This window comes from Dendrobates tinctorius, unplaced genomic scaffold (assembly GCF_039654945.1).
Source record: "Dendrobates tinctorius isolate UK_male_01 unplaced genomic scaffold, ASM3965494v1 ptg000114l, whole genome shotgun sequence".
Taxonomy (NCBI): domain Eukaryota; kingdom Metazoa; phylum Chordata; class Amphibia; order Anura; family Dendrobatidae; genus Dendrobates; species Dendrobates tinctorius.
In genome coordinates this window covers 81,766-153,854 of record NW_027361782.1, presented here as the reverse complement: position 1 = coordinate 153,854, position 72,089 = coordinate 81,766, and the positions used below count along the sequence as shown (strand labels likewise).

The 72,089-nt window shown below is 44.6% G+C and overlaps 1 protein-coding gene and 1 long non-coding RNA gene across 2 annotated transcripts in view; one reads left to right on the top strand and one right to left on the bottom strand.

The window, feature by feature from the left end:
* The window catches only part of LOC141101087 (C-type Lectin CRL-like), a 13,396-nt gene extending 244 nt beyond the window's left edge, over window positions 1-13,152 (top strand). Inside the window, exons 2-5 of the mRNA XM_073589921.1 lie at window positions 2,512-2,753; window positions 5,972-6,106; window positions 12,050-12,155; window positions 12,915-13,152. Of these exons, the coding sequence (XP_073446022.1) occupies window positions 2,512-2,753; window positions 5,972-6,106; window positions 12,050-12,155; window positions 12,915-12,976 (545 nt within the window). The 3' untranslated portion in view covers window positions 12,977-13,152. The remainder of the gene's footprint in view (window positions 1-2,511; window positions 2,754-5,971; window positions 6,107-12,049; window positions 12,156-12,914) is intronic.
* A 13,982-nt stretch (window positions 13,153-27,134) lies between these two features.
* LOC141101038 (uncharacterized) lies at window positions 27,135-61,022 on the bottom strand. The gene is made up of 5 exons (XR_012234866.1): window positions 56,240-61,022; window positions 55,887-56,049; window positions 37,589-37,699; window positions 34,392-34,553; window positions 27,135-27,955 (listed from the first exon to the last, which is right to left on the bottom strand). It is a non-coding gene; the product is annotated as an uncharacterized lncRNA (long non-coding RNA).
* Between the last annotated feature and the right edge of the window lie 11,067 nt (window positions 61,023-72,089).

Genomic DNA, 72,089 nt, shown 5'->3' with positions numbered 1-72,089 from the left:
CACCAAACAATCCACTCGCCTGACTGTGCCATGCTGCCTCTCTGGCTGCCAAATCCACATCATTTAATTGAAATTAGCTATTGTAAAAAATATATATATGTATAATAATACCAAATATAATAATTAGATTAATATATTGTCATGTGCCAACACCCAGAAGATGTGGAGGAACAAGCGACCACAATTTAGAACAATTTAGCTGTGTTTTAAGTGCAGACGCAGCAGAGAGACCTCTCTAAGTCTCTGGAATGAGCTATGAATAGCAGTTATCCTTCACAAGCGCAATAAGTCAGACAATCTTAGATCTTATACCGTGCCAGTCACTTTTGGGGTACGTACGCTGGCACCTGCGCTCTGGATAGAATTCAGCCCTGACAGGGGTTATACAATGCAATCATTGGCCGCTAGCCGCCTATGTGTCCTACAGCCTCTTTGGGAAGTGTTAGCGCAGCTGCACTCGATTACTAATCTAATTAATGCATAAAAGCCACAACTAACTGTCAGTACCCCTGACGAAGCAACAACTGGTGGTGACACGCGTCGGGTCTCAGGACGCTCAGGCTCCACTCCACCTCTGATTTGTAATTTTTATATAACTAGTTTAAAGCTGAGCTCAGTATTCTTTGCAGGCGGCTATTGTTAGCCTGTGCTATCTAATTTCAGCATGCCTGATTAATCATGACAATTTGAGTTACTCTTAGGGAAGTATGCATACCCTTTTAGGATTTTGCTAATATCATGGTATTAGGGGGCTACTCAAGCCAGATATTGTTTTTGGGCTTGTTAGCACGTTTTTTACAGGCGTATTCTATTCTCTGCTACATGGTTCAAATCAATTTTATTTGTATGCACAATACATGCTGCCTTAGTGCTGTTTAACTCATTTGTGATCATTTGTATTTATGGTATGCACATGCACTATTTATTCGTTCTTATGAACTAGTCTTTATACAAAGCCTTTATTTTGTGTTATGCTATCTATATACACATTTGGTTCTCTATTGAGTTATTTCATATATCTATATTCTCTGCTACATGGTTTAAATCATCTTTATCTGTATGCACAATACATGCTGTCTTAGTGCTGTTTAACTCATTTGTGACCATTTGCGATCATTTGTATTTATGGTATGTGCATTCATTCGTTCTTATGAACTAGTCTTTATACAAAGCCTTTATATTGTGGTATGCTATCTATATACAGATTTGGTTCTCTATTGAGTTATTTCATGTGGAATGTGGAGCCATGAGGGTTTGGCTCTATTTTGAGCCTAGATTTTCATGTCACATGATGGTCCATGTGACTCCACACGTGACCTGTCATGTGACGCCTCTGCCTCTGGGTGGCATCCTTAACTGAATCGATATATTAGTGCTATGGATATGGCATTTTGATATGGGGGTTACTTGTGCGCATGTGCGGCTGGGCCTGGTGGGGTGGGCTCTCGGTGATGACGTCTCGTCTGTGAGATCACGCTTGTGCAACACTCCTGACGTTGACTTCTCGCAAGACTTCGCCGTGTCTGGGCTTCTGCGGCGACGCGGCACCACCGCCAGCTATTGGCTATGCCATGCACAGGTATCTATGACAGCGTCTTTGTTATGTGTCCTATAATGATTGCAAGGATTGATCACAATTTTGGCGCTGATGGTTTAGAGCGCCTTTATTGGTTGGTGCAGGTGGGCAATGTTAGGATCATAGCGATTGGATCGTTGTGGTTATAGCAACAATGATGCTGGGAGTTGATTGGATGATCGCTTTGGTCTCTGTGTTTACCTTCACCTTCTTTCCTCTATTTATGGGATTATTTGGATCCATATAACTGCATACTGTGTTTTTTATATTTCATCACCTATTTTTTACACTTGATGTTTTATTTGAAATGTTGTGTATGTATTTTGATATAGGGGCGTTTCCAATATGGTGATTGGTTCATCCACACCATATATGGCTGCTCATGTTGCCATTTGATTTACTTGATAAAGACCTTATGGTCGAAACGTCGTATCTATTTTTGGCGGAATAAAATATATTTACCTCTTCACCTGGAGTGGATGCTGTTCCCCCTTCGTCTTTGAGCCCGTCCGTGCGTCCGACCTGCTCAATTCGATGACCGAGCACTTGAACATTTTAGTGCTCAATCAGTTAGCACTGTTGCTTTGCAGAGCTGGTTTCCTGGATTCATATCTCCACCAAAGTCAACATCTGAAAGTAGTTACTATGTTCTCCCTATGTTTAGGTGGGTTGTCTCGGGGTTTTCCAGTTTCCTCCTGCACTCCAAAGATATACTGATAGTAAATTTAGATTGTGAGTCACATTGGGGACAACAATGATAATGTCTAAAAAGCGCTGAGTAACATGATCATACTCAAATAGCAATGCATAATAAATAATCAAGCCCATTGCCATCCTGGTATAACAAACATCTAGCATAATTGTGACCAGAGCCTAACTGATAAAGGCCACAGTAGAAGTAAGTTTTTTTATGTATGATTTTTTTTTCTTTCGAGATTATGAGAAGGAAAATGATGATCAGTTAATTAAAATGGCTGCAAATGAAGATAACTTTTACAAATCATTTGATGAATGCTACAACGAAGATGAGTTGGATGAAGAAGACCTGTCTCTGAGTCAAGATAGTGACCATAGTGATCCAGATTTTACCGAAAAGGCAGAACATGCTGCCTGTCCAGATGAAGGAACAAGCAAGTACCATATTTTTCAAGAGTCTAGTGGCTTCCACACAGCTAAGGTATGCTTATATATCCAATTGTGTACAATATGTGGGATAAAAAGAGTTTGCCCTAGTCACTGCTAGGCCAAACAGTAGTTTCCAGCCCCACTCTCAATGAAAAAAAAATCAAAATATTACATGCATAAAAATAATTGTAATGGAAAGGGCAACAGAATTTCAAATGTATTTCAATTCATTAAAATGATAAAATGAGAATAATAGACATATATTTCTTTTTTTCCTTTAACTTTTTCTGAATATTCCCAAATAACAAATCTAAATATAAAAATATCATAAAAATTAGGCCCCACAAATCACAAAAAAAGACAAAAGCGATATATAATTGTCAGGAAAATATGAGTATTTCCTAATGTCCTAAGTACACTTCTGGCGCTGCCTGTCGCCCTACACCCAGTTGGTTTGTGGACAGTACTTATGAATTTGAACATGCAGCCACAGGCTGAAAGACTTCCCCCTCCCTTTCACTTTACACTGTGTAATTCTATCCACTCCCTCCCCCTCCTTTCCTACTGGGGCACTTTTATTGTTTCTGCCCAACTCAGAGCTAATTCTCCCGCCAATTATTTAAAATTTCCTTTGTCTATTCAAACTCAAATGTAATAACACACAATAATCCTAGAGACAGGAAACATATTTTCAGAATATGTATAACTTAGGCTACACGCAGCAACATTTTGCAGCCTGTGTGCCTATCAGAAACCGAGAAAACAGTTTCTGCCCCCCAGTGACACGCAGTCGTGTCATGTTTCATCTCAAACAAAAGATAATTTTGTAAGAGGAAATATAATACGCCTGTCGTTACTCTGTGAGCTTCCCAGTCACAGTTATGGCAATTAAAAGTTTTTAATAACTGTTCAAAAAGGGGCATACATTCTCCAGCTCAGCCCACCTAGTGAGGTCTGCAAGAGAAAAGCATAAAGCTCTGACGCTCCATAAGGAAAGTGTCAGATGCCTGGAGAACCAGCTACACAAAGCTGTGCTGAAGGACCCTTTGCCCTGGGAAGGTTCTCCTCCCCATTATAAACATGTCATATCTGTGGATGAGTGTAAGTTTCTTATTTTAATCCCTTTTATTTGTAACTGTCTGTACATACTGTTTTTTTTCTCCTTTTGTAATATATTTTGTATTTTTGTAAACACTCCCTATATTTTATGGAGTAAACTTAAAAATGTACTAGCTACATTTTCCTTGCTCTATGACTGAACCGACACATACTCGGCGCCAAATTACGCTACCTGTGGTTGGGTTCCTGACCCGATATAGGCTTTAGTATCAAACGAGGAACTGGTGGCAGCATAGCGTCCTGGTGGTATTGGGAAACCCTGGCAGTGATGGATCGGAGGTTTATGTGTGTATTTCATGCTTGAGAGTGGTGATATACATACAGCCCTCATTGCAGAGTGCCTGACAGCCAGCACGTGACAAGGCAGTCTTTCCGGTGACTACTAATCCTAGGTACAGTTCCCTGACTGACCTGAGGAGAAGGGGGCACCGGAGAGCTGCAAGTTCTTAACCGGAACTGAGTGTAAACATAAATTGTGGGGATTCATATATCACCGACCATATATATATATATAATATATGAATTCCTGACAACTGTGGGCAAACCTCCCCCTCAAATCCCTGACAATAATGTATAACTGGACAGAGCAAATCAGAAGCTTCAAAATACACAAAATGTACAAGAAAATAATGAAAATGTGCCTCGTCATGAATGGGGAAAATTGCCCACATTTGAACTTTTGAACCCCTTCACAACATTTAATGAAAGTTTACTTCATGATCAGTAAGGGGTTCCGACAAAATGACATAAATTTACGTCAAGGCAATCATGGAAACAAAGGCGCTGTTCCGGCTTGACCGTCGCCAGGAGCTCAGCTTAAGAGAAGGCCAAGCCCCAGCCGTCACAGTCAGGAGTGGTGCCAGCATCGTCCAGGTCCATTCATTCCCCTAAATGCTGCAATCAATAGTAATCACAGCATTTATAATGCTGGGGGAGGGATGGGGCTTCCTCTCCCTTCAGATTGGCACCCCACGCGTTCGTGTGGGCCAACTCATTGCTATATTAACCTTTGGGTCTGCTTGCTATGGTAGCAGGTTTAGACCATGCTAACTGCAAAAAGTATGCATATTTGGTGTGAAGCACTTGTGGGTTCAAGGTGCTCATCAAACCTATAAATAAATTCCTTGAGGGGTGTAGTTTCCAAAATGGGGTCACTTGTGTGTGGTTTCCACTGTTTAGACCCATCAGGGGCTCTGCAAATGCGACAACATGGTGTCCGCTTTTTATTCCACCCAATTTACAAGCCCTGCCATGCACCTAACAGTAGTTTTCCCCCACATATGAAGTATCAGTGTACTCAGGAGAAATTGCAAAACAAGATAGATTGTAATGTCCATTTTCTCCTGTTACCCTTGTGAAAATGAAACATTTGGGACTAAAGCAACATTTTTGTGATAAAAAGTAAAATTTAAATTTTTTTCTTCCACATTGCTTTAACTCCTGTGAAGCACCTGAAGGGTTATACTTCTTGAATGCAGTTTTGAACCCCTTGAGGGGTGCAGTATTTTAAATCTTGTCACTTTTGAGTATTTTGTTTCATATAAACCCCTCAGTCACTTCAGTTGTGATGTGGTTCCTAAAAAAATAGGTTTTGTAGATTTTGTTGGAAAAATTAGAAATTGCTGATAAACTTTTAACCCTTCTAACTTCCTAAAAAAAAGTTGAAAAAATTATGCTAATGTTAAGTAGACAGGTGACATATGTTATTTATTACGATAACTATTTTGTGAGATACAACTGTCTGGCTTAAGGGCATAAAAATTAAAAGTTTAAAAACTGCAAAATTTTCAAAATTTTCGCCAAAATTCTGATATATAAATTTACCACTAAAATAAAGTACAATGTGTCACGAAATATACAATCTCAGAATCAGTGGGATCCATTGAAACATTCTAGAGTTATTACCAAATAAAGTGACACTGGTCAGAATTGTAAAATTTGGCCCCGTCATGAAAGTGAAAACAGGCTAATACAAAATCTAGATTAAAGCAATAGTTAATTTTTTAATGACTAAATCACTAAAAGTAGCAGTAATAAATCCCTATATCCATATCATACACACAGGCACACATACACTTTTGCCAATATTTAACTACTGTATATTAATATTATAATGCAAGATTCTTTTTTATATTATATTTTCTTTCCTAGGACTTTTGTCGTAATCTGAGTGGAGATTTGAGTTCTGTTCATAGCTTGGATGAAAATAATGATCTGCAAAGAGTACTTAAAGAAAGTATTAAAAACACCAAGAATGTTTGGCTTGGTGTCTGGAAAAAAGACTCAGTAAGTACAGCCACATTTTCTATACTTAAAACATCTCCTACTACACCTAGTAAAATATATGATTTAAAAAAAAAAACGAGAACCAAGATTCCATAAAGCTATAATAAAATAGCAATTTTATTGTGACAATTTTTAAAAAACACTTATGAATTTTTATTTCAATGGAAAGATCCTAGTAAAAAGCCAGTAAGCTACTACAGCAAAATCTGGGTTACAATATAAATGAAAATGCATATCACAAGAAACACCTGTATATTCTATACTCTAACTGCGCATTGGGGATAGAAGCTGGCATGTTCGATATGTTTATCTTGAATTATATAAGGATTCTAAATGTTTTAATTTGTATGGGGCTCCATAGAAAGGATCAATAATGGGCATCAACCCTCCTAATCTGTCTATATTGGAATGATACCTTGATATCTGGGATTAAATGTCTTATTGCAAAGATATCAATGTTGTCCTCATATGTTAATGAGTTGTGCCTCCAGAGCTTATTTTACATGAAAAGGGGAGTTACTAGTGTGAAACATGTAACGGACACAGAACAGTACAACTGAACTTTGTCTTTTTGCAAGCACATTTGCTGCAGCTCTCACAGTTCTGATGTATTGAAACAATACAGCAACCCTGTCTGCCTGTGTGATGGAAAATAAAGCTGAGAGGAACCTGCAGATGTGTCAGTTATTGTCACACACAGCTCTGCAGTGAGATAAGGAGAGCAGAAAGCGGCCATTACACATCAGACTAGTAACACTGTTAATCATTATACAACACATTATACAACACTGGTAACCTTTTATTTAGCTCTGAAGGAAGATTTTCATGCAGATCATTGTCGGACCCACAGCCTGGAAGAGGTAATTTACATACAATGAAAACGCTGATATCGCTGGAATAAGACATGCAATTGCAAATTTAAGGTATCATATGATTAAGGCCCCGTCTCTCATAACGAGATCGTTAGCGAGATCGCTGTTGCGTCACCGATTTTTTTGGTATCCACTGGATATTGCTGATCGTGCTCGAATGTCCCAGGCCATTTTCTGATCGTTGGCGTCCCGCTGGCCAGCATGCATCGCTGTGTTTGACGCCGACGAGCAACCTTGTTGGTGACGCAAAACTCAGGGACGCAGGCATGAGTCGTCAGAATAGTTGCTGTGTGACAAGGTACCAACGACCACCGAAGTCGCTATACGGATCGCCGGATCGTTGCTGCGTCATTGAGTAGATCTGTCTGGTTGACAGCTTACTAGCAACCACTTAGCGACGCACCAGCGATCCTTACCAGGTCGTATCGTTGTTGGGATCGCTGGTGCGTCGCTTAGTGTAACAGTATCCTTAGGCTCCTTTGACCTACTTACTACACTCCCATATAGAAGGCTTAGGAGAGTTGATCCTACTGACAGATTCAGTTTAATCACTGTTCACTATTTGCTATAATTGATGTGCTAACTTTATTCTGCAGATATATAGAGTCCTGCTCTTTGTTATTGGCACCACTTCATTTTTTTTAATAGACTGAGCAATATCTTCATAAATAAATGTAAATGTACCAAAGTTATATCCTCAGAATTTTTAATTAGTGGTCCAAAGTAATACAACAATAAAACATTGTTTTTCAACTTACATGTTGCAATTTCAAAGAAGAAACAGAATAAATAGCATATGCAGCAATAAAGGCACCCCTAATTTATACTTGGTTGCACACCCTTTGGCATTGATGACAGCCTCCAAACGTTTCTTGTAGCCATCAATAAGATTCTTGCGTAGGATACAGCAGGTACGCGGGATGCAGTAACGGACTAGAGGCAGAACAAGGGTTAAAGGGGGTTTAATAATATAGTGGATACTCCACAAAGGGAGAAGTGGGGAAAAGGCTTACTTCAGCTGGGGTATTATAACTAGGGAAACAGGTTTAGGCAAATAAGGCAAGAAGTTCAGAAGTAATAAATTTATCAAACCAGCGACTTCAGCAGTTGGAGTCATGGGTGTAAACGTTGGCGCCAAGGCCATGGCGCGAACAGGGTCCGGCGTAGTCCTGGAGAAGATGGCGTCCTGGATCCTGGTGACGGCAGTGATTCTTCATGGTCCTGGTGACGGTCCTGGGTACAGAAGATGAGGGAACGGAGAGGATAAAGTCTATCCTGGGCAGAGTTTATCACTGTGCGGTGACTATGTGCGGATTTGTCAGGGCACAGTTCAAAACGGGTCACCCGGTTTTCCTGCTGGTATGGGCACGTGTCTACGTTCCTCCCACAGGCCTTATGACTCACTGTCAGAGGAGTCAGCGACGTCGGTGATGTCAGCGGTAGCAGCGCAGTTGGTGACGGCAGTGGTAGCAGCGGAGTTGGCGGACACCAGGCAAGTGTCTGTCAACAGTCTCTGGTCGTGGCTCTGCGGCCCTTCAGGCTTGGGCCTGCTCCGACGCGATGCTCCAAGGTCAGAGCACTCACACTGTCCACCTGTGCGCAGCGCGTTCCGCCAAGTCTGCCCTGTTTCTCGCGTGCTGCGGCTTTTTTAGCTTAGCCGCACCCCCTATCACTGGGTACAAAAGTCGGTCCAAGGCCTTATGCTTTCCCCTGTGCAACCGAGGTGACAGACCCGACAGTTCCGGATCCGTCACGGAAAATGTACGCCCGCCTTGGTTCTTCTCCTTACACTTGCACATCTCAGCTGCTATTTTCTCCCACTCTTCTTTTGCAGCTTATTCAAGCTTTTGAATGTTTGCAGGGTTCTTTTTCCCAATGACAGATTTCAGCTCACCCCAAAGATTTTCAATTGGATTGAGGTCACTTCTCATTGCTGGTCATTTTAAAACAGTCCATTTTTTCTTTTCAACCATTTCTTTGTACTTTTGGTTGTGTGCTTTGGGTTATTGTCTTTGACTCATACCAAGTTTTCTTACACTGAGTAGGACATTTTGCTCTAAAATTGCTTGATAATTCTCTGATTTCATGATTCTTGTGGTAAGGTCAAGTCCTCCGGTACCAGACACAGTAAAGAAACCCTACAGCATTATGGATCCTACACCATGCTTAACTGTTGGTATTGTGTTCTTATCCTTTTACGCTTCATTGTGCCGTCTGTAAACAGTTGCTTTGCATTGCAAAAAAACTATGTTTGTTGCATTTCTCTATAGAACATTTTCCCAGAAGGATTGTGGTTTGTGAAGGTACTTTTTAGCAAAGATCAGTTGTTTCTTTTTATGTCTTTTAATCAGCAATGGTTTCTTCCTTGGCCTTCGCTCATAAAGCTCTGCTTGATTGAGCATGCGGCTTATGGTACTTGTTGAAACTGTGACCCCAGACTCTTCCAGGTTGGCCTTCAAGTCTTTGGATGTTTGACGTGGTGTTTTTTCCACCATTCGCACCAACTCTGGAAGACATCAATTTTCCTCTCCCCCCATGTCCAGGGAGGTTCTTAATGGTTCCATGCATGGCAAACTTCTTAATAACATTGCACACTGTTGAAACTGGTATACCAAGGTCTTTGGAGATGGCCTTACAGTGGGGGAAAAAGTATTTGATCCCTTGCTGATTTTTTAAGTTTGCCCAATGGCAAAGACATGAACAGTCTATAATTTTAATATTGAGAGACAGAATATCAAAAATAATATCCAGAAAATCACATTCTATAAATTATATACATTTTTGGCAGTGAGAAATAAGTATTTGATCCCCTACCAAACATTAAGAGTTCTGGATCCTACAGACCAGTTAGACACTCCTAATCAACTTGTTAACTGCATTAAAGACAGCTGTCTTACATAGTCACCTTTATAAAAGCTTCCTGTCCACAGACTCAATTAATCAGTCAGACTCTAACCTCTCAAACATGGGCAAGACCAAAGAGCTTTCTAAGGATGTCAGGGACAAGATCATAGACTTGCACAAAGCTGAAATGGGCTACAAAACCACAAATAAGATGCTGGGTGAGAAGGAGACAACTGTTGGTGCAATAGTAAGAAAATGGAAGAAATACAAAATGACTGTCAAGCGACATTGACTTGTGGCACCATGCAAAATGTCACCTCGTGGGGTATCCTTGATCATGAGGAAGATGAGAGATCAGCCTAAAACTACACGGGGGAACTTGTTAATGATCTCAAGGCAGCTGGGACCACAGTCACTAAGGAAACCATTGGTAACACATTACACTGTAAAGGTTAAAAATCCTGCTGTGCCTGGAAGGACCCACTTCTTAAGAAGGCACATTTGCTGGCCCATCTGAAGTTTGCCAATGAAAACCTGGATGATTTGTGAGTGATTGGGAGAAGGTGCTGAAGTCCGATGAGACAAAAATTGATTGAGCCCTTTGCCATTAACTCAACTTGCCATGTTTGGAGGAAGAGAAATGCTGTCTATGACCCAAAGAACACCATCCCCACTGTCAAGCATGGAGGTGGAAACATTATGTTTTTGGGGTGTTTCTCTGCTAAGGGCACAGGACTACTTCACCCCATCAATGGGACAATGGATGGAGCCATGTACCGTAAAATCCTGAATGACAACCTCCTTCCCTCCTCCAGGACATTAAAAATGGGTCGTGGCTGGGTCTTCCAGCAAGACAATGACCCAAGACATACAACCAAGGCAACAAAGGAGTGGCACAAAAAGAAGCATGTTAAGGTCATGGAGTGGCTTAGCCTGTCTCCTGACCTTAATCCCATAAAAAACTTATGGAGGGAGTTGAAGCTCCAAGTTGCCAAGCGACAGCCTCAAAATCTTAGTGATTTAGAGATGATCTGCAAAAAGGAGTGGACTAAAATTCTTCCTGACATGTGCGCAAACCTCATCATCAACTACAAAAAAGTCTGACTACTGTGCTTGCCAACAAGGGTTTTGCCACCAAGTATTAAGTCTTGTTTGCCCGAGGGATCAAATACTTATTTCTCACTGCAAAAAGCAAATACATTTATATAATTTATACAATGCGATTTTCTTGATTTTATTTTTGATATTCTATCTCTCAATGTTAAAATTAACCTACCCTTAAAATTATATACTGTCCATGTCTTTGTCAGTGGGCAAACTTACAAAATCAGCAAGGGATCAAATACTTATTTCCCCACTGAATACACTTTGAAAGTCTTGTATTTGCTAATAATAGCAGTTCTGATGTCTTCAGACAGCTCACTTGTTTTCACCATTGTGACAAAGATACAGGGCCTACCATGTGGCTTTTTAAAACACTGAATTTATCATTCATTGGCCAATTTGCTCTTTGGTATTTAACATGAGTGCTCTATAAAATAAAAAAAAAGGTTTCATTTGATTCATTTTTTCAGGAGATATTCCACATTATGTCCTTAGACTTCATGAGTTCCAATAACAATGAGCAGGACTGAATAACAAAACCAAACTTAGTGTTTTTTAGTGCTATAACAACCCGCAATCATACTGTGGGGCCAATGAGCTCACAGAGATGGCCATTCTCCTTCTGTCAAACCTTTCAAATGCCATTGTCACTATAAGTTAGCTCTACTATATTACAGCTCAGTGCCCATGTCACCCCAAGGACATAAACTGTACATCACGATATGATGATATGGATACATATTCTGCACCAGGTCATATATACATCCATTTTTAGAAAGGGGTAAAATCTAAAAGCACTAAGCTCCCCAGTGATTGCTACATTCAACCAGTAGTTTATTAGCTACAATAATGAAACATTATTCAGATCTTTGTAGCAAAGGAACAGAACACAGCTCCAACCCATTTGAAAGATATAAAGTGAATTTACTTTGAGCACAAAATCTCTGTAAACCTGCATTAGCCCTATATTGTCCAGGTCAGTGATGTTTTATACTTAATCATAACAAGAGATAACTGTATCTTGAGGGGAAAATAGCCAATAATCCTTACTGCCCAGGAGCCCAATGATTCTCAGCCAAATACAGAATATAGTGCTAATAAATGATGGCTTATTTTTTTTTAGCTTTCGCAATATAGGAATATTGATGGTAGCGACCTGGATTATGTCAACTGGGGTAGTGGGCAACGTAAATTAATTGGACAATGGTGTGTTGCCATGAATACAAACTGTAAGTACATTAAAACTGTTGGAATATGTTTGGTGCAACAACTTCATTCCTGTCTATGAGTGTTTAGTTGCTAGACTTGTATGCTGTTTATAAAGTTAGAACAAAACAAAACTCCCAGAGGCTCACACAGGGATAGCATGTGACTGTATTTCCTGTGTATGAGAGAAGCAGCCTGCTGTAGATGCTGCACAGATAGAGACACACAAATGATTTATTCCTGATCTATTAAGCTTATCATATATTGTTCCTGAATAAAGAAGCTCTGTTGTCATTCGCTTGGAGAGTATCCTGAATAATCCGCTGCCAACAGGATTTTTGCTAATACTGTGGGTGAGATTTTGAAAACACAATCCTCATGATACAGATTCAGCAATTCTAACATCTGTAAACATGATCCTACTGTCTTCAACATTATTATGTAACTGTAAATTCTAACCTTGAGCTTTTCAAATATATTTTCCTGTTAGATTCAAGTGATATATTTTTTTGTAAGCACAAATTTTGGTCAGTTTGACATTTTGCCTACTGGATCAGTTATTTAGCATGAGGACCTAAAATGAAATTTATTCTAGTGAGAGCGCTGTTTAATGTAAACAGCTCCTATGCAGCTCTATGATACATTATGGTTATAGACTAGACTACACTACATATTGTGCTTTGTAATAAACCTCAAGTATTGTAAAATCATGCATTAGTTACTGTTCCTTTTTGTCATCTTCCAATCTTAACCCAAACTCTCTAACTTACCGTATCTTTCAGCTGGCCTGTGGGTCTCTCACAAATGCAACACTAGCATGTTTCCATTTGTCTGCACATACTGAGGATCAGCGGAGCTCACCAGCCTTCTTACACCAGCTTTGAATGATTTTGACTCTGAAGATGAATAAAGAATTGGTTTACAATACACAACTATTGGATTAGTTGCAGTGTCTTGGAATGCAGAGTCTTGAAAGTCCCATGTCTCCCCATTTGCTCATAAGCTTTCACTATTCATGTTCCAACTACCTACTTTTGCTACTGTGTATTAACCAAATAAGTGCCTATGCAGGGGGGAACAAACTACTTTGAAACTTCCTAATTTACCTATAAATACATATGCTTGACCCACTCGCAGTGGAAATCTTGCTGATAATCACCTGTTCGTGGTCTCCTTTATTCCTTTGTTACCCCTGCTATATTGCCATATAATTTTTGGTGGAGAATGCAGGTATCACAATAATATCTCTGATTATGGACCCCAGGGAACAGAGAAAAGGTTTCAGGAAGACCGCAGTAGGTAACCCAATGCGTTACTGCCTGTCTCCTGAGCTCTGCTCGATTACTTCATGGTTTGACATGTGATGTGATGCAAGCCCATGTGTGTCAGTGAACTCTATTAATATTTCTATGTTCTAATGTGTCTCTAGGCTTGTAAACGTGTGAATGAATGGTTTGTTGCTCCTTACGGGTGTAGCTGTGAGAAGTGACGGCGTATAAAGCTGCCCAGAGTGATTCCTATGGACCTCGTATTTCTGGTGGCTCAGCTCACAAGTTAAGGACTGTGTTTATGTCACGTCTTTAATAGGGACACCGGCTACAAGATTGATGCGTGTAGCAGCCAAAGCTTGTGGGATGTCTGACCCTATCGACTGCTTATAAAGACTGGACCCAACTCATACTGCTGGGCTTGTCCTGCCTTTTTAATTGGGGACAACCCCTGATATGCTGATGATGGGTTGACAGCCAACCTTGGGCTGAAGCTGTTAAGTACAAAAAACTAGACACAGAAAGATAGGAAGGTCAAAGCCTGAGAATAGAGACCTCGGTCATGTACATAAGTGTGGTGAGAAGTTAATCTTGAGAGAAAGAGGAGTGGTGTTGGATTTTGCGAATTACACTACTTAGTGGAACTATTGTATGTATGCCTGAGCGATAGCATAATTTTCGTCTTTGGATTATAATAGTGGTAGTGTATGCATGCCTGAGAATTATAATGCTAGTTTTCATTGGCTGGTGATAATAGGGTTCCCAGCAAAGGAACCCCAGGAGTCTGGGTGAATGACACTATAGGACCACTCTGCAAATGTCGAGAGTGTGGAAGGTCTCTTCCTTAGGGTTGGAAGAGCTTGGGCCGAATGAGGACAGTACAATGTCCTGATCCCTATGAAATTTTGAGTAGAAAGGCGTGATCTAATCTCAAGATATTATCTGTAATGATTGCAAGGTAAGCTTCTTGAATTGACAGGGCCTGCAATTCTCCTATACGTCTAGCCGCAGTAATTGCAACTAAGAGGACGGTTAAAGGGTTAGGTTTCCATGGTCAAGGAATCTAGAGGCTCAAATGGATCTTAGGTTTGAGCACGGTGTTGAGATTCCAAGGAGGCCCCTGACTGCGGAGTATAGGACGAATCCCGGCTGCCGAAGCCATAAACCGTGAGGCATCAGGTTGCCGTAGAACCGGAGCAGAAGTGAATCTTCGCTTAAGCTCCTGAAATGTCGAAACTGCATCTGGAGACCAATTCACCACATCAGCGCCCTTTTTGGTAAAATCAGTCAGTGGTTTAACAATACCAGAAAAATTACTTATAAATTATAACTTATAAACGGTAGAAGTTAGCAAAACCCAAAAACTTCTGGAGAGCCATCAAAGAAGTGGGCTGAACCCAATCATAAATAGCCTGTATCTTGGCTGGGTCCATTTCAATAGCAGACGGGGACAAAATGAATCCCAAAAATGAAATCCTCTGTACACCAAAGAGGCACTTCGATCCCTTAACATACAGAGAATTTTCCCTCAAAATCCGGAACACAGTCTGGACATGTTCCACATGAGAATCCCAGTCACTGGAAAAGATCAAAATATCATCCAGATAAATGATCAAAAATTTATCCACAAAGTCCCGGAAAATATCGTTCATAAAAGACTGGAAGACAGAAGGGGCATTATTGAGTCCAAAAGGCATCACCAGGTACTCAAAATGTCCCTCTGGAGTATTAAACGCCATCTTCCATTCATCCCCGTGCTTGATGCTGTGGTGTAGTAACCACTGAGTCCGCTAGGGGGCGCTGTGTGGATGTCCCAGGAGAAAGGATGAATGGCAGAATACGGAATGGCCGTTATGTATCCCAAAGTGGGTGGCTTTGGGATGGAGACTTATGTGTTGCTGCCTCACTCCCATTTCAGGTGAAGGTAGATGCTTCCGAGATTGGTGCAGGAGCCGTTTTGTCCCAAAGAGATCCGGTGACTTGTAAGATGAATCCCTGTGCTTTCTTTTCTCGAAAATTCTCCCCATTTGAACGTAACTATGACGTGGGGAATCGGGAGTTGTTGGCCATGAAATGGGCATTTGAAGAGTGGAGACATTGGTTAGAGGGAGCTAGACATCAAGTTGTGGTCCTCACCAATCACAAGAATTTGATTTATCTTGAATCAGCCAAATGCTTGAATCCTAGACAGGCTAGGTGGGCCATGTTTTTCATGCGATTTAATTTTGTGGTCTCTTTTCTTCCGGGCACTAAGAATGTTAAGGCGGACGCCCTTTCTAGGAGTTTCTTTGCAGATTCTCTTGATGTGACTGAGCCTACTACCATTCTAAATGAGGCTGTAGTGCTTTCCTCCATCTCACCCGATTTGAGACGTGCCCTGGAGGAATTTCAGGAGGACAAACCTGAACGCTGCCCTATGAGAAAATTGTATGTCCCTGATCAGTGGAGGAAAAGAGTAATGTCTGAAATTCATTGCTCCGAGTTGGCTGGTCATCCAGGTATTTTTGGTGCCAGAGATTTGGTGAGTCGGTCTTTTTGGTGGCCTGCCTTATCTTGTGATATCAGGAATTTTGTGCAGTCCTGTGGGACTTGTTCTCGGTCCAAGCCCTGTTCTCGTTCTAGTGGGTTGTTGATGCCCCTCCCGGTGCCCAGGAGGCCATGGACTCATATCTCAATGGATTTTATTTCTGATCTTCCTGTCTCTCAGAGAATGACTGTTATCTGGGTGATCTGTGATAGATTTTCCAAAATGGTCCATCTTGTACCACTCCCAAAGTTGCCATCTTCTTCTGAGTTGGTGCCCTTGTTTTTACAGCAGGTGGTTCGGTTGCACGGGATTCCTGAGAGCATTGTGTCGGACAGAGGAGTCCAGTTTGTTTCCAGATTTTGGAGAGCTTTTGTCCCAAACTGGGAATTCAGTTATCTTTCTCCTCTGCATTTCATCCTCAGACCAATGGGCAGAACGAGAGAACAAACCAGACTTTGGAATCCTATTTGAGATGTTTCATATCTGCTGATCAGGATGACTGGGTCTCATTTTTGCCCTTGGCCGAATTTGCGCTAAACAATAGGGCTAGTTCTGCCACATTGATGTCGCCCTTTTTCTGTAACTTTGGGTTTCATCCTTGATTTTCTTCAGGGCAGGTGGAATCTTCGGCCTGCCCAAGTGTGGATTCTGTGGTAGAGAGAATGCAGCAGATTTGGGACCAAGTGGTGGATAAGTTGTCCCACTCTCAGGAAAAAGCCCAACGGTTTTCCAACTGGCATAGGACCATTGGTCCCCGGTTTAAAGTGGGTGATATGGTTTGGTTGTCTTCAAAGAATATTCCTATGAAGGTTGCATCTCCAAAATTCAATCCAAGATTCATTGGACCTTATAAGATTTTGGAAATCCTTAATCCCGTTTCTTTCCATTTGGCTCTTCCAGTTACGTTTAAGATTCATAACGTGTTCCATAAATCCTTGTTGAAGAGGTTTGTAGAGCCAGTAGTTCCCATGGCGGCGCCTCCTAACCCTGCATTGGTTAAAGGTAATATGAGGTAGAGAAAATATTGGATTCTTGTTTGGCTAGATGGAGACTCTAGTACTTGATCAAATGGAAGAGTTATGGCCAGCAGGATAATTCTTGGGTTTCTTCTTCTGACATTCATGCCGAAAGATTGGTTTGTGCTTTTCACCGGGCCCATCCTGGTGGCATGGATGAGGGTTCGGTGACCCCTCCTCAAAGGGGGGGTACTGTTGTGAATTCTCTCTCTGGCTTTACTGAAGGTAGAGGAGCTGGTCAGATTGACAGAGGGGTTGCGAGTTCTCTTTCTGGGCTCCCTCTGGTGGTTACTGGACGTAGTGGAGCTGATCTGATTGACAGAGGCTTGCCACCTAATAATGAGGAAGACAATTGGAGATCTGGGGTTTCTGATTGGGCTTTAAGACAGCTGACTACCTCTATCCCTGCTGGTGATTTTCTTCATGTTCCTTCTGAGGTCTGATGTCTCCTGCTCTTTTCCTGCATGGTTCAGCTAAGTGATTCATTTGCTATTCTGTTTGCATTTGATCTGGTTTTGTCTATCTCAGGTTTGTGCGGGTCAGCCAGCTCTAGCTGGGGCTGTACTGAATCACCGCCAATATGTTACTGCTTGTGCCAGTTTGTTTAATCCCCTGTTATATTGGTCTCTTTTTGCATTGCTTTCAGAATATACCAGTGTTGATACAGTGGGGGCGAAGTCGTGCGACTTCAGTGTTTTTGTGCATCAGACATGTTGGGCTTTTTGCAGGTTTTTTTGCGTGATTGCAGACAGTGTCTTTCCTTTCCTTTCCTGTCTAGTCAGTGTGGGCCCCATCGTTTGCTCAGTCTATTTTTCTGCCTGCGTTTGTGTTTTCATCTTGTCTCACCGACAATATATGTTTGGGGGCTATCTATTCCTTTGGAGTCTGCTCTGGGACAGTTTAGATTTCCCCTTTCTTGCTTTAGGCTTAGTTAGCTCTGTGGCTGCGCCGAGGCGTCTAGGATCATCGTAGGTACGCTCCACGGCTACTGCTAGTTGTGTGGGAAGGATCAGGGCTCTGCAATCCGCTTAGTTTCCAACCTCTCTGGTTTTCTGTGACTTAGCCTGGGTCTGCTATCCTCCTCGGTGACCCATTCATAACAGCCTCCCTTGGTTGAAAAAACACAACCCGGTAATAGATTGGCGGTCTAGGGAAGTAGTTGGCTGGGGTCAGTCGTGTGAGGGCTGCTGCCTGGGGGCTACTGTCTCTGCTGTCATTCTACAGCTGCTTCCTTCTTCTCCAGTAGGGGCAGCAGAGGTGCTGCCAGGGAGTAGGGGCAAGACTCAACCCTCACCACAAGGTAACCCTGAGTGTCGGAGTCCTCGTAGGAGGAAGGGTCGGAGGAGGGTGGTGGTTCCCTCTCAGAATTGTGGGGGTGTGAGTGTGGTGACACAGGGGGACACCTCTGTTGTCAGTTCCTTGAAGAGTTCAGTGTCTTGTGGCAAACGTGTGTGTGGCAATAAACGTTCAGGTCCGGACCTGTGTGTGAATGAGTACATATGGGTGTCCACCAAAAACATCCAGTGGAAGTATGCTGCTGGAGTCTGGAGTTCTCGGGTGATCGGGCCGTATCGGGTGTCGGCTATCTTTGGCCTGGGGACTTAGCAGCTGGAGTTACCCCCAGTAATGCCCATATACAACTCATTCCCCAGGTTGGCGCTCTGGAGATTTGTGGCACCTCCGGAGCATACGTTATTGTCACTTCCCTCAGTCCGCGTTTACCATAAACCTGAGAGTCAGGTGGTGGCTGAGGTGAACTCTGGTGGATCTAGGCGTCCTCACTGTAGGTGGTTTTCTGGTGAGGTGCAGTGTTGAGGGTCCAGAGGCCCCTCATTGAAGGAGAGGTACTGTCACTATCCATTTTTGGATCTGTCAGATTCTGGATTCTCTGACATAATCATTTTTTCCTTTCAGGTCATCGGGGGTTAATATCAGTTTTTGCCCTTGGTGGCCGCTGCTGTTACTGCATGTGTAGTTAGTTAGCTGCTGGTGACCACTCCAGCTTTCCTATATAAGGTCACCTGGTACTCCAGCTGACTGTTGGTAATAGCAGGTCCTTTGCAAACCAACCTTTGAGAAGAGAGGAGCTATATGGAGTAGAGCTTTTTGCCGCCTATCTGGAGCAGTGGTGTTTCTGCTGAAAGCTGAGTTTGGGTGCCGTACTCTGCTGCCTCAGAGCATTGGCAGCAGAGAAAGCTAAGTTGTTTGCTTTTCCCTGTCCGTTATTTTCCCTTATGTTGTATTAGTACAGTGGTGGGATCAGTGTCCGCACTTGCCAGTTCCCTAATAAGGGATAGGTGTTGTGAGCTCATTTTCTCGTTCACCTTTGATGTCCGATGAACTCCCTCTGCTGGTGAAAGGAGGTGGTGAAACTGATTTGGATGGGAGAAACCTGTCACCTGAACAGGTGGATTGCGATTGGACATCCGGAATCTCTGAGTGGATATAAGGCAGCCGACTCCCTGTAGGGTTGCTGGTGTTTTCTCTGCTCTGAGCTCTGGCCTCCAGTTCAGTTCCTGTCTTCTAAAGCTAAGTTTTGCTCTGTTATTGTTCCATGAGATTTTGTCTGATTTGCTTAGTTTTGTGTTCTGCCAGCCCCGGCTGGGGCTCTGCTGAATTTCCAGTTTTGTCCCTGATCAGTTAAATCTCTTTTGCTCTGTCTTCAGAATATATCGGAGTGCTGATATAGGGATTTTGAAGTCTAGTGACTTCAGGGCCGTTTTCCTATCAGACGTGTTGGGACATTTTTGGTACGGGTTTTGCGGATTGCAGCCAGCATCTTTTCTGTCCTTTTCTATCTCGTTAGTTGGGCCCCATCGTTTGCTCTGCCTGTCTTTCTGTCTGTGTTTATGTTTTCATCTGTTTTCACCGACAATACATGTTGGGGGCTGTCTATTGCTTTGGGGTCGGCTCTGGGGCAGTTTAGATTTCCCCTTTCTTTCTTTAGGCTTATTTAGTTCTCCAGCTGTGAAGAGGCGTCTAGGACCACCGTAGGAACGCTCCACGGCTACTGTTAGTTGTTGTGAATAGGATCAGGGGTGTGCAATCTGCTAGCTACCAACCTCTCCGGTTTTCTGGACTTAGCTTGCATTTTTGTTTTTTCCTCCTCCGGTGACTCATTCATAACAGAATCACCAGCCATACCGCAGATTCTAGGGTACTCAATAGCAGGAAAGAATTGTAAAAAAAAAAAGTGTCAGAATTTTTTTTTTTTTAATGTATATTTTTTCCTCTTTTTCTCTGGGGCCGTAGGAGGAATTTTTTCGTAATGGAGATTAAGCAATTGTCTGATGGTGTGGAGCAGCTCGCTGCTGAAGTGTGGGGAATTTCCACCCATCTTGCTCATTCACATGCTGCTGAACCAAAGATCCCTACTCCTGATGTGTTTTTTGGGCATCGGTCTAAATTTTTGAATTTTAAGAATAATTGTAAATTATTTCTTGCCTTGAAGCCTGACTCATCGGGGAGCTCTGCACAGCAGGTTAAAATTGTCATCTCTTTGCTGTGTGGTGATCCCCAGGATTGGGCGTTTTCTTTGACACCTGATGATCCTATTCTAACTAATGTGGACACATTTTTTCAAGCTTTGGGGTTGTTGTATGATGAACCTAATGCTATTGATCAAGCTGAAAAAGCCCTGTTGGCATTGAGCCAGGGTCACGATTCTGCAGAGTTGTACTGTCAAAAATTCCAAAAGTGGGCGGTCCTTACTACCTGGAATGATGGTGCCTTAATAATAATAATCTTTGGTAGCTCTCTTTCGGAAGGGTTTGTCCAAAACCGTAAAAGATACTATGGTTGGATTTCCTGTTCCCTCTGGTCTTGACGATTCTATGTCATTAGCCATTCAGGTTGATCGGCGTTTACGTGAACGTAAAATTACACGAGAAATGTTGCCACCTGTTGAACAAATGTCTGAACCTATGCAATGTGATAGAGTTTTGTCTTGGGCGCAACGTCAGAAGTTCAGAAGGCGTAATAAGTTGTGTTTTTTCTGTGGAGATGCCTCTCATAATATTTCTGTCTGCCCTAAACGAGAGAAACGTTTTGCACACACATTTGCTGTGGGTGGTGTACAACCTAAGTTTCTTCTGGCAATTACTCTGATCTGCTCCCTGTCCACATTTTCCGCTAAGGCTTTTGTGGATTCAGGAGCGGCTCTGAACCTGATGGACTTGGATTTTGCTAAACGTTGTGGGTTTCCTATGACACCTCTGCGGACACCTATCTCTTTGAGGGGTATTGATGCTACTCCTCAGTTTTGGACCCAGGTGGTAATGTGGGTCGCCCCAGACCATCAAGAAAATTGCAGATTTTTGGTGTTGCATAATTTGCATGATACCATTGTTCTGGGGTTTCCCTGGTTGCAAATCCATAATCCAGTTTTGAATTGGAAATCTGTGTCTGTGATGAGTTGGGGCTGTCAGTGTGCTCTTAGTGACACTCCTGTTTTCTCCACCTCTCCCCAGTCGCATGATGTTCCTGACTATTTGGCTGATTTTTATGATGTATTTAGTGAGAATAAGTCTGCGTCTTTGTCTCCTCATAGGAGTTATGACTGTGCAATTGAACTGAGCCCTGGGTGTAAATTTCCCAAGGGTCGACTTTTCAATTTATCTGTACCTGAGCACGAGGCTATGCGATCTTATATTAAGGAGTCGTTGGAGAAGCGTCATATTAGACCATCCTCTTCACCCTTGGGTGCTGGGTTTTTTTTCGTGACCAAGAAAGATGGTTCATTAAGGCCTTGTATTGACTATCGTTCCCTCCACAAGATTACTGTTAAATATCAGTATCTGTTACCCCTGATTTCTGATCTATTCTCCAGAGTTAAAGGTGCTTGCTGGTTTACCCAGCATGACCTCAGGGGGGCGTATAATCTTATTCGCATTAAGCATGTGGATGAATGGAAGACGGCGTTTAATACTCCGGAGGGACATTTTGAGTACCTGGTGATGCCTTTTGGGCTCACTAATGCCCCTTCTGTCTTCCAGTGCTTCATGAATGATATTTTCCGGGACTTTGTGGATAAATTTTTGATCATCTATCTGGATGATATTTTGATCTTTTCCAGGGATTGGGACTCTCATGTGGAACATGTTCGGACTGTGTTCCGGATTTTGAGAGAGAATTCCCTGTATGTTAAGGGGTCGAAATGCATTTTTGGTGTACAGAGGATTTCATTTTTGGGATTTATTTTGTCTCCGTCAATTATTGAAATGGACCCGGCCAAGGTACAGGCCATTTATGATTGGGTTCAGCCCACTTCTTTGAAGGCCCTCCAGAAGTTTTTCGGTTTTGCTAATTTTTATTGTAAATTTATAGCTAATTTTTCTGGTATTGCCAAACCATTGACTGATTTGACTAAAAAGGGTGCTGATGTGCTGAATTGGTCTCCAGAGGCTGTTTCTTCCTTTCAGGAGCTGAAGCGGAGGTTCACCTCTGCTGCGGTTTTGCGGCAACCTGATGTCTCACTCCCGTTTCAGGTAGAGGTCGACGCTGTTGAGATTGGTGCAGGAGCTGTTTTGTCCCAAAAAGATCTGGTAACATCTAAAATGAATCCCTGTGCTTTCTTTTCCCGAAAGTTCTCCCCATCTGAACGCAACTATGATGTGGGGAATCGGGAACTGTTAGCCATGAAATGGGCATTTGCGGAGTGGAGACATTGGTTGGAGGGAGCTAGACATGAAGTCGTGGTCCTCACTGACCACAAGAATTTGATTTACCTTGAGTCGGCCAAACGCTTGAATCCTAGACAGGCTAGGTGGGCCTTTTTTTTTCACACGTTTTGATTTTGTGGTCTCTATTCTTCCGGGCACTAAGAATGTCAAGGCAGATGCCCTCTCTTGGAGTTTCTTTGCTGATTCTCCTATTGTGACCAAGCCTGCTATCATCTTAGGTGAGGAGGTAGTTCTTTCTGCCATCTCGCCCGATTTGAGACGTGCTCTGGAAGAGTTTCAGGAGGACAAACCTGAGCATTTTCCCATTGGAAAATTGTATGTTCCTGACCAGTGGAGGAAGAGAGTAATGTCTGAAGTTCATTGCTCCGCATTGGCTGGTCATCCAGGTATTTTTGGTACTAGAGATTTGGTGAGTCGGTCTTTTTGGTGGCCCGCCTTATCTCGTGATGTCAGGAATTTTGTGCAGTCCTGTGCGACTTGCTCCCTGTCTAAATTTTGTTCTCGCTCTAGTGGGTTGGTGATGCCTTTGCCGGTGCCCAGGAGGCCATGGACCCATATTTCAATGGATTTTATTTCTGATCTGCCTGTCTCTCAGAGAATGACTGTTATCTGGGTGATTTGTGATAGATTCTCTAAGATGCTCCATCTTGTACCACTCCCTAAGTTGCCATCTTCCTCAGAGTTGGTGCCCTTGTTTTTGCAACAGGTGGTTCGCGTGCATGGGATTCCTGAGAACATTGTATCTGACAGAGGAGTTCAGTTTGTCTCTAGATTTTGGAGGACTTTTTGTTCCAAGCTGGGAATTCAGGTGTCCTTCTCCTCTGCGTTTCACCCTCAGACCAATGGGCAGATGGAGAGAACAAACCAGACTTTGCAGTCTTATTTGAGATTTACCTGCTGATCAGTATGATTGGGTCTCATTTTTGCCCTTGGCCGAATTTGCTTTAAATAATAGAGCTAGTTCTGCCACTTTGATGTCACCTTTTTTTTGTAACTTTGGGTTTCATCCTCGATTCTCTTCAGGGCAGGTGGAGTCTTCTGCCTGCCCAGGTGTTGACAGTGTAGTGGAGAGAATGCACCAGATTTGGGACCAAGTGGTGGATAAGTTGTCTCTTTCCCAGGAAAAGGCCCAGCGGTTTTCCAACTGGCATAGGACCATTGGTCCCCGGTTTAAGGTGGGTGATATGGTTTGGTTGTCATCAAAGAATATCTCTATGAAGGTGGCTTCTCCAAAGTTTAAACCTAGATTTATTGGACCTTACAAGATTTTGGAGATTCTTAATCCGGTCTCTTTTCGATTGGCTCTTCCTGTTACATTTAAGATCCATAACGTGTTTCATAAGTCTCTGTTGAAGAGGTTTGTTGAGCCAGTAGTTCCTGTGGTGGCACCTCCTGACCCTGTATTGGTTGAAGGTAATGTGGAATATGAGGTTGAGAAGATACTGGATTCTCGTCTGGCTAGACGGAGACTCCAGTATTTGGTTAAGTGGCAGGGTTATGGCCAGGAGGATAATTCTTGGGTCTCTGCATCTGATATTCATGCCAAAAGATTGGTTCATGCTTTTCATCGGGCCCATCCTGATGGGCCTGGTGGCGTGGATGAGGGTTTGGTGACCCCTCCTCAAGGGGGAGGTACTGTTGTGAGCTCATTTTCTCGTTCACCTTTGATGTCCAATGAACTCCCTCTGCTGGTGAAAGGAGGTGGTGAAACTGATTTGGATGGGAGAAACCTGTCACCTGAACAGGTGGATTGCGATTGGACATCCGGAATCTCTGAGTGGATATAAGGCAGCCGACGCCCTGTAGGGTTGCTAGTGTTTTCTCTGCTCTGAGCTCTGGCCTCCAGTTCAGTTCCTGTCTTCTAAAGCTAAGTTTTGCTCTGTTATTGTTCCATGAGATTTTGTCTGATTTGCTTAGTTTTGTGTTCTGCCAGCCCCGGCTGGGGCTCTGCTGAATTTCCAGTTTTGTCCCTGATCGGTTAAATCTCTTTTGCTCTGTCTTCAGAATATATCGGAGTGCTGATATAGGGATTTTGAAGTCTAGTGACTTCAGGGCCGTTTTTCCTATCAGACGTGTTGGGACATTTTTGGTAGGGTTTTTGCGGATTGCAGCCAGCATCTTTTCCGTCCTTTCCTATCTCGTTAGTTGGGCCCCATCATTTGCTCTGCCTGTCTTTCTGTCTGTGTTTGTGTTTTCATCTGTTTTCACCGACAATACATGCTGTCTATTGCTTTGGGGTCTGCTCTGGGGCAGTTTAGATTTCCCCTTTCTTTCTTTAGGCTTATTTAGTTCTCTGGCTTTGAAGAGGCATCTAGGACCACCGTAGGAACGCTCCACGGCTACTGTTAGTTGTTGTGAATAGGATCAGGGGTCTGCAATCTGCTAGCTACCAACCTCTCCGGTTTTCTGGACTTAGCTTGCATTTTTGTTTTTTCCTCCTCCGGTGACTCATTCATAACAGATAGGTGCAGGGCAAGTGAGGGACTGAGGTCTCCTGGTCGGCAATAGGTCGAAAGAACCTGTATAGGGAACGTGAGGAGAGTTTAGGGCACTTCATAGGGGAGTGCAGGAGGTGTCCAATTCCCCATTCCCTGTTTGCAAGGCCCACCATTGTAATTGTGTCCCCGGTGTGCCCTTGTCTGTCTTGGTTGCATTAATGACCGACCGATCTTCGTGTCACGTCACACAGGGCCAAGTCACATCGTGACAACAGGTTGGGGACCTGTGCCATAAGGTATACACTGGGCACAGGTCCTATTCAGGATGCTAATAAACGTCTCCCGTTTTCTTTGTGTATTTTTATGTCTCAGGATATCGTCCCAGTTAATTGCACTAAGATCATCTCTCATCTGTTGGAAATGTGCCTTCCTGAAGTTTAGTGTACTTGTAACCCCTCTACTACACATCTTATTAAAAGAAGCATGTAAACTTATTATTTTGTGGTCAAAGTTACCCAAATGACCATCAACCCTTATGCAACATGTCATTGTGCGGAACTCAGATACAGAGAGGCCCGCTATACAAAAAGAGCAGTGAATGGTGTCGCTGAGATAGGACTTAATGTCTTGAAAAATAAATGATTAACAAAAAAAAGCCATCACACTAATTTATACATAATATAATGGCTATGAAACAGTGGACAGGGCAAGTGTTGAATTGATTTGTAGAATATTGATTAATGGATAGGAAATTAGTTCAATTGTCATGCCTTTGATATCAATGACTATGCGGCAACAGAGTCACCATTTTCCGAAGGCTGCAATTTGAAAAAAAAAAAAAAAAACTCTCAAAAACACATGGATGTAACACATGTTGGTGAGAGATTGCATCAGTTTACTAGAGAACTATGAAAAGCCGCACAGGATGAAGACAGACTTGTGAATGATTCCAACGAGAACGGTGATATCTGACCACTTATGCAGAGCCTTTTCTTAAAAGATGACATACATATACAACGCATGGATTCACAGATCAACATCGCTAATATGAAAACCATGCTCGAGATGGAGAGACAAACGAAAAATAACTGGTACATATGAGAAAGCCTGGATTACAGACACGCATGTGTAAGGGGCTGACATTACTATAGACAGCAGAGACACGCTGCCCCTTTAAGAGACAGCACCTCCTTGGCTGATGCGATGATACATTCTATTCTACCAGCTATGGAGAGGGGAGGGGCTGTTTTCCCACTGAGTGTTTGGAGCTGGGAGTCTGCAGGAGACTGACGTGAGGAGAAAAACGTGCAGCTTAGAACTGACTGAACTTGTGGATTGTGTATACCCTTCTGGGGATAACGAAAGTTGTTTTCCTGTGATACTGCGAAGAGCCCTGAAGATCTACAAGGAAGGAATTCAGAAGAGGGAGTTCACCGTCTCTAGGAACAAGCTTGGAATCTTCACACAAGGACAAGACCACGTTGCACAGAGCTGCCAGGGAGGACATCGCATCATCTTGCAGAAAACTGCAGGGGGCCCCCAGGAAGGAACTGAGACACCAACTTTACCGTGAGTGTTAACTCCGTGTGCGCACATGTTTAGGGCTTAGGATAGGCTGCAATAGACAGAGCACGGTAGCCGTGCGACCGAAGTAGCAGTGGCCAGTCAGGCTATAGTTAGAGTAGAAGCATACTGTACTTTATTGTATTGTTTTGTCTTTTGAAAGAATGCATTGATCTGTAATAGTTGGTGTGCCGTGCCATATGTATGGCCCAGCTAGAGAATATCACTTTTGTAAATTGTTTTATGTCATTGCATACCCCTGTTTACACTTTCCTAACACTGCATTCCTTGCCAGTAAATAAATTAACCCTTTGTTGTTTGCACCTCATCTTGTGTACCGTAGTCTCCCTGCATTGTGGTGGTCCCCCGGCAATCGCTTCACATGCCTTTGCTGTAAGCTAAGTTCTTATTATCTTCCAAAAAAAGTTCTTGTTTGATAAACAGCTTCAGACGAAATTTTAGTAAGGTCAAAACACAAACTACATTTCAACCTAATAACCATGACAGAATAGCTGTACATTCAGTTTTATAATCTGTGACAATGCAGCATCTGGCCACAGGTACAATACACACTGATCACTCCCTGCATCTTTTTATTTCCACTTTAAGGCCAAAATGGCATACGTATACTTCCAGCAAAGCCTTAAATAGATTTAAAAAATTACATTTTACATTTCCATATTTGTTTCTTTTTTTTACATTTTTTTCTTAACAGATCTATATTTCAAAAATATTTTCTTTCGCACTCACTTCTGCAACAAACAAACAAAAAAAACCCACAATCATACCCACCTCACAAAAAGAACCGAAATAAACAAATTCCTACATTTCATATGTTGTTTTAATCACATCTGGAACACGCTAGCACCTCAAATAAAAATCCGAGATGACCATTGGGTGTCACTATGCTCGCTTTGTTCAAAACAGTGACAATCTCCAAATAAGTCTATTTCTTTGATGTCATCAGTCTAATTAGATAGTTAAGAGGCGAGAAGTTTTTTACTTTGGTGATCTTGGTGTCACATATTGCTCCTTGCCATTACGCTGTGTTGCTCCCTGAGGTGAAGATCTGCGTCCAAACTGGCGCCTCTGTTCCCTGATTTTCCCAGCACCACCTCGGTGTGCTCCATTACATCTGTGCCCAGGAGTTTCTTTTATTTTTTCTTCAACCGCTTCATGCGTTTTCTCTGAACCTTTTTTTGGAGCAGATGTTTCTTCATTTTTGGCAGGCGGTGTTATATTTGTATGAAGCTCACAAAGTGGCTGGACTGGAGCTGGTGCTGGAGGCCTTTGACACACCTCAGCATAACTTTAGGTTTTTTCTTGGTTCCTTGAAACAAAAAAATGGTTGATGTGAACACATGCAAGTGCATTGAGGACAACTTATTATAAAAGCATCTCACACATTTCCCGAAGTAAAAAATGGTGAGGCATTAAGGTTATTTTATTCCATCATCTAAACTATAAAGTGACACAGCTAAACTCAGCTGACCCGCCCAAACCAATGACTCAAGGAAGGAGGGTAGACTGGGAGATCAGGGCTGTCAGTCATTATACATCTTTCACACTGCAAAATTTGCTCAAGCCATGGTGGGGGTATGTTCTTTCCTATTTGTGTTGCTGTTTACTTATGATTGTATAATGCTGACCAGAGTAAATTATGTCAAGTCCAACTGAGTGTCACGGGGGCTTAGTTCAACTAAGGCTGAAATACCCGGGGCCCCTGTGGTGTCCCTTTACTAGGGGAAACCCTGTCTGACCCTCAACCCAGGGTTTTTGCTGAAGGTGCAAATGCCTGAGCCTCCGACCTTTCCTTATCTCCTGCTCAGCCCTGCACTTAACCCTCCACCCTCCACCCAGTGAGAAGTCACCACCAAAGCTCCCACACAAATAATGACAGACAGGGAGAACTTAAACTGCACTGCGCCGCACACACACAGGAATAAACAGTAATGTGAACAGGGCACAACTAAACACAAATATGGGAAGGAGAAAGGATAACGACGGATCATACGACACCAGATATGAATCTCTCTCTCTTGAACACCTCCACTCCAGACCGGAACCACTTGGTATGAAACACAAGCTATAATCGGCGACGCCCATAGGCCAGCATGACTATTTAAAGACCGTGGGCGTGACTAACCATCCAACCTGGTCTCCAGCAGGATTAACCCCCGAGAGCCTGAAGATCAGGCCGGCGCCACTGAGGCTATAGTGGCTGGAGGTGGAACTACCTCTGCCTGCCGGATGCTGTGGTGTGAACAGCGTCCGACATGACAGTACCCCGTCTTCTACGAGGGACCCCAGGGCCCTCAAGACTCATAGGACCCGGCTTGTCCGGATGACGACGGTGAAAAGAACTGACCAGCCGATCCGCATGTATGTCTGAGGCTGGAACCCAAGACCTCTCCTCTGGACCATACCCCCGCCAGTGCACCAAATACTGAAGAGTACGGCGTACTACTCGAGAGTCCACTACCTTGGCGACCTCGAACTCTAACTCGCCATCCACCATGACTGGAGGTGGCATCGGCGTTGTGTCCACAGAGCCTACCACCTTTTTCAATAAAGCCCTGTGAAACACGTTGTGTATCTTGTACACTGCGGGAAGTTCCAACCGATAAGCCACTGGGTTAATGATGGCAGAAATCCTAAAAGGCCCAATAAACCTTGGACCCAGTTTTAAAGAAGGGATTTTGAGTTTTATGTTCTTCGTAGCTAACCACACCCATTCACCCACACACAGGTCCGGACCTGGCACGCGTCTACTGTCAGCCACCCGTTTGTACCTGGCACTCATGCTCAACAAACGCTGTTTCACCCGCCTCCAGACTGATGACAATTGGGCTCCTAGCTGATCCTCCTCCGGGACACCCCCGGAGTCACCCTGACGTAAGGTACAAAACTGAGGATGTTGACCGTACACACAAAAGAATGGAGACTCTCCTGATGACTCTTGGCGGTGATTATTTAATGCGAATTCGGCCAGAGGAAGGAAAGTAGACCACTCCTCCTGGTTGTCGGACACAAAGCATCGTAAATACTGTTCAAGATTTTGGTTCATGCGCTCAGTTTGTCCATTAGACTGTGGATGAAACGCCGATGAATGTGACAACTTGATCCCCAACCTTGAGCAAAAAGCTTTCCAAAACCTCGCCACAAATTGCGTACCCCTATCAGATACTATGTCAGACGGTACTCCGTGGAGTCTGACCACCTCCTTCACAAATACCTGAGCCAACGTCTTAGCATTGGGCAAAGAAGACAACGCCACAAAATGCGCCATCTTTGAAAAACGGTCAACCACCACCAGGATGACCGTGTTCCCTGCCGAGGCTGGCAAGTCAGTGATAAAATCCATGGAGATTTCTGTCCATGGCCTATTGGGTACCCCCAGAGGCTGTAGCGTGCCAGCAGGACGGGTTCGGGGTGACTTAGCCCTAGCGCACGTGATGCAAGCTGCCACGTACGAGACCACGTCCTGCCGGATTTTGGGCCACCAGAAACGACGCGATACCAGCTCTAAGGTGCCCTTCACCCCTGGGTGACCAGCCAGTACCGAATCGTGGTGTTCCTTCAACACCTTAGGCCGAAGATGCAGGGGTACAAATGATTTGTTGGCGGGAAGTCCTGGTGGTACCTCCTCTTGGGCCTCGGCAATCTCCGCCTCTACCTCAGTCGTGAGAGCCGAGACCACTACCCCTTTCTGGAGGATGGGTACCGGCTCTTCCCGAGGTTCTCCCCCCGGAAAGCACCTAGACAAAGCATCCGCCTTGGTGTTTTTAGCCCCGGGACGGTACGTCACAAGAAAATTGAAACGAGTAAAAAACAATGCCCAGCGAGCCTGCCTAGGAGACAGACGCTTGGCCGACTCCAGGTAGAGCAGATTCTTATGGTCGGTGATAACTGTGACCTGGTGAGCCGCCCCCTCCAAGAAGTGTCGCCATTCCTCAAAAGCCAGCTTGATGGCCAACAACTCCCTGTTGCCGATATCATAATTCCGTTCGGCCGGCGACAACTTCTTGGAGAAGTAGGCGCATGGATGCATCTCGCTCAAGGACGAGCCTTGAGACAGTACTGCCCCCACTCCCACCTCCGACGCATCAACCTCTACCACAAAAGGTTTAGACACGTCTGGTTGCACCAGAATGGGGGCTGAAGCAAAACTATTCTTCAGACGCTCAAATGCACGTATAGCCACCTCAGGCCAGTTCGCCAGATCGGCACCCTTTTTTGTCATGTCCGTGAGCGGTTTGGCGACAGTCGAAAAGTGTTTTATAAATTTCCTATAATAATTCGCAAACCCCAGGAACCGCTGGAGTGCTTTCAGACTCTCCGGCCTCTCCCATTGCAACACCGCTTGCACCTTAGCGGTGTCCATTTTAAAACCAGCTGCGGACACAATATATCCCAAAAAGGGCAACTCCTGGACAAAAAATAAACATTTTTCCAGCTTAGCATAGAGCTGGTTCTCCCGGAGCAACTGTAACACCTGCCTAACATGCTGCAAATGAGTGTCCCAATCGCTAGAATAAATGAGGATATCATCCAGGTATACAATCACAAATCTCCCCAGGACATGAGCAAAGACATCATTAATAAAATGTTGGAAAACGGCAGGCGCGGTGGTCAACCCAAACGGCATAACCAGACTCTCAAAATGACCCTCAGGAGTGTTAAACGCCGTCTTCCACTCATCCCCCTGACGGACCCTTATGAGGTTATACGCCCCCCTGAGGTCCAGCTTGGAAAACCATTTTGCCCCCGCTACCTGGTTGAACAAATCCGGGATCAACGGCATTGGGTAGGGATCACGGATAGTAATCTGGTTTAACTCTCGGAAATCCAGACACGGGCGTAACCCCCCATCTTTCTTCTTAATGAAGAAAAACCCCGCGGCTACAGGCGAGGACGAAGGCCGGATGTGACCTTTGCTCAGACTCTCCGCGATGTAGTCTTTCAGAGCTTGTCTCTCAGGGCCAGAAATATTAAACATCCTGGCCTTAGGTAATTTGGCCCCGGGTTTTAGCCTAATAGCACAGTCATAGGCTCTATGTGGAGGCAGTTCTGAGCAACCCTTCTCAGAGAAAACATCCGCGAAATCCTGCAAAGCCTCCGGCAGGCTGGGCGTCACGGCGGACACACATGTGGCCAAGCAATTGTCTTGGCAGAAACCACTCCATTGTACTATGTCCTGAGTTTTCCAATCAATTACCGGGTTATGCCTGGACAGCCATGGAAAACCCAGGACCATTTGAGCTGGGAGATTACGGAGGACCCTACATGTAACCGACTCAGAATGTAGGACCCCAATGTGGAGTTTCACCTCTGCCACAAACTCAGTAATCTCCCCTTGAGGGAGGGGAACAGCATTAATGGTCACCACCTGTATGGGGTGAGGAAGTTTTTCAATCTTAAACCCGGCGGTGTGTGCAAACTCCTCATCTATGAGATTGGTGGCGGAACCGCTATCCACAAACACTGATATAGGTAGCTCTCTGCCGGCGACAATAACCTTGGCAGGGAGCATACATTGAGATACCATCATGGAGGATATGCATACGCTCAGTTGGGTCTCCTCCATACCCTCTGAGCTTAACAGTTTTCCGCCGGTGTGACCCTCTTAGGTAGTACCGGGCAAACGTTAACATAATGACCACCTTTACCACAGTAGAAACATGCTCCGGACTTCCGGACTCCCGGAGCGCGAGGCTGAACCTGTGCCACGCCAGCAATCTGCATAGGTTCAGGGGACTCATCTACTTCAACCACACCTGCACCTCTGTTTTCCCCCAGAGGTAGCGTCTCCTGTGCCCCCTGACGAAAACGGCGATCAATACGTATCACCAAACTCATGGCAGACTCCAATGATGCCGGAGTCTCATACATCAGGAGGGCTTGTTTCACCCTCCCTGATACCCCATGAATAAACTGGCTCCGCAGTGCTGGGTCATTCCACTGTGTGTCTACAGCCCAGCGGCGAAATTCCGAACAATAGTCTTCTGCCAAGCGCTCCCCCTGGCGGAGGGCGCGGATTTTAGATTCCGCTAGAGCCAGTCGGTCAGGGTCATCGTAAATGAGCCCGAGGGCAGAAAAAACATTATCGACCGAATGAAATGTAGCAGAGTCAGGTGGTAAGGAAAATGCCCATGCTTGGGGGTCACCACTCAGTAATGACAACACCAGCCCTACTCGCTGGGCCTCATTACCTGAGGATATTGGCCGCATGCGGAAGTATAATTTGCAGGCCTCCCGAAATACGACAAATTTGCTGCGATCGCCTGAAAATCGTTCTGGCAGCGGAAACTTCGGCTCTGCACCGATACCTGCAGATGCCGTTTGCACCTTTGCTACTACCAGGCCCTGCTGCTGAACTGCCCCATTCAACTCGGAGACCTGTATGGACAGCGCCGCCAACTGGCGGGTTATGGAATCCATGGGATCCATGGACTCCTGAAAAAATGTGGGCCGATTATAATGTCACGGGGGCTTAGTTCAACTAAGGCTGAAATACCCGGGGCCCCTGTGGTGTCCCTTTACTAGGGGAAACCCTGTCTGACCCTCAACCCAGGGTTTTTGCTGAAGGTGCAAATGCCTGAGCCTCCGACCTTTCCTTATCTCCTGCTCAGCCCTGCACTTAACCCTCCACCCTCCACCCAGTGAGAAGTCACCACCAAAGCTCCCACACAAATAATGACAGACAGGGAGAACTTAAACTGCACTGCGCCGCACACACACAGGAATAAACAGTAATGTGAACAGGGCACAACTAAACACAAATATGGGAAGGAGAAAGGATAACGACGGATCATACGACACCAGATATGAATCTCTCTCTCTTGAACACCTCCACTCCAGACCGGAACCACTTGGTATGAAACACAAGCTATAATCGGCGACGCCCATAGGCCAGCATGACTATTTAAAGACCGTGGGCGTGACTAACCATCCAACCTGGTCTCCAGCAGGATTAACCCCCGAGAGCCTGAAGATCAGGCCGGCGCCACTGAGGCTATAGTGGCTGGAGGTGGAACTACCTCTGCCTGCCGGATGCTGTGGTGTGAACAGCGTCCGACATGACACTGAGCTTTTATCAGAAATTCTTTTCTGGGGCATGTACTTTGTCCCATAAATGACATTGAACCATCATAAGAGGTAAAATGACAACTCATTTACCTTTTTAATTTTGTCTACCAAATGCCAAGGCAGTATGGTCAGATGATACCCATAAAATAAGGTTAAGCACAAATAAATTTAGCAAAAAGCAAAACAAAACACAAAACACTACCAATTTGTTATTGACTTATGTTTTAGTTCAACTTTTTTTGTCCAATTAATCACACAATACTTTTTTTGCACAGAGTTGGTGTTGATAAATACTGTTCTGATGTTGTGCTATATATATATTTACTACTTATACACAAAAAAATTGTACTATTTCTGGGGAATTAGCTGTGAAGATCACCATAATTTCTGACAGTGAGGTTCCCAACGTCCCCTGCATGACTGCAGAGAGCACTACACCTAGAATCAGTGAAGGAGAGCTGAATACAGAAGCTTAGGAGTAAAACTGGAAATTACCAAAGTACTCAAACAGAGTAGAAGCTTGGAAGAGGCCATGCAGACTACAGGCTGTTGTAAACTCATCTGCAGCCTACTAAACCTCAGCCATCTGATTACACCACAACATTTACCAACATCTCCCACTGATCACATTATGGAACTGCTCAGTAATCTGAGGAGGGGGAATATATGACTAGTACCTGTGTACTCGGAGCAGAGGACATATTCCCCACAGGTGCAGTGGCAGCAGGATTAGTTGGTTTCGTGGAGGCAGAAGTACATACAGGAAGCGGCATTGAGGTCTGGCTGGCAACATCTTTGTGACAAGAATTTTCTGCAGGTTTTTTTCAGGCATGGAGTTGCTATGAAGGAACAATAAACAGTGAGAAATTAAATGAAGTGCTGCACATTTGTGTTTTTAATAGTCTCAGTTATCTCAAAGCCCTCAGATCTCATAATCTTGCAGCCATTGGAAGAATAATGCAGAGAAATTCTGGCCAGAAAAATCAAGAGAAGTGGAGAATGAACCAAGGAAATTTAAGAGAAAAATACCTTCTACGGAAATGCTGGTTGGGTCAGATTGTAGGGCACTTCGGCTATGTCTGACGATGAACCCCTGACCGCCGGGCCCATTCTGGTCATGCTGGGGTTAACTCATTGCAGTGACGTGGTGTTCAGGATGTGCATCCCTTCCCAGTGAAGGACCCTCCCCTTCATTATAAAATTGCAGCAACTTGGCTTCCTGTCTCTCTCCTCATCTGAGATCCGGAGCAGGTTGCTCTGCTGGTAAGAAGATGACTGACCCCCTCTATGATGCGGTCTTGGAGAGGATCAGAAGAGAAGGTGCTACCTGGCTCTCCAGCATTTTGGAGGAACACAGCACCATAGTTGATGGTTGTGGTGTCAGTCATTGCATGGGAGCTCCTGGTGGTTGGTTCGGGTCTCGGCGGTCTCCAGATTATAGCTTTTTAGGGTTTGTTGTTAAGCTGTGTGATTCTCTTATGTAGTTTTCTTTCCGTACTGCTTGGTGAAGAACTGGTGCTATTCTTCACAAAGTGCAAAATCATCAGGCAAACGAGTAGTCGGAAACAAGCAGAGGTCAGGGCAGGCGGCAGTACAAAACATGATCCATTGAACAAGCAGAGGTCAGGGCAGGCGGCAGAACAAAACGTGATCCATTGAACAAGCAGAGGTCAGGGCAGGCGGCAGTACAAAACGTGATCCATTGAACAAGGAGAGGTCAGGGCAGGCGGCAGTACAAAATGTGATCCATTGAACAAGCAGAGGTCAGGGCAGGCGGCAGTACAAAACGTGATCCATTGAACAAGCAGAGGTCAGGGCAGGCGGCAGTACAAAACGTGATCCATTGAACCAGCAGAGGTCAGGGCAGGCGTCAGTACAAAACGTGATCCATTGAACAAGCCGTAGTCAAAACCAGAAAATCTGTCTGAGAAGCAGCTGCGCACAAGATGTTATGGGCATGCTGCAAGCCACTCACCACTATATTTTCCGCCGGCTAAATGATAGTGCCGCGGTATTCTCTCCTAGGGAGAATAACCTTCCCAGTACCAGAAATGTTGCCCTCATCTCTCCTGTAGGTCCGCCGTACTCCCTGTGGGCTCATCAGCATTTCTTGCATGTTGTTTCTAGCAGCATAGCTGACTGGCATGTCTGGCATAGGTCTGTAGGCCTGTTTAGCAGTCACGGTAATACACGGTGGGACTTTAGGTGTTTGAGAGGATGTTGGCTCCTTCCTTGTGTATAGGATCTTGAGCGCTTTCTCTCTTGTGTATACCTCACCTAATGTGTTGATGAGTTTCGGGCGTTTCCTTATAACAACTGGCTCTGGTTCTTCACTGATGCTTCCATATTTTTCCTTTAGATACAATTTCTGTTTTTCAAACTGGTGCATTTATTTAGTTGGTGGAAGAGATGGTGGTGGATTTTTCACATTTTGGCCCGTTTCGGTTGGTGGAGGATGTGGTGGTGGACTTTCTGAATATTGGCCCGTTTCAGCTGGTGGTGAACTATTCAAATATCGGCCCGTTTCCTGTTCCGGTATTTCAAACAGGCATTTTTTAATAAATAGCACGATAGAATAAAGTGCTGCCATCAGACCCCCAGTGAAGCCAGTTTGCCTTTGGTGGTGTTCAGGCCTCTGGCTGTATGGGGATGTCCTGGCATGTGGGAGACGTCTCCGTAGTTGGATCTTCCCTCCAGCTACGGGTGCAGCCATTAGGCTGCCTTTCCCTCCACACACACAAGTGTGTGTAGATGGTAAGAAACGCTCCCAAAAAAAAGTTAAAAAAAAAAAAATACAATAAAGGAAAAAGTAAGACTCAACTCGCTCTGGAACAGTGTTCAGCTCTCCGCTCTACCTCTGCTTGCCTCGCACTGACCGTTCTTGCTGAGCATTCCATGACTCGTGGACAACGCTTCTGTAATGTCATAAAGCCGAACACAGCAACAGGTCTAATGTAGAAAATCTAGTTATATTACCCATGGAAAACCATCTAATACCAGCTGTCACTGTACGGAGAGGGGTTAGCTGGATTGGGATAAAGTGTATAAAAATTTACTAGAGCACAAGTCATTGCTTTAAAACAGGAACCTGTCAGCAGGATTGCGCTGAGTAACCTACAGACAGTAATCCGATTTTTCACACCTAGCATCTGATTTACATCCGAATGCAGTGCGATTGCGATCTGCTACATGTTTCCGCTACATGAGAAAGGCCTAAAGAGAACACTGCCCAGACCTGCACATTCATATACTAAGATTGGTTCATGTTACACAGTCCTAGAAAAGCAGGGAGCAGTCGTGATTTGCAGGAAATGTATGAACACATGAGTTCATGAATTTGGTCTATTTTGGTTCATCAAGGGCAGAAAATCTAATTACGCCAGATTTTAGCAGGCAAGGATGGGCAAATTTAGTGCCATTTTCAGCCATACATTTACATAAACCTGACTCACAACAGATGTCACCAGATTTCACAACACATACATTATATATTTTAAACCCAAAGAGGCTGGTGTACTTACGCTGAAAATTAACGTCATAATAGCGGTGGTTTTTTTTTTAACCTTGCCTGATTGACCGTTCCTCAGTGTCCCTTCTGCTGCAGAGATCTCATAGTGCTCAGGACAAAGCTACAGCTGTCAGTCAGGCTCGGGGGTACAGAGAATTTAGACTCTGGCAGGACTCAAATTACATTTTACTTTCACGATATCACAGCCATTCAGACACGGATTTAAAAAGTACACAGTTTGTCCAATTTGGTGAAAGATTAAGAAAAAGGCAGTTTTTTTGTTGCACACCACCATTTGTGACTTTTCATTTAACAGTAAGAAGGAACCAAAAAAAACATGATAAAGGGAGGAAGGCCCCATCTTACCTGTTGTGCTTCAGTGTCAGACTGGAATATAGCATACCAGTAATTGTTGTGAGCAAACTCACAACTTATCACTTTTGGATAACTTTCATTATCGAATATTGCTTTCACCTCCTGTAAGATGCCAAAAAAAGAAAGTTATCAGACATGAAATTTAGAGCAGAATGGATTAGAACACAGAATTTGATCCATAATTCCTTTGAAACCCTAATGTAATTGAGAGGGGCAGGGTCGTTACAGATTTGCGTTTTTTATTTTAGCAATTTTTAGTGACTATATGAGAAAAAAAAACAAGACACAAAACCACACTCATCGCTCCTGAGCCCACTATCCCTTAACCCCTTATCGACTGCTGATATGCCTTTTAATGATGGCAATTAAGGGTACTTATGCCCCAGTGCCGCTGTTTAACTTTGCTGAGAAATAAGTGTATAGCGCCCCCCAGAGTCTGAGTTACTCTGGTGTCTCGGCTACTAGGCATAGCTGAGAACCCAGAGAACATGATTCGGGTCAGTGATCCCCCAAACTCACTTCAAATGTGATGTGGTCCCTAAAAAAATGGTTTTGTAATTTTTGTTGCAAAAATGAGAAATTGCTGGTCAACTTTTAAACCTTATAATGTCCTAACAAAAAAAAAAATACACTGCTCAACAAAATAAAGGTAACACTAAAATACCACATTCTAGATTTCTCTGAATGAAATATTCCTGTTGCAAGTTTTTATTCATTGCATAGTGGAATCTGTTCAGAACAATAAAACATAACAATTATCAATGTATATTAAAATGAATATCCAATGGAGGTCTGGATTTGGAATGATACTCAAAATCAAAGTGGAAAATCAAATTACAGGCTGATCCAACTTCAGTGTAAATGCCTCATGACAAGGAAAATATGCTCAGTATTGTGTGTGACCTCCACGTGCCTGTTTGACCACCCTACTGTACAATGCCTGGGCATGCTCCTGATGAGGCGGCAGATGGTCTCCTGAGGGATCTCCTTCAAGACCTGGACTAAAGCATCCGCCAACTCCTGGAAAGTCTGTGGTGCAATGTGACATTGGTTGATGGAGCGAGACATGATGTCCCAGATGTACTCAATTGGATTCAGGTCTGGGGAACGGGCGGGCCAGTCCATAGCTTCAATGCCTTCATCTTGCAGGAACTGCTGACACACTCCAGCCACATGAGGTCTGGCATTGTACTGCATTAGGAGGAACCCAGGGCCAACCACACCAGCATATGGTCTCACAAGAGGTCTGAAGATCTCATCTTGGTACCTAATGGCAGTCAGGCTATCTCTGGTGAGCACATGGAGGGCTGTGCGGCCCTCCAAAGAAATGCCACCCCACACCATTACTGACCCATTGCCAAACAGGTAATTGTGAAGGATGTTGCAGGCAGCACATCGCTCTCCACGGCGTCTCCAGACTCTGTCACATCTGTCACATGTGCTTAGTGTATACCTGCTTTCATCTGTGAAGAGCACAGGGCGCCAGTGGTGAATTTGCCAATCCTGGTGTTCTGTGGCAAATGCCAAGCATCCTGCACGATTTGGGGCTGTGAGCACAGCCCACATCTGTGGATGTCGGGCTCTCAGACCATCCTCATGGAGTCGGTTTCTAACCATTTGTGCAGGCACATGCACATTTGTGGTCTGCTGGAGGTCATTTTGCAGGGCTCTGGCAGTGTTTCTGGGTCGCCCCGTCCCAGGGGTGTGGGGTACTCAGTACCGGGCCGGTGTCAGTGGGATGTGTCAGAGCAGCGGTGACCCGGTCCGTGGCCCTGGGCGCCCAAGTCAATGGCGTAATGAATGTATATGTAGTTAATAGTTTGTGATGCCACCTGTGGTGTTTGGCAAGCAAGATGGTAAGCCAACGCTGCGTTCAGATCCTCTGGGGCTGATGGTGTATTGCACCATAGATGGTATAGCTCCCCACAGGTGAAGCTGTAACCCCAGGGCAGTGTATAGGTGCAGGTGGTGTGAGGAATGTTGCTACCCAGATGTAGCAGTGCTGACGGTGTTGGCGCACAAGGAATGGAAGACACCAGGGATTGTAGTTCCAAAGCTTTACTCACAGTTCGTGGTACACACTGGTGCCTGCCTCCGTGCTGTGTACTCCGGGGCAGAGACTCAATCAACCTCCCAGGCAAGTCAGGCTTCTCCTCTCCAACACTCCGCCAACATGTACCCTTCCTGAACAACTCCTCTATTTAGCCTTTTAGTGTGAAGAGCTTCAGTACCATGGTACTCTGAAGTTTCTCCTGTCAGATGTTCCCAGAACTCTACTTGTATGACAGACAGCTGTAGCCTGCTCAGGGATGCTCCTGGATCCCGGCTCTCTATCCGTGTTGCTGTTGCGTCCCAAGTCTTAGATGGGAGTAGTGCATTTACAGCCAACTACTCCACCGGTGTCTGCTGCAGAACCATAAGTGTCCATACAACCTCGGGGACCGGGCCCCAGCCTTGCGCTGAGAACCTATAGGCAGGGTTCCTCTTCCAACCCACAACTCCTCTCTGTTCTCCTACTCCTTCGTTCCGCGCTGTTCCTTCTCTCTCTTATGGAAGCTTAGGTTGCAGTTCTACGTCTTTCTCCTTCTGTTCCTTTCCCGTGCCAGCTGGGTCAGATCACTGAGGCAGCTGCAGCACTCCTTCCTCCATCCCTCTTCCAGGGATCCGTCCTCAGACTCTCCTGACTGACTGACCTCCAGAGTGATATCCAATTCTAAACTTTCCCACTCTTTTATATCTAAATCCACCCACCTCCCAGCACATCTCGTGTTACGAAGCAAGGACCCAGGAAAGGTGCTCTGCTAACCCTCTAAGCATGGAGCCGCAATATGGTCCATTGCTGAACTATCCTGTGTGTGGGTTGCAGGTGTTGGAGTGTGGAAAGGAGTTCTCAACTTACCTAGGTGGTGGGGCACTACACCTTAGGAGAAGATGCAGTATCTTTGTGGCAACTGAGCCTCAGGGGCGCCACACTCCTCCTATTCCTCCTTACACAAAGGTGGAGGTAGCGGTCCTGCTGCTGGGTTACTGCCCTTCTGTGGCTCCCTCCACGTTTCCTTGTGTACTGGCCTGTCTCCTGGTAGCGCCTCCAGCCTCTGGATGCTACGCTAACAGACACAGAAACCTTCTTGTCACTACTCGCATTGATGTGCCATCCTGGATGAGCTGCACTACCTGAGCCACTTGTGTGGGTTGTAGAGTTCATCTCATGCTACTTTACCACGAGTGTGAAAGTACAACCAACATTCAAAAGTGACCAAAACATCAGCCAGAAAGCATTGGTACTGAGATGTGGTCTGTGGTCCCCATAAGCAGAACCACTGCTTTATTGAGGGTGTCTTGATAATTGCCAATAATTTCCATGTGATGTCTTTTCCATTTGCACAACAGCATGTGAAATTGAATGTAAATCAGTGTTGCTTCCTAAGTGGACAGTTTGATTTCACAAAAGTTTGATTTACTTGGAGTTAGATTCTGTTGTTTCAGTGTTCCCTTTATGTTTTTGAGCAGTGTAAATTCTATATCTAATATATAAAGCTCAAAGTGTGCATGTATGTGTGTATAAGAAAAGGTGGAAGAACCACTAATGTGCGACTATAGATCCAGTAAAAAATGGAATATCTTTATTAAGACAAGTATACAGTACAGGACAAAGACAGTGTGGAATAAAAAACAGTGGTGCATAAAAAACAACCCACGCAGTGTGAGCTACATGACAGACCCACCTCAGGAATTCATCATATTGTATTCAAATCAGTACAATTAAGTACATAGGATATACATCTGTAGACACCTAAATGCCTACATGCATCATATGAATCCCAATTAGTTATATTTATCCATAGTCAAACCATCCTCAACAACATATCACAGCATCAGTATGAGCCCATAAATCGCTATAGCACAAACAACTATTAAGTGCTATACAAGAGAAGGTTAGAGTGTATATAGGGTATAGGTTCCTACACAATCCCACCATACCGAGATGTATATAGTATAACTCTGGCCATGGTCCCAATCCAAGTCTTACTTTGCTCAATTCCCACTATTAGAGAAACCATAGCAGTTTGAATCTCACCAAGTTAAACGAAGGACGAGCATCCGAAACGCGCATCGGGGCAGACGCACGGACCCCCCCAGGATTCCCCCACCCACCGGTTTAACTTGGTGAGATTCAAACTGCTATGGTTTCTCTAATAGTGGGAATTGAGCAAAGTAAGACTTGGATTGGGACCATGGCCAGAGTTATACTATATACATCTCGGTATGGTGGGATTGTGTAGGAACCTATACCCTATATACACTCTAACCTTCTCTTGTATAGCACTTAATAGTTGTTTGTGCTATAGCGATTTATGGGCTCATACTGATGCTGTGATATGTTGTTGAGGATGGTTTGACTATGGATAAATATAACTAATTGGGATTCATATGATGCATGTAGGCATTTAGGTGTCTACAGATGTATATCCTATGTACTTAATTGTACTGATTTGAATACAATATGATGAATTCCTGAGGTGGGTCTGTCATGTAGCTCACACTGCGTGGGTTGTTTTTTATGCACCATTCCACACTGTCTTTGTCCTGTACTGTATACTTGTCTTAATAAAGATATTCCATTTTTTACTGGATCTATAGTCGCACATTAGTGGTTCTTCCACCTTTTCTTATATTGCTTTGGCGATGGATCTGTATTTAGGTCCTATGTAACAAACGGAGACACCCAGGTGTGATATATATCATGCCAGGAGCATGTTCTCTTAGTTTGTTGTTGTTTATGAGTAATTTTTTTGATGTATGTGTGTATGTACTGTATGTGTGTATGTGTGTGTATGTTTGTATGTCCGGGATAGGCATCCGCACCGTCGCAGCTACAGCCACAAAATTTGGCACAGTCACACGTCTGGACCCCGAGAGCGTCCTAAGCTATGTTGTGAGGCGAAATTTTAACCCCGCACGTTCCAATTCACCAAACAATTTTGCCCCTATCTACATACTGGGGGAAAAAGTGTGTGTGTCAAGCCCCGCCCCTCATTATGATGTCATAATGCCCCTATTTGCATACTGGGGAAGCAGTGTGTGCGTATCAAGCCCCGCCCCTCATTATAATGTCACAATGGTTGCCATGACGACGCTGATGTCATCAAAGGTTTCAAGCCCTGCCGCCGCTCATTATGATAATAATAATAATAATATGTCATAATGGTTGACTATGGAATGGAGGATGTGTGATGAGTATATGGGCACCAGACTATGAGATGGAGGATATGTATGACAGGTATATGGGCACGGGACTATGGGATGGAGGACATGTATATGGGCACTGGACTATAGGATGGAGGATATATATGATGGGTATATGGGCACGGGACTATGAGATGGCGGATATGTATGATGGGTATATGGGCACGGGACTATGGGATGGAGGATATGTATGATGGGTATATGGGCATGGGACTATGAGATGAAGGATGTGTGATGGGTATATGGGCATGGGACTATGGGATGGAGGATATGTTTGACGGGTACTGTATAAGGGCACGGGACTATGGGATGGCGGATATGTATATGGGCACGGGACTATGGGATGGAGGATGTGTGATGGGTATATGGGCACTGGACTATAGGATGGAGGATGTGTATAATGGATATATGGGCACAGGACTATGGGATGGAGGATGTATGATGGGTATATGGGCACGGGACTATGGGATGGAGGATGTGTGATAGGTATATGGGCACTGGACTATGGGATGGAGGATATGTATGATGGGTATATGGGCATGGGACTATGAGATGAAGGATGAGTGATGGGTATATGGGCACTCGACTATGGGATGGCGAATATGTAAGATGGGTATATGGGCATGGGACTATGGGATGGAGAATATGTATGATGGGTATATGGGCATGGGACTATGGGATGAAGAATATGTATTATGGGTATATGGGCACGAGACTATGGGATGGAGGATATGTATGATGGGTATATGGGCACGGGCCTATGGGATGGCGGATATGTATGATGGTATAGGGGCACGGGACAATGGGATGGAGGATAATTATAATTTGTTATAACTAACCACAGTTAGTTACTATGCCCGGGCAGCGCCGGGCTCTTCAGCTAGTATATATACATATATATATATATATATATATATATATATACACATATGTGTGTGTGTCACTGACATGTGTATATATATTTATGTATGTATTCTATGTGTAAATATCTATTGTTTGGTGAGCTGTCAGTGTGATTTTACAGTAGCCGGACATGAATTGCCGGCTTTTCAAAGGATATCGATGCGTAGAAATCAGACAGCACTTGCATGGTGCGAGTGCTGTGTGATTTTTTTCTCACACCTATTGACTTGTATTGGCAAGTCTCGTACGAGATACACAGCAAAACGCTGCATGCTGTGATTTTTTTCTCAGTCCAATTTCAGCTGAGAAAAAACATCGCCGATGAGATGTCACCCATTGAATAGCATTGGTCCAATTGGAATCCGTTTTTTTAACGTATTGCACTCGTCCGTATTTCGCGCAAATGGGTATGAGCCCTTACACTGTGCCCCACTATGGGACACTCATTTTGTGCAGGCTGATCGTTTCTATAGCATGCAGATGAAGCAGCATCTGCATGCTATAGAAGCTGTCAGCGCAGCAGTTTCTGTACACTAACCTGAGCCTGCATCTTTCTCCGCACATGATGGCTGATTTATTCAGCCATCATGTGCCTTCTAACAGCCGCAGGTGAATTAAAGCTCATCCAGCAGCTATTAACCTGTTACATCCAAATGTAAATCTCTGATAGCGGCATTTAATACGAGCCGACAGTGGCGCACGTCATTCCACACTCCCACGTGATCACTGGGTGCTCTTATGACAGTCGAGAGTCTGCTGAAGACCACCATGCCTTCAAGTTACTAAAGGGGGCTATTAAATTCAGTAAAAAGTGGAAAAAGTTTCTAAAAATATGTTGAAAAAAAGTGGAAATCGCCCCCCTTTTAACCTATTAAAAATAAAACAATTATAAAAAATCATATGTTTGGTATCGCTACATTTGTAAATGTCCAGTCAATCTAAATATAAAATAAATTAATCCGATCAATAAAAAAAATCAAAACTCCAAAATTACATTTTTCTGGCTGATGCAACTTTGCAAAAAGAGGTGATCAAAATATTGCATCTACTTCCAAATGGCAACAGTACAGTCTGTCAGTTTTACCATATAGTGAACATGATAAATACATTTTTTTTTTAAATTGAACATTTTTTGCTCAATTAACTTGGATTTTTTCCTGTTTTCCAGTCTACTATGTGGTAAAATGAAAGATGGCAAAACTTTCAAAACAAGCAGTCATTTGGGAAGGGGCGTATATAGGGGGCAGGTGGGGTGCAGACAGCTGTTGGGCAAAGTCAGCTGAACTGATGCAGCAGTTCATGGTGTCTCACATCCATCTTCATTTTCCTGCACCCCAAACCATTCCTGGAGTGGGATTCAGCCATTCTCTTAACCGGATGAATGAAATTGTACTTGTTACTTTTAGGTTCAAGCAGTGTCGGACTGGGCTGCCAAGGCCCAACAGTAACATTGACCTTGGGAGGCCCACTTTTCACTTGCATACAAATATTACACTAACCCCCATTCACAAATTTACCTATATCTCTATATCAGCGGTCTCCAACCTTTTTGACCTTGAGAGCCACATTCAGCTCTGAGAGGGGGTTACGAGCAACATCCTGCTCCTGTCCCCTTCAAAGTAGTGTCAACCAAAGCCCCTTTGACGGATATAATGATAACCGAAGCTTTTCCACAGAAATCACTCTAAGGCTGCGTGCCCACGATGCGATTTTTAAGCATTTTTGCCGTGATTTTCAGCGCGAAAACGCTGCGAAAACGTTTAAAAATCGTGTACAGAACGTCCCCCATGCATTCCTATGGCATTCCGCACATGCTGTGCTAATGCTGCGCTTTTTTCCGCGGCGGAATCGCATCGCGGAAAAAATCGCAGCATGCTCATTCTTTTGTGCGGAATCGCAAAGAATTGCTGCGATTCCGCACCCATAGGAATGCATGAGAATCGCTTACTTCCCGCATGTGGCTATGCCCACCATGCGAGAAGTTAAGCGTCTCATGTGCGGTTGGTACCCACGGTGTGGAGGAGAGGAGACTGTCCTCCAGGCCCTGGGTACCATACCCCTGTAAAAAAAGAATAAAAAATAAAAAATTGGGGTTTATTTACCTTCCGACGTCCCGTGCTGCATTCCCGGCCTCAGCGTTCCCAGTAATGCCTTGCGGCAAGGTCCTGTGATGACGTATGCTCGCGTGACTCTAGCGGTCTCGCGAGATCGCTATAGTAACGCGAGACCAACGTCATCACAGGTCTCGCAAGGCATTACTGGGAACGCTGAGGCCTGGGATGGCAGCGCGGGACGTCGGACGGTAAATATACCCCGATTTTTTATTTTTTTATCATTTTTAACAATTTATCTTTTACCATTGATGCCGCATAGGCGGCCTCAGTAGTAAAAAGCTGCTCACACTTGTCAAACACTATGTTTGATGAGTGGGACCAACCTGTCAATCACTTTCCAAGCGTTGCTTCAAATCGCTTGGAAAGTGCTTGAGAAAATTGCGGCAAAATCGCGAACAGAATCGCGGTAAAATCGCGGTGAAATCGCGCTGAAAAAAATGCGCGATTTCTGGGAAGGAGTCCGGTTTTCAGTGTGCGTTTTAACACGCAACGTGGGCACATAGCCTTAAGCAGTACACTGAGGTACAGGGGTTCCCACAATACTCCCATTCAGTATTCTCTCATCAAGGAATCCCAACACACTGTCACATCCAGCTTCAAGAACCTACTCTAACAGGTAGTTTCATCCTGTCTCCAGCATACCATACCTAAAACATCTCTAAACCCCTAAGACCGGCATATGTGCTTCCAGAACTGCTCTTCTGTGCAGGGCTACTCAAGAATTCACCATTTTGAGATGTACTCTTGATACCTGTTTACTAGACTTGGAGCTAATACACCAAGCTGGCAGACAGCCGCGAGCCACAATTCATGGGACAGCGAGCCACATGTGGCTCCTGAACTACAGGTGTCACGATCCATTTTTGGATCGGTCAGATTCTGGATTCTCTGATATAAGTTTTTTTCCTTTCAGATCATCGGGGTTAATATCAATTTTGCCCCCGTGGTCGCTGGTGTTACTGTATGTGTAGTTAGTCAGCTGCTGGTGACCACTCCCGCTTTCCTATATAAGGTCACCTGGTACTCCAGCTGACTGTTGGTAAGAGCAGGTCCTTTGCAAATCAACCTTTGAGAAGAAAGGAGCTATCTGGAGCAGTGCTTTTTGCAGTCTATCTGAAGCAGTGGTGTTTCTGCTGAAAGCTGAGTTCGGGTGCCTTACTCTGCTGCCTCGGAGCTATACAAAAAGAGCAGTGAATGGTGTCGCTGAGATAGGACTTAATGTCTTGAAAAATAAATGATTAACAAAAAAAGCTGTCAAACTAATTTATACAGGTAATATAATGGCTATGGAACAGTGGACAGGGCAAGTGTTGAACTGATTTGTACAATATTGATTAATGGATAGGAAATTAGTTCAATTGTCATGCCTTTGATATCAATGACTATGCGGCAACAGAGTCACAATTTTCAGAAGGCTGCAAGGGTGAAAAAAGAAAAAAAAAACTCTCAAAACACATGGATGTCACACATGTTGGTAAGAGATTGCATCAGTTTACTAGAAAACAATGAAAGCCTCACAGGATGGTGACAGACGTGTGAATGATTCCAGCGAGAACGGTGATATCTGGCCACTTATGCAGAGCCTTTTCTTAAAAGATGACATACATTTACAACACATGGATTCACAGATCAACATCGCTAATATGAAAACCATGCTCGAGACGGAGAGACGAACGAAAAATAAATGGTACATATGAGAAAGCCTGGATTACAGACACGCATGTGTCTGACATTGCTAAGGACAGCAGAGACACACTGCCCCTTTAAGAGACAGCACCCTCTTGGCTGAAGTGATAATACATTCTATTCTACCAGCTATGGAGAGGGGAGGGGCTGTTTTCCCAGTCAGTGTTTGGAGCTGGGTGTCTGCAGGAGACTGACGTGAGGACAAAAACGTGCAGCTTAGAAGTGACTGAACTTGTGGATTGTGTATACCCTTCTGCGGATAACAAAGGTGGTTTTCCTGTGAGCCATGAAGATCTACAAGGAAGGAATTCAGAAGAAGGAGTTCACCGTTTCTAGGAACAGGCTTGGAGTCTTCACACAAGGACAAGACCACGTTGCATAGAGCAGCCAGGGAGGATATCCCATCATCTTGCAGAGAACTGCAGGGGCCCCCCAGGAAGGAACTGAGACACCAACTTTGTCCATGGTAGAAGAGGTTTGCCGGCTATGTCGGGTATGCAACCTCATTAAGAGTACTGAACAAAGGGCACCCATCCAGACCATACATACTAAGGAACCGCTAGAAGTCTTGATGATCGACTATCTCCTCATGGGACACTCAGCCCGGGGTCCACAGTACTGTTTGGTGATGACTGACCATTTCTCCAAAGTCGCGGTAGTCACCCCGACTAGAGATCAGACAGCCGAGTCGGCGGCACGGGCCATCTGTCAAGACTTCATCAGAGTCCAAAGCGCATCCACTCTGACCAAGGTGCATGTTTCCAAGGCAAGGTGATGGAAGAACTGTATCGTTTGTACGGCATTGAGCGGTCCCGGACCACCCCTTACCATCTTCAAGGCAACGGAACATGTGAATGCTTCAACCGAACCTTACTTCAAATGCTGAGGATGTTGGAAGAGGACAAGAAGGCATGCTGGCTCGATTTCCCGCCAGAGTTGGTCTGGACCTACAGCAATCGGGTCCATTCCACCACGGGTTACACCCCCTATCTGCTGCTGTTTGGAAGAGCTGGACGAGAGATCATTGAACATGAAGTTGGAACAGCCAGAGGAGCTGATGGAGCAAAGCGTCACTTCATGGGTGAAAGAACATCGGAAATGACTGCAAACAATTCGGCGGTTGATGAGGCAGCAGCTACAGGACAAAGAACATACGGACCGTAAGCCGATTCAAGAGATACCGCTCCAGCCTGGGGACTCAGTATTAGTCATGAAGAAACGCCCCAAGGGTAAACTAAGTGAGAGATGGGAAGTACAGCCTTACAAAGTCATCGAGCGACTGTATGCTGACGGACCAGTCTACAAGGTGCAGGTTGAGAATGGGGCGTCAGCCCCTAGAGTGCTCCACAGAAATATGCTGCGGCCAGGGCCGCCATCAGGGCATGACAGGCCTTACATGTGTATCGGGCCCGGTGATTAGGGGGGCCCGACTATGCTGGCAGCCCGATCCACGCTGGGGCCCCCCTACATTTTATACAGGCTTCTGCAACTTTATTTTAAATTCAGACTCAGCGCCTGCCGGGCCCCCCAGGCCCCCCGGGCAGGCCCCCCCCCCCGCACCATGGTCCAGCCAGCGCCGAAATCCCCCCTGCACAATGGTCCAGCCACAGCTCCGCCCTCACCTGACGTCACACACTGCTCTGCTCCTCCACTTCCTCATTCAGTCAGTGTGCCACGTGGGACTGGGAGAGGGAGGGAGCCTCGCCGCTGGAGCACAGCCAGATAACAAGGTAAGAAGAATTTTTTTTTTTTTTTTTGAGAGCGGCTATCCAGGGGGCCTGGGGCAGAATGCTGGGGGCAGAATGGACATGGGGCAGAATGATGGACGCTGGGGCAGAATGCTGGACGCTGGGGGCAGAATGCTGGGGGCAGAATGCTGGACACTGGGGGCAGAATGCTGGGGGCAGAATGCTGGACGCTGGGGCAGAATGCTGGACGCTGGGGCAGAATGCTGGACGCTGGGGGCAGAATGCTGGGGGCAGAATGCTGGATGCTGGGGGCAGAATGCTGGACGCTGGGGGCAGAATGCTGGGGGCAGAATGCTGGACGCTGGGGGCAGAATGCTGGACATGGGGCAGGAATGCTGGGGGCAGAATGGACATGGGGCAGAATGCTGGACGCTGGGGCAGAATGCTGGGGGCAGAATGCTGGACGCTGGGGGCAGAATGCTGGACATGGGGCAGGAATGCTGGGGGCAGAATGGACATGGGGCAGAATGCTGGACGCTGGGGCAGAATGCTGGACGCTGGGGCAGAATGCTGGACGCTGGGGGCAGAATGCTGGGGGCAGAATGCTGGACACTGGGGGAAGAATGCTGGGGGCAGAATGGACATGGGGCAGAATGCTGGACGCTGGGGCAGAATGCTGGACGCTGGGGGCAGAATGCTGGGGGCAGAATGCTGGATGCTGGGGGCAGAATGCTGGACGCTGGGGGCAGAATGCTGGGGGCAGAATGCTGGACGCTGGGGGCAGAATGCTGGATGCTGGGGGCAGAATGCTGGATGCTGGGGGCAGAATGCTCGGGGCAGAATGCTGGACGCTGGGGGCAGAATGCTGGGGGCAGAATGTTGGACGCTGGGGGCAGAATGCTGGACGCTGGGGGCAGAATGCTGGGGGCAGAATGCTGGACGCTGGGGGCAGAATGCTGGGCGCTAGGGGCAGAATGCTGGGGGCAGAATGCTGGACGCTGGGGGCAGAATGCTGGACGCTGGGGGCAGAATGCTGGGGGCAGAATGCTGGACGCTGGGGGCAGAATGCTGGACGCTGGGGGCAGAATGCTGGACGCTGGGGGCAGAATGCTGGGGGCAGAATGCTGGACGCTGGGGGCAGAATGCTGGACACTGGGGGCAGAATGCTGGGGGCAGAATGTTGGACACTGGGGGCAGAATGCTGGGGGCAGAATGCTGGACGCTGGGGGCAGAATGCTGGACGCTAGGGGCAGAATGCTGCGAGCAGAATGCTGGACGCTGGGGGCAGAATGCTGGACATGGGGCAGAATGCTGGGGGCAGAATGGACATGGGGCAGAATGCTGGACGCTGGGGCATAATGCTGGACACTGGGGGCAGAATGGACATGGGGCAGAATGCTGGACGCTGGGGGCAGAATGCTGGACATGGGGCATAATGCTGGACACTGGGGGCAGAATGGACATGGGGCAGAATGCTGGACGCTGGGGACAGAATGCTGGACGCTGGTGGCAGAATGCTGGATATGAGGGCAGACTGTGAGACGGGGCAGAATGCTGGACATGGGGCAGAAGAATGCTGGACGCTGGGGCAGAATTCTGGACATGGGGCAGAATGCTGGAGACTGAGGCAGAATGCTGAACGCTGGGGGCAGAATGCTGGACATGGGGGCAGGCTGTGAGCTGGGGCAGAATGTTGGACGCTGCGGGCAGAATGGTGGACGCTGGGGGTAGAATGCAAGACACTGGGGCAGAATGCTGGACATGGGGGCAGAATGTGACAGTGAGACACAGGAGGGGGCAGAATGTGACAGTGAGACACAGAAGGGGGCAGAATGTGACAGTGAGACACAGGAGGGGGCAGAATGTGACAGTGAGACACAGGAGGGGGCAGAATGTGACAGTGAAACACAGGAGGGGGCAGAATGTGACAGTGAGACACAGGAGGGGGCAGAATGTGACAGTGAGACACAGGAGGGGGCAGAATGTGACAGTGAGACACAGGAGGGGGCAGAATGTGAGACACCGGGCATGATTGGAGATAGATGGAGCAGGGTCATGGGGCAGGATGGATACGATTTAGACAGATTGGTCAGGAGGGGAGATCATATGGGGCAGAATGGATACTGATGAGGGTGGGATGGGAGAACATATGGCTGAAGCCAAAAATGAGACACACGGGAGTCAGGATGGGGGATATTATTACCATAGGGGCTAATTAAGGGATATTGTTACTGCAGTGATGTATTTTATTTTCTTGAGGATACTGTTGTAAATGGGGGGGCGGTCCTGTTACTGTGTAGAGTGATACTATGTCGCCTTTTTTTCTTCATGTGGTGTAATGTAGAAGTTGGGAAAAAATAAGTAATGTGTTCTGCAAGCGGAGCTCTAGATAACTGTGTTATTTCCTGCAGAGACAAGTCCTGGCTGGAAGACGTGATGGCGATCTGTGCTGGATGAAAGATGAAAAACAAAGATGAAGGACTTCACCTAGAGACATCACTGGTGAGTTAGTGTGTTACCTGTACACTAACACTATGTACAGAGGTCCTGTGTATAATGTCACCGGTGATCACTGTGTTACCTGTACATTATATACAGAGCTCCTGTGTATAATGTCATTGATCATTATATTACCTGTACACAGACACTGCATACTAAGTACAGATCTTGTGTGTATAATGTCTCTTATGGTCATAGTATTATGTTTTTTTAATTAATGTCAGTATTGTAGTATTCAGTCTCCATGTGGTGGTTATATGTGGTCTGGGCGTGGTGCAGTGGTATTTGTCCCTTGTATATTCTATTATTTGGTCACTTTGTGGTGGTAATTTGCGGTCTGTTCATGGTGCGGTGGTATTTGTTCGTTGTATGTGATATTATTCGGTCACAATGGTAGTAATATGTGGTCTGGTCATGGTATGGCGGTATTTGTTCCTTGTATGTCTTATTATAGGTCACTATGTGGTGGTAATATGTGGTCTGGACATGGTGTAGCGGTATTTGTTCCTTGTATGTGGTGGTAAGTTGTGGTCTGGACATGGTGCGGTGGTATTTGTTCCTTGTATGTGATAGTATTGGTCATTTTAAAAAATTGAAAAATAAATAAAAATATACCTAAATTGTATTGCATATTTTAACAAATATTTAATAGGTTACAGTAGAGTAGGGCCTGGCCAAAAGTGTCTACCCTGTTATGGTGGCGACTTAAAACAATCTTTTGGCCAAAGCAAAAGCTGCTGGCTATATGTATGACCTGGTGATGGGAACTGTTAATGTGTGATAGGTGAGAAGTGGAGTTTATCCAAGAGAGAGCGGTGGGACTGTGGACAGTTCGAGTGGTGGAGGCGGGGCTGGATGGAGCCTGGGCGGAGTCTAAAGGGGGCCCCGAAAATTTTGCCAGTATGGGGCCCCGAAATTCCTAGTGGCAGCCCTGGCTGCGGCCATGCCGGTCTGAGGCCCGTTCGGTACCTTTGCTGCCTGAAGGCGCTACCCCACTTCCTAAACCTGTCTTGCCTGCTAATGAAATAAATGATGAATGGTGGACCGGCCCTGACACCGTGGGGGGTTCTCAGGTGCACAGAGAAAGTAATCTTCTGGATGTTCTACTACTGCCACGAGACGACGTATCTCGAAAAGAACCTACTACAACCACTGCAGCAAGTGTACCTCTGGAAGATAGTCAAGAGCTCCAGAGATCCCAGAGGACTACTGCAGGGGTTCCACCAGTCCGATACGTAGAACAGTGTTCTCTGTTTTACCGATTTTGTTGCCTCCTCTATAGGTGCTGTTCCTGCTTTGCAAGTTTGTTCATTTCACTGCAACCTTGATGCTGTGATGGCCGAGGATGACGATCTTTAAGTAGGGAGGCATGTAAGGTGCATTGCAATGGACAGCAGAGACACGCTGTCTCTTTAAGAGACAGCACCCCCTTGGCTGATGTGATGGTACATTCTATTCTACCAGCTATGGAGAGGGGAGGGGCTGTTTTCCCAGTGAGTGTTTGGAGCTGGGAGTCTGCAGCAGACTGATGTGAGGAGAAAAACGTGCAGCTTAGAACTGACTGAACTTGTGGATTGTGTATACCCTTCTGGGGATAACGAAGGTGGTTTCCCTGTGATACTGCAAGGAGCCATGGAGATCTACAAGGAAGGAATTCATAAGAGGGAGTTCACCGTTTCTATGAACAGGCTTGGAATCTTCACACAAGGACAAGACCACGTTGCACAGAGCTGCCAGGGAGGACATCGCATCATCTTACAGAGAACTGCAGGGGGCCCCCAGGAAGGAACTGAGACACCAACTTTACCGTGAGTGTTAACCCCGTGTGCGCACATGTTTAGGGCTTAGTATAGGCTGCAATAGACAGAGCATGGTAGCCGTGCAGCCGAAGTAGCAGCGGCCAGTCAGGCTATAGTTAGAGTAGCAGCATACTGTACTTTATTGTATTGTTTTGCCTTTTTGAAAGAATGCTTTGATCTGTAATAGTTGGTGCGCCGTGCCATTTGTATGGCCCAGCTAGAGAATATCACTTTTGTAAATTGTTTTATGTCATTGCATAACCCTGTTTACACTTTCCTAACACTGCATTCCTTGTCTGTAAATAAATTAACCCTTTGTTGCTTGCACCTCATCTTGTGTACCGTAGTCTCCCTGCATTGTGGTGGTCCCCCGGCCATTACTTCACTTGCCTTTGCTGTAAGCTAAGCTCTTGTTAACTTCCAAAAAAAGTTCATATTTGTAAACAGGTTCAATAGAAATTTTAGTAAGGTCAAATGACGAACTAAATTTCAACCTAATAACCATGACAGAATAGCTGTACATTCAGTTTTATAATCTGTGACAATACAGCATCTGGCCACAGGTACAATACACACTGATCACTCCCTGCATCTTTTTATTTCCACTTTAAGGCCAAAATGGCATACGCATACTTCCAGCAAAGCCCTAAATAGATTAAAAAAATTACATTTTAAACCTCTATATTTCTTTTTGTTTTTTACATTTTTTTCTTGACAGATCCATCTTTCAAAAATATTTTCTTTTGCACTCACTGCTGCAACAAACAAACAAAAAACCCCCATAATCATACCCACCTCACAAAAAGAACCAAAATAAACAAATTCCTACATTTCATATGTTGTTTTAATCATATCTGGAACACGCTAGCACCTCAAATAAAAATCCGAGATGACCATTGGGTGTCACTATGCTCGCTTTGTTCAAAACAGTGACAATCTCCAAATGAGTCTATTTCTTTGATGTGATCAGTCTGATTAGATAGTTAAGAGGCGAGAAGTTTTTTACTTTGGTGATCTTGGTGGCACATATTGCTCCTTGCCATTATGCTGTGTTGCTCCCTGAGGTGAAGATCTGCGTCCAAACTGGTACCTCTGTTCCCTGATTTTCCCAGCACTATCTCGATGTGCTCCATTACTTCTGTGGCCAGGAGTTTCTTTTATTTTTCCTTCAACCGTTTCATGCGTTTTCTCTGAACCTTTTTTTGGAACACGTTTCTTCATTTTTGGCAGATGGTGTTATATTTGTACGAAGCTCACAAAGTGGCTGGACTGGAGCTGGTGTTGGAGGCCTTTGATACACCTCAGCATGACTTAGGTTTTTTCTTGGTTCCTTGAAACAAAAAAATGGTTGATGTGAACACATGCAAGTACATAGAGGACAACTTATTATAAAAGCATCTTACACATTTCCCAAAGTAAAAAATGGTGAGGCATTAAGGTCATTTTATTCCATCATCTAAACTATAAAGTGACACAGCTAAACTCAGCTGACCCGCCCAAAACAATGACTCAAGGAAGGAGGGTAGACTGGGAGATCAGGGCTGTCAGTTATTATACATCTTTCTCACTGCAAAATCTGCTCAAGCCATGGTGGGGGTATGTTCTTTCCTTTTTGTGTTACTGTTTGCTTATGATTGTATAATGCTAACCAGAGTAAATTATGTCAAGTCCAACTGAGCTTTTATCAGAAATTCTTTTCTGGGGCATGTACTTTGTCCCATGAATGACACTGAACAATCATAAGAGGTAAAATCACAACTCATTTACCTTTTTAATTTTGTCTACCAAATGCCAAGGCAGTATGGTCAGATGATAGCCATAAAATAAGGTTAAGCACAAATAAATTTAGCTAAAAACAAAACAAAACACAAAACACTACCAATTTGTTATTGACTTATGTTTTAGTTCAACTTTTTTTGTCCAATCAATCACGCAATACTTTTTTTGCACACGGAGTTGTAGTTGATAAATACTGTTCTGATGTTGTGCTATATATATATTTACTACTTATACGCAAAAAAATTGTACTATTTCTGGGGAATTAGCTGCGAAGATCACCATAATTTCTGACAGTGAGGTTCCCAACGTCCCCTGCATGATTGCAGAGAGCACTACTCCTAGAATCAGTGGAGAGCTGAATACAGAAGCTTAGGAGTAAAACTGGAAATTACCAAAGTACTCAAACAGAGTAGAAGCTTGGAAGAGGCCATGCAGACTACAGGCTGTTGTAAACTCATCTGCAGCCTACTAAACGTCAGCCATCTGATTACACCACAACATTTACCAACAGCTCCCACTGATCACATTATGGAACTGCTCAGTAATCTGAGGAGGGGGAATATATGACTAGTACCTGTGTACTCGGAGCAGAGGACATATTCCCCACAGGTGCAGTGGCAGCAGGATTAGTTGGTTTCGCGGAGGCAGAAATACATACAGGAAGCAGCGTTGAGGTCTGGCTGGCAAACATCTTTGTGACAAGAATTTTCTGCAGGTTTTTTTCGGGCATGGAGTTCCTATGAAGGAACAATAAACAGTTAGAAATTAAATGAAGTGCTGCACATTTGTGTTTTTAATTGTCTCAGTTATCTCAAAGCCCTCAGATCTCATAATCTTGCAGCCATTGGAAGAACAATGCAGTGAAATTCTGGCCAGAAAAATCAAGAGAAGTGGAGAATGAATGAAGGAAATTTAAGAGAAAAATACCTTCTACGGAAATGCTGGTTGGGTCAGATTGTGGGGCACTTCGGCTATATCTGACGATGCACCCCGACCGCCGGGCCCGTTCTGGTCATGCTGGGGTTAACTCATTGCAGTGACGTGGTGTTCAGGATGTGCATCCCTTCCCAGTGAAGGACCCTCCCCTTCATTATAAAATTGCAGCAACTTGGCTTCCTGTCTCTCTCCTCATCTGAGATCCGGAGCAGGTTGCTCTGCCGGTAAGATGATGACTGACCCCCTCTATGATGCGGTCTTGTAGAGAATCAGAAGAGAAGGTGCTACCTGGCTCTCCAGCATTTTGGAGGAACACAGCACCATAGTTGATGGTTGTGGGTTCAGTCATTGCATGGGAGCTCCTGGTGGTTGGTTCAGGTCTCGGCGGTCTCCAGATTATAGCTTTATAGGGTTTGTTGTTAAGCTGTGTGATGCTCTTCTGTAGTTTTCATTCTATACTGCTTGGTGAAGAACTGGTGCTATTCTTCACAAAGTACAAAATCATCAGGCAAATGAGTAGTCGGAAACAAGCAGAGGTCAGGGCAGGTGGAGGTTCAAAACATAGTCGGAGACAAGCAGAGGTCAGGGCAGGCGGCAATTCAAAACATGATCCATTGAACAAGCAGAGGTCAGGGCAGGCGGCAGTACAAAACGTGATCCATTGAACAAGCTGTAGTCAAAACCAGAAAATCTGTCTGAGAAGCAGCTGCGCACAAGATGTTTTGGGCATGCTGCAAGCCACTCGCCACTATATTTTCCTCCGGCTGAATGATAGTGCCGCGGTATTCTCTCCTAGGGAGAATAACCGTACTTACGCTGAAAATTAATGTCATAATAGCAGTGTTTTTTTTTTTAACCTTGCCTGATTGACCGTTCCTCAGTGTCCCTTCTGCTGCAGAGATCTCATAGTGCTCAGGACAAAGCTACAGCTCTCAGTCAGGCTCGGGGGTACAGAGAATTTAGACTCTCTGGCAGGACTCAATTTGCATTTTACTGTCAGGATATCACAGCCATTCAGACACGGATTTAAAAAGTACAGTTTGTCCAATTTGGTGAAAGATTAAGAAAAAGGCAGTTTTTTTTGTTGCACACCACCATTTGGGACTTTTCATTTAACAGTAAAGGGGGTTTTACACTAAGCGATATCGCTAGCAATATCGCTAAAACGTCACCGGTTTTGTGACGTTATAGCGATATTGCTAGCGATATCGCTATGTGTGATACTTACCTCCGACTGCTCCCCCGCTGTCCATCGCTGATCGCGCGAGAATGTCCGGCTCCATTTCTCGTCGTCTGCTTCCTGCTGGGGCTTCCTGCTGTGTGAGACGAGCGACGCGACGCGGGCGGGAGGACAAAGAATTTGTGTTTGCAATCATTTTCAGGAAGAAACTGAGTATTATCTGACAAAATTGCAGGGGTGTCAATACTTTTGACCACAACTGTATATATCAGCGGTCGTCAACCTTTTTGACCTTGAGAGCCACATTCAGTCCTGTGAGGGGGTTACGAGCAACATCCTGCTCCTGTCCCCTTCAAAGTAGTGTCAACCAAAGCCCCTTTTACGGATATAATGATAACCAAAGCTTTTCCACAGAATTCACTCCAAAGCAGTACACTGAGATCCAGGGGTTCCCACAATACCCCCATTCAGTATTCTCTCATCAAGGACTCCCAACACACTGTCACATCCAGCTTCAAGAACCTACTCTAACAGGTAGTATCATCCTGTCTCCAGCGTACCATGCCTAAAACATCTCTAAACCCCTAAGACCAGCATATGTGCTTCCAGATCTGCTCTTCTGTGCAGGGCTACTGAAGAATTCACCATTTTGAGATTGACTCTTCATACCTGTTTACTAGACTTGGAGCTAATTTACCAAGCTGTCAGACAGCCGCGAGCCACAATTCATGGGACAGCGAGCCACATGTGGCTCCTGAGCTACAGGTGTCCCGATCCATTTTTGGATCTGTCAGATTCTGGATTCTCTGATATAAGCTTTTTTCCTTTCCGGTCATCGGGGTTAATATCAGTTTTTGCCCCCGTGGCCGCTGGTGTTACTGCATGTGTAGTTAGTCAGCTGCTGGTGACCAATACCGCCTTCCTATATAAGGTCACCTGGTACTCCAGCTGACTGTTGGTAATAACAGGTCCTTTGCAAACCAACCTTTGAGAAGATAGGAGCTATCTGGACAAGAGCTTTTTGCTGCCTATCTGGAGCAGTGGTGTTTCTGCTGAAAGCTGAGCTCAGGTGCTTTACTCTGCTGCCTCTGAGCATTGGCAGCAGAGAAAGCTAAGTTGTTTGTTTTTTCCTGTCCATTATTTTCCCTTGTGTTGTATTAGTACAGCGGTGGGACCAGTATCCGCACTTGCCAGTTCCCTAGTAAGGGATAGGTGCAGGGCAAGTGAGGGACTGAGGTCTCCTGGTCGGCAACAGGTTGAAAGAACCTGTATAGGGAATGTGAGGAGAGTTTAGGGCACTTGCTTAGGAGAGTGCAGGAGGTGTCCATTTCCCCATTCCCTATTTGCAAGGACACCATTGTAATTGTGTCCCCAGTGTCCCCTTGTCTGTCTTAGTTGTATTAGTGACCGACCGATCTTTGGGTCACGTCACACAGGGCCAAGACACATCGTGACATTATTATCAACCCACACTTTTTTTCTGGTGAGCTATGGCCCAAATACAGGCCTTTGCCACACTGCTTCAGTCCCTCACTGATGAGCTTAAGGTGCTGCGGGGTGACGTGATGCAGTAACTACAGCAGTTAGTGGGGTTCTGAGCCTCGGCTCAGGTGTAGGCTTAACCAGAACCCAAAATATCTCTCCCTGACAGGTTTGCTGGAGGGAGAGAAAAATTTCTTGTGTTTCAGGAGGCCTGTAAATTATATTTCAGGCTCCGCCCCTTTCATCAGGGAGTGAGGAACAGCGTGTGGGGATTATTGTCTTCCTTCTTAAGGGTGATCCCCAATCCTGGGCCTTCTCCCTGCTGACCGATTCACCATCGTTACGGTCGGTGGACGGGTTTTTTGCGGCTCTGGCGCTGGTGTATGGAGATCCTGATGGCGTCTCTCTGGTGGGATCCCAACTCTGTAAAATCAAGCAGGGGGGCTGGCCGGCTGAGGAGTACTGCTGAGAGTTCAGGAGGTGGGCCACCGACACACAGTGGAACGACCCTGCTCTTAGGAGTCATTTTGTGCAGGGTCTGTCCCCTAAGTTGCAGGATACTCTGGTGCAGTATGCCGCCCCCAGATCGTTGGAGGCCGCCATGTCCCTTGCCATCTGGGTGGATAGATGCCTCAGGGAGAGACATACACCAAATGTGCCCCCTGTAGTCCTTGTTAGCGAGTTGGACACACCAGAGCTGACGGACTGACCCATGCAAGTGGGAGGAGCTAGTTCCCAAACGGACTCGCCTGTGGTTCGTCGTGGTGTGGCGGCATGTTTTCACTGTGGACAGACTGGTCAATTTATCGGGGTCTGCCCAGCTCACGCCAAAACATCTGTACCACCCAAGAAGCCGCATCCCCCTGGTCGTGTGGAGGAAGGTGACCAGGGAGTGTATATTTCCTCCATTTTGTCTCCTCAGTGTACCTTGTCAGCAGAGGTGGTGGTTGGCGGGGTAACTGAGTGCATACCGGTGATTGTGGACAGTGGAGCAGGAGTCAATTTGGTGGACGCCCACTTTGTCCAGACCCATGGCCTGAGGTATAGGACATTAGCTAATCCCCTAAGTGTTCAGGCCATTGACTCTGTCCCACTTAGCCAGGGGAGGTTGACCCAAGTCGTGGATAATATACATCTGCGTATAGGGACTCATCATGAAGAGTCCCTGTCATGCTACGTCTTGGGGGGAATGCCATCACCTATCGTTTTCGGCCTCCTGTTGTGAATTCTCTCTCTGGCTTTACTGAAGGTAGTGGAGCTGGTCAGATTGACAGAGGGGTTGTGAGTTCTCTTTCTGGGCTCCCTCTGGTGGTTACTGGAGGTAGTGGAGCTGATCTGATTGACAGAGGCTTGCCACTTAATAATGAGGAAGATGATTGGAGATCTGGGGTTTCTGATTGGGATTTAAGACAGCTGACTCCCTCTATCCCTGCTGGTGATTTTCTTCCTGTTCCTTCTGAGGTCTGATGTCTCCTGCTCTTTCCCTGCATGGTTCAGCTAAATGATTCATTTGCTATTCTGTTTGCATTTGATCTGGTTTTGTCTATCTCAGGTTTGTGCGGGTCAGCCAGCTCCGGCTGGGGCTGTGCTGAATCACCGCCCATATGTTACTGCTTGTGCCAGTTTGTTATTGCCCCTGTTATATTGGTCTCTTTTTGCTTTGCTTTCAGAATATACCAGAGTGCTGATATAGTGGGGGCGAAGTAGTGCGACTTCAGTGTTTTTGTGCATCAGACGTGTTGGACTTTTTGCAGGGTTTTTTGCATGATTGCAGACAGTATTTTTCCTTTCCTGTCCTGTCTAGTCAGTGTGGGCCAATCGTTTGCTCAGTCTATTTTTCTGCCTACGTTTGTGTTTTCATCTTGTCTCACCGACAATATATGTTTGGGGGCTATCTATTCCTTTGGGGTCTGCTCCAGGGCAGCTTAGATTTTCCCTTTTCCCCTTTCTTGATTTAGGCTTAGTTAGCTCTCCAGCTGTGCCGAGGCGTCTAGGATCATCGTAGGTATGCTCCACGGCTACTGCTAGTTGTGTAGACAGGATCAGGGGTCTGCAATCAGCTTAGTTTCCAACCTCTCTGGTTTTCTGTGGTTTAGCCTGGGTCTGCTATCCTCCTCGGTGACCCATTCCTAACAGAATCACCTGCCTAACTGTAGACTCTAGGGTACTCTAAAGAAGGAAAGAAGTAAAAAAAAAAAGTGTCAGAATTTTTTTATATATATATATATTTTTTTTTTTTCCTCCTTTTTTTCTGGGGCTGTAGGAGGATATTTTTTTGTCTAAATGGAGACTAAGCAATTGTCTGATCATGTTGAGCAGCTCGCTGCTGAAGTGCAGAAAATTTCTGCCTATCTCGCTCAATCATCTGCTTTTGAACCAAAAATCCCTACTCCTGATGTGTTTTCTGGGGATCGGTCTAAATTTTTGAATTTTAAGAATAATTGTAAGCTATTTTTTGCTTTGAAACCTAACTCATCGGAGAGCTCTGTGCAGCAGGTTAAAATTGTCATCTCCCTGCTGAGCGGCGATCCCCAGGATTGGGCCTTTTCTTTAACACCCGGAGATCCTATTCTGGCTAATGTGGACGCCTTGGGGTTGTTGTAAGATGAATCTAATGCTATTGATCAAGCTGAGAAAACCTTATTGGCATTGAACCAGGGTCAGGATTCTGCAGAGTTACAAAGAAATGGGGGCACCACCGAAAGGATAACTATGGGGATCCAACCTAGACCTAAATAGTACATATGTTTGACAAAAAGGAGAGAAAGAAATAGGCCATGAGCAGGGGATCACCCTGAATAGGACATAGCATATATAATACAAATTTTATTAAACACAGCAAACAGCAAAAATTCTTAAAAACATTAAAAATGGTCACAAATGTGACACACAAATAATACAATGCTCATAATAGAGCAACCCACCTGCTACCAACTATCACCCTCACCGAGAATAATGTCTATATCCCCAGGTCCATGTAAACAGGATTCTCAATAGGAGAATTAATAAGCCCACACATAGGTAATATAGAGCATATGAGTCAGAAACACCAATAATATACAAATACAATGAAAAAATGATGCAATTCCAACCCAATAATTACAAAAAAAAGTACAAGGGATAATGTAAACCCAAGAAGATGCTGATCACTATGAGGTGTAAAAAAAGATAGAAATGCACACTAAATAGACCTCATATATGCATAGAGGTACCCAAGCCCAAGATCAGGCAAAAGGAACATCAAGGACCAGATCAGCCAGACCATTAGGGGCTAGAGAGAGTCAAAGTGGACAGAGAAAATCTCCATAACCACCCCAAATGATAACCACACATACAAATCAGCACAATACAAAACCCATGAGAAGTGAAGTGGGGCAGTTAGAGCCAGGGACCCGATGCGTGTCGCCACTCTAGGTGGCTTCGTCAGGGGTACAGATTGCCAGTCAGCTGTGTCAATATATATGGTTGCATAATTAGTAGATAGGGAGCAGCTGCGCCACTGCTTACCATGACAGGGTTAACATCCAATATACCTGAGAGTCAGCGGTTAGTCACTGATCCATAGCTATGGCTGACAGCTCACAGCAGCGGCATGTGACGTCACAGAATGCCAACTGTGCAAGTGTCGGTGTCTGAGAGACAAGGCACACATCCTGAATACAGGAAGTGAGAGAGAGCTCAATATTGCTACTGCGCAGGCGCCTGCAGTAGCCTACTGCGCAGGCGTCGGCGTATAGTAGACAAAGCGCGCATCATGAATAAATGAGAAAGACCAATCAAAGGGACGCTTACGGTCATGTGACCGATTAACCCTCAAAGATATACAGCTCACTTGCTGTAATGATAATCTGCGCAAGCGTCGGCGTATAATAAACAAAGCGCGCGTCACAAATAGGTGAAGAGACACAATTAAGGGGACATTCTAAAGATATGAAGCACATTCACTGTAATTATCTGAGTAGGCGATGACCAAAAACACTCCCCCATAGGCGCTCCCGGCCAGAGCGAGACGTAGATAACCACTGTATTACTAGTCATGCAGCTGCCATAGTCACCAATAGACGCACATCGCTGGAGAAAACAATGATAGGGCGCAATACCTGTGATCTAAAGCGCCTGTATTTATACAAAGACCGTGCTGGTTCTGGGCTCAGTTGCCATGATGATCAGTTAAACAGGATACTTTATGCTCAGCCAACTGGGCGGAGCTAACACGGGACACTGTTTATACTCAGCCAACTGGGTGGAGCTAACACACTCTTATTCAGATCTTATAAAAGAAGGACCAGAAGGTAACTATTGACCTTTTTGTCTATTCCAGTGCTATAATCTGTAGTTATAGGAACGACGACTAACAGTAGTCAGTTCTAGAAACAGAGACAAGGCGCTACTGCGCAAATACCAGTATAAAGAGTCTCACTCATAGATCGGTTGGTAAAATAAATAGCCAGCTAGGCAGTGGCTGGATAAACCGACCAGATACAAAGTAAACGGCCCGTCCCCAGACACACAAATACCCCGTGAGCAAGTGTGGATAAAAAGTTACGGTATGTAACTGATAAAGATCTTTATACTCATCCAAATGGGCGGAGCTAACACACTCTAATACGAATCCTATACAAAAGAGACCAGAAGGTAACTGTTGACCTTTTTGTTAGTCCCAGAGCTACAATCAGTAATTATAGGAGCGGCGACCACATATAAAGGGGTAAAAGAACTCCTTATCTTTTCTTTTCAATGTTCTTTTTATTGCGTTTTAAAGCATAACAGTAAATATAGTGAAACAGTGTTACATTATATAAATTCAGTGCTCGACAAATACATAGCAGTGTATTCAGAACGCCTGCGATACAGATGAAACACTTCTAGCTTGCGTTACGCAGTCTTACTAATGAAATATGGTTTGGTGTCTGAACAGAGAGAGGTTTGTTCAGATTAGTGTGAATATCAAAACTGGTGTCCCTGGCTCGTTTTAACACACAGCTTCTCCAATTTAGCCGTTTGGGACAATAGCATATAAAATTATAGATAATGAGAGTAAGAGAAGAGAAAGTAGGAAACATAGAAAATGAGAGGACGGGGGGACAGTGGTTCGTCACTAGGTCGCGTCCTGTGTCATATCCGAATGCATACTAAAGATAATCCAAGGTTTCCAGGAATCCTGGAATGGTGCTAAAGAGAGATTCCCATGTGCCACCAACTCAGCCATGTAGTATAGTTGGTCTATCTTGTAGAGCAATTGTTTACGTGTGGGAACATTCTCAGATTTCCAATGAATGGGTATTACAAGTTTGGCTGCCGCTATTATGTTATTAACCAATGAGGATCATTTTTTGTTACTCGGCCACACCGAAAAATTCAAAAGGGCGGTTTCAGGCGGTAGGGAAGCTGACTTTCCAGTTATCTCTTTTATGACACTTTCAGTAAGTGCCCAAAAGCGTTTTATAACTGGACAGGACCACCATATATGAAGCTAGTCGCCTTCTCCAATGCCACATCTCCAGCATTTCGTGTGATGATTCACCCGCCAGGCCTGGCATTGTGTTTGTGAAATATACCATCTGGATACTAGCTTATAAGAGTTTTCTTGGGTTTTAACACATTTAGTTGGGCCATAAGAATGTGAAGTACCTGCTCTTGTGAGAAAGCATAGCCTAGGTCTTTTTCCCACTTTGCTATATATGCACGTTTCAAGCATTGTTCTGCAAGGAGAAGCTCGTGGTATACAGTGGATAATATTGTTGTGGGCTTATTTGATTCAGAACATAGAGTCTCAAAGGGTGTAAGTCTGCGTGTGAGGTCGGTGTTGTAGTGAATTCTTTTCAATGTCGTTCTTATTGTGGAATATTGTATGAAATTAATGTTGGCTAATCCAGGTAGTTTGCGGAGTTCAGGAAGTGGTGGGAGCACCCCATCAATTAACAGCTGGTCAATTGCGATTTTCAACCTTAGCGGGGCTTCGTCTGTCATGGTGTCGATAGAGTGAGTTAAGATGTCTGATAGCATTAGTATTGGTGACGAGGGGGGTATCAGAATGCTGTATGTTCTGGCCCAAACTTTTAGCAGTGACCGTGTGGGTGCGTTGGGAAAGGTAGGAAGGGGACTCCCTCTTGAGTAGGTCAATAAAAGTTGTCTAATGGGTAGAGGCGATTGTTCTTTTTCCATTGCCACCCATTGTTTGTCATGTGAATCTCGTATCATATGTACTGATCTCGATAGCACCGATGAGTAATAATACTTTCTAATATCGGGAGCGCCCATTCCCCCCTTGCGCGAGGCAGGGTCAATGTGTGAAAAGCTATTCGTGGCCTCGTCTTGTTCCACATATACTTGGAAAAAAGAGAATTAACTCTAGTTAAATAAGAATTTGGTACTTATATAGGTAGCATTTGGAGCATATAGGTAAATTTTGGTAATATCAGGCTCTTTAGAAGATTTTTTCTCCCTGTCCATGATAGGAGCGAGTCTCTCCATGATCCGATTGTGTTTACCGCCTGTTCTAACAATGGATCAGAATTATATTTTATCAGTTCTTTTTCTGTTCTGGCTATTTTGACTCCCAAATACGTGATAAAATTTTTGGGCCAGGTAAACGGGTATTCCTTTTTTAGTTTGCTTAGGATGTATGTTGGGACGTTTAACCCCTTAAGCCCCAAGGGTGGTTTGCACGTTCATGACCGGGCCAATTTTTACCATTCCGACCACTGTCCCTTTATGAGGTAATAACTCTGAAACGCTTCCATTGATCCCGGTGATTCTGACATTGTTTTCTCGTGACATATTATACTTCATGTTAGTGGTAAAATTTCATTCAAATAACTTGCGTTTATTTGTGAAAAAAACGGAAATTTGGCGAAAATTTTGAAAATTTCGCAATTTTCCAACTTTGAATTTTTATGCCCCTAAATCACAGGGATACGGCACACAAAAAACTTGATAAGTAACATTTCCCACATGTTTACTTTACATCAGCACAATTTTGGAACCAAAACTTTTTTTGTTAGGAAGTTATAAGGGTTAAAAATTGACCAGTGATTTCTCATTTTTGCAACACCATTTTATTTTTACGGACCACATCACATTTGAGGTCACTTTGAGGGGTCTATATGATAGAAAATACCCAAAAGTGACACCATTCTAAAAACTGCACCCCTTAAGGTGCTCAAAACCACATTCAAGAAGTTTATTAACCCTTTAGGTGCGTCACAGGAATTTTTTGAATATTTAAAAAAAAATGAACATTTAACTTTTTTTCACAAAAAAAAATACTTCAGGTTCAATTTTTTTTATTTTACCAAGGGTAACAGGAGAGATTGGACTGCAAAATTTATTGTGCTATTTGTCCTGGGTACGCTGATACCTGATATGTGGGGGGGAACCACTGTTTCGGCGCATGGCAGAGCTCAGAATGGAAGGAGCGCCGTTTGACTTTTTCAATGCAAAATTGGCTGGAATTCAGATCGGACGCCATGTCACGTTTGGAGAGCCCCTGATGTACCTAAACAGTGGAAACCCCCCACAAGTGACCCCATTTTGGAAACTAGACCCCCCAAGGAACTTATCTAGATATGTGGTGAGAACTTTGAACCCACAAGGGCTTCACAGAAGTTTATAACGTACAGCAGTACAATTAAAAAATCATATTTTTTCCAAAAAACTGATCTTTTAACCCCCAATTTTTATTTTCCCAAGGGTAACAGGACCCTAAAAGTTATTGTGCAATTTGTCGGGAGTACGCTGATACCCCACATGTGGGGGAAACCACTATTTGGGCGCATGGCAGAGCTCGGAAGGGAAGCAGCGCCATTTGACGTTTTTGGCTGGAATTGAGATTGGTCACCATGTCGCAATTGGAAAACCCGTGATATACCAAAACAGTGGAAACCCCCCACAAATGACACCATTATGGAAACTAGACCCCCCAAGGAACTTATCTAGATGTTTGGTGAGTACTTTGAACCCCCAAGGGCTTCACAGAAGTTTATAACATACCGCCGTAAAATTAAAAAATCATATTTTTTCCACAAAAATGATCTTTTCACCCTCAATTCTTATTTTTCCAAGGGTAACAGGACCCTAAAAGTTATTGTGCAATTTGTCCTGAGTACGCTGATACCCCATATGTGGGTGTAAATGACTATTTGGACGCATGGCAGAGCTCGGAAGGGAAGCAGCACCATTTGACGTTTTTGGTTGGAATTGAGATCGGACACCATGTCGCGTTTGGAGAGCCCCTGATGTACCAAAACAGTGGAAACCCCCCACAAATGACACCATTTTGGAAACTAGACCCCCCAAGGAACTTATCTAGATGTGTGGTGAGCACTTTGACCCCTCCATTGCTTCACAGAAGTTTATAACGCCCGGGCGTGAAAATAAAAAAAATCGTATTTTTTCCACAAACATGATCTTTTAGTCACCAATTTTTTTATTTTCCCAAGGGTACCAGGAGAAATTTGACCCCAAAAGTTGTTGTCCAATTTGTCCTGTGTACGCTGATACCCCATATGTGGGAGAAAACTACTATATGGGCACACGTCGGGTCTCGGAAGGGAAGTAGTGACGTTTTGGAATGCAGACTTTGATGGAATGGTCTGCGGGTGTCATGTTGCTTTTGGAGAGCCCATGATGTACCTAAACAGTGGAAACCCCCCACAAGTGACCCCATTTTGGAACTAGACCCCCTAAGGAACTTATCTAGATGTGTGGTGAGCACTTCGAACCCCCAAGGGCTTCACAGAAGTTTATAATGCCCGGGCATGTAAATAAAAAAATCGTATTTTTTCCACAAACATGATCAATTAGTCCCCAATTTTTTTATTTTCCCAAGGGTAACAGGAGAAATTGGACCCCAAAAGTTGTTTTGCAATTTGTCCTGAGTACGCTGATACCCCTTATGTAGGAGAAAACTACTGTATGGGCACACGTCGGGTCTTGGAAGGGAAGTAGTGACGTTTTGGAATGCAGACTTTGATGGAATGGTCTGCGGATGTCATGTGCATTTGTAGAGCCCCTGATGTACCTAAACTATTGAAACTCCCCACAAGTGACCCCATTTTGGAAACTAGACCCCCCACGGAACTAATCTAGATGTGTGGTGAGCACTTTGAACTCCCAAATGCTTCACAGAAGTTTATAACACCCGGGCGTGAAAATAAAAAAATCATTTTTTTCCACAAAAATGATATTTTTGCCCCCAATTTTTTATTTTCCCAAGGGTAACAGGAGAAATTGGACCCCAAAATTTGTTTTGCAATTTGTCCTGAGTAGGCTGATACCCCATATGTGGGGGTAAAACACTGTTTGTGCGCATGGCAGAGCTTGGAAGGGAAGGAGCACCATTTGACTTTTTCAACTCAGAATTGGCTGGAATTGAGATCAGACGCCATGTTGCATTTGGAGAGCCCCTGATGTGCCCAAACAGTGGAAACCCCCAATTCTAACTCCAACCCTAACCCCAACACACCCCTAACCCTAATCTCAGCCCTAACCCTAGCCCTAGCCCTAACCCTAATGGGAAAATGGAAATACATTTTTTTATTTTTATTATTTTTCCCTAACTAAGGGGGTGATAACGGGGGGTTTGATTTACTATTTTTGGCTGTTTTTATGTTTGGCAGCTGTCACACGCTAAAAGACGCTTTTTATTGTAAAAATAGTTTTTGCATCACCACATATTAAGAGCTATAATTTTTCCGTATTTTGACCCACCGAGTAATGTGAGGTCTTATTTTTTGCGGGACGAGTTGCCGTTTTTTTGGGTACCATTTTCAGGCACGTGACATTTTTTGATCGCTTTTTATTCCAGTTTTTGGGACGCAGAATGAACAAAAACCAGCGTTTCATGAATTTCTTTTTGGGGGGTGCGTGTACATCGTTCCGCGTGCGGTAAAATTGATAAAGCGGTTTTATTCTTCGGGTCAGTACGGTTACAGCGATTCCTCAGTTAGGTTTTTTTTATGTTTTGGCGCTTTTATGCAGTGAAAACTATTTTATATAAAAAATAATTATTTTTGCATCGCTTTATTCTGCGAGCTATAACTTTTTTATTTTTTCGCTGATGATGCTGTATTGTGGCTCGTTTTTTGCAGGACAAGATGACGTTTTCAGCGGTACCATGGATATTTATATTTGTCTTTTTGATCGCATGTTATTGCACTTTTTGTTCGGCGGTATGATAATAAATTATTATTTTTTGCATTGTTTTTTATTTTTATTTTTTAAGGGGTTAACTAATGGGACAGTTTTATAGGGCAGGTCATTACGGATGCGGCGATGCCAAATATGTGTACTTTTATTGTTTTTGGGTTTTTTTATTTCCAAAAAATGAATTTATTGGGGGAATTTTTTTTTTTTTTCTAATTTATTTGGCGATTTTTTTTAAAATTATTTTAACACTTTTTTTTTTTTTTTTTTAACTTTATTACATTGTCCCAGGTGGGACATCACTGTCCTGTGACAGATCGCTGATCTGTCACATCACAGATCACTGTGACAGATCAGCAATCTGTCACAGGCAGTGCAGCAGGCTTCCTCGTGCCTGCGCTTTGCAGGCACTGAGGAAGCCAGCTCCCTGCAGGCCCCCGAAGGGCCCCGTCGCCATCTTGGATTCGGGGGCCTGCAGGGAAGGAGCCCCCGCAGCAGTGCTGCATATTGCGCTGCGGTGGGGGGCTCAGGGAAGCACGGAGGGAGCCCCCTCCCAGCCGATAATTTATTATCATACCGCCAAACAAAAAGTGCAATAACGCGCGATCAAAAAGACGCATATAAATATCCATGGTACCACTGAAAACGGCATCTTGTCACGCAAAAAACGAGCTGCCATACAGCATCATCAGCGAAAAAATAAAAAAGTTATAGCTTTATATATGCAAGCTTTTTTATATGCAAAAATAATTATTTTTTATATAAAATAGTTTTCATTGCATAAAACCGACAAAACATAAAAAAACGACCTAAATGAGGTATCACTGTAACCATACTGACCCGAAGAATAAAGCCGCTTTATCAATTTTATCGCATGCGGAACGGTGTAAACGCACCCCCCAAAAGATATTCATGAAACGCTGGTTTTTGTTCATTCTGCGTCCCAAAAATCGGAATAAAAAGCGATCAAAAAATGTCACGTACCCGAAAATGGTACCAATAAAAACGTCAACTCGTCCCGCAAAAAATAAGACCTCACATGACTCGGTGGGTCAAAATACGGAAAAATTATAGCTCTCAATATGTGGTGATGCAAAAACTATTTTTACAATAAAAAGCGTCTTTTAGCGTGCGACAGCCGCCAAACATAAAAACTGCCATAAATAGTAAATCAAACCCCCCGTTATCACCCCCTTAGTTAGGGAAAAATAATAAAATAAAAAAATGTATTTCCATTTTCCCATTAGGGTTAGGTCCAGGGCTAGGGTTAGGGTTAGGGCTAGGGTTAGGGTTAGGGCTGAGATTAGGGTTAGGGGTGTGTTGGGGTTTGGGTTGGAGTTAGAATTGGGGGTTTCCACTGTTTGAGCACATCAGGGGCTCTCCAAATGCAACATGGCGTCTGATCTCAATTCCAGCCAATTCTGAGTTGAAAAAGTCAAATGGTGCTCCCTTCCCTTCCAAGCTCTGCCATGCGCCCAAACAGTGTTTTACCCCCACATGTAGGGTATCAGCCTACTCAGGACAAATTGCAAAACAATTTTTGGGGTCCAATTTCTCCTGTTATCCTTAGGAAGATAAAAAATTGGGGGCAAAAATATCATTTTTGTGGAAAAAAATGATTTTTTTATTTTCACGTCCGAGCGTTATAAACTTCTGTGAAGCACTTGGGGGTTCAAAGTGCTCACCATACATCTAGATAAGTTCCGTGGGGGGGTCTAGTGTCCAAAATGGGGTCACTTGTGGGGAGTTTCAATAGTTTAGGTACATCAGGGGCTCTCCAAACGCACATGACACCCGCAGACCATTCCATCAAAGTCTGCATTCCAAAATGTCACTACTTCCCTTCCGAGCCCATACGTGTGTCCATACAGTAGTTTTCTCCCACATATGGGGTGTCAGCGCACTTACGACAAATTGGACAACAACTTTTGGGGTCCAATTTCTCCTGTTACCCTTGGGAAAATGAAAAAATTGGGGACTAATTGATCATGTTTGTGGAAAAAATACGATTTTTTTATTTTCATGCCCGGGCATTATAAACTTCTGTGAAGCCCTTGGGGGTTCAAAGTGCTCACCACACATCTAGATAAATTCCTTAGGGGATCTCGCTTCCAAAATGGGGTCATTTGTGGGGGTTTCCACTGTTTAGGTACATTAGGGGCTCTCCAAAGGCAACATGACACCCGCAGAACATTCCCTCAAAGTCTGCATTCCAAAACGTCACTACTTCCCTTCCGAGCCCCGACGTGTGTCCATACAATAGTTTTCTCCCACATATGGGGTGTCAGCGTACTCATGACAAATTGGACAACAACTTTTGGGGTCCAATTTCTCCTGTTACCCTTGGGAAAATGAAAAAATTGTGGACTAATTGATCATGTTTATGGAAAAAATACGATTTTTTTATTTTCATGCCCGGGCATTATAAACTTCTGTGAAGCCTTGGGGGTTCAAAGTGCTCACCACACATCTAGATAAGTTCCTTAGGGGGTCTCGCTTCCAAAATGGGGTCATTTGTGGGGGTTTCCACTGTTTAGGTACATTAGGGGCTCTCCAAAGGCAACATGACACCCGCAGAACATTCCCTCAAAGTCTGCATTCCAAAACGTCACTACTTCCCTTCCGAGCCCCGACGTGTGTCCATACAATAGTTTTCTCCCACATATGGGGTGTCAGCGTACTCATGACAAATTGGACAACAACTTTTGGGGTCCAATTTCTCCTGTTACCCTTGGGAAAATGAAAAAATTGTGGACTAATTGATCATGTTTGTGGAAAAAATACGATTTTTTTATTTTCATGCCCGGGCATTATAAACTTCTGTGAAGCCCTTGGGGGTTCAAAGTGCTCACCACACATCTAGATAAGTTCCTTAGGGGGTCTCGTTTCCAAAATGGGGTCATTTGTGGGGGGTTCCACTGTTTAGGTACATTAGGGGCTCTTCAAAGGCAACATGACACCCGCAGAACATTCTCTCAAAGTCTGCATTCCAAAACGTCACTACTTCCCTTCCGAGCCCCGACGTGTGTCCAT